At 40.7% G+C, this 70,913-nt stretch overlaps 5 protein-coding genes across 5 annotated transcripts; 1 reads left to right on the forward strand and 4 right to left on the reverse strand.

The window, feature by feature from the left end:
• The first annotated feature begins 8,806 nt into the window (after positions 1-8,806).
• Positions 8,807-26,898, forward strand: myripa (myosin VIIA and Rab interacting protein a). Its single transcript, XM_029453288.1, has 16 exons — positions 8,807-8,868; positions 10,834-11,055; positions 13,653-13,789; positions 17,405-17,485; positions 18,474-18,571; positions 19,302-19,382; positions 19,579-19,737; positions 20,381-20,507; positions 20,876-21,411; positions 21,727-23,616; positions 24,710-24,766; positions 25,225-25,407; positions 25,705-25,866; positions 26,075-26,176; positions 26,271-26,331; positions 26,742-26,898. Exons 1-16 carry the CDS (start codon positions 8,807-8,809, stop codon positions 26,759-26,761), a joined length of 3,978 nt encoding a protein of 1,325 aa, XP_029309148.1. The 3' UTR covers positions 26,762-26,898.
• Positions 26,892-35,194, reverse strand: plxdc2a (plexin domain containing 2a). The gene is made up of 14 exons (XM_029453366.1): positions 34,923-35,194; positions 32,462-32,676; positions 32,158-32,304; positions 31,935-32,004; positions 31,376-31,498; positions 31,143-31,261; positions 30,969-31,068; positions 30,739-30,854; positions 30,417-30,496; positions 30,013-30,073; positions 29,680-29,905; positions 28,900-28,935; positions 28,486-28,643; positions 26,892-27,995 (listed from the first exon to the last, which is right to left on the reverse strand). The coding sequence occupies exons 1-14, from the start codon at positions 35,041-35,043 to the stop codon at positions 27,780-27,782; spliced, it is 1,788 nt and encodes a 595-aa protein (XP_029309226.1). The 5' UTR covers positions 35,044-35,194; the 3' UTR covers positions 26,892-27,779.
• Positions 35,195-36,906: 1,712 nt separating this feature from the next.
• Positions 36,907-40,055, reverse strand: LOC115022383 (12 kDa FK506-binding protein-like). The gene is made up of 4 exons (XM_029453364.1): positions 39,922-40,055; positions 39,788-39,835; positions 38,902-39,014; positions 36,907-37,897 (listed from the first exon to the last, which is right to left on the reverse strand). The coding sequence occupies exons 1-4, from the start codon at positions 39,956-39,958 to the stop codon at positions 37,769-37,771; spliced, it is 327 nt and encodes a 108-aa protein (XP_029309224.1). The 5' UTR covers positions 39,959-40,055; the 3' UTR covers positions 36,907-37,768.
• A 1,984-nt stretch (positions 40,056-42,039) lies between these two features.
• LOC115022321 (MAM and LDL-receptor class A domain-containing protein 1) lies at positions 42,040-61,838 on the reverse strand. The gene is made up of 30 exons (XM_029453289.1): positions 61,755-61,838; positions 61,401-61,620; positions 60,592-60,715; positions 60,059-60,188; positions 59,825-59,903; positions 59,394-59,549; positions 58,378-58,503; positions 57,371-57,586; positions 57,150-57,269; positions 56,774-56,935; positions 56,530-56,621; positions 55,877-56,044; positions 54,819-54,989; positions 54,586-54,694; positions 51,504-51,626; positions 51,241-51,340; positions 50,881-51,040; positions 50,071-50,179; positions 49,819-49,962; positions 49,084-49,271; positions 48,546-48,711; positions 47,567-47,785; positions 46,797-46,975; positions 46,349-46,586; positions 44,953-45,112; positions 44,748-44,862; positions 44,042-44,162; positions 42,892-42,994; positions 42,713-42,789; positions 42,040-42,631 (listed from the first exon to the last, which is right to left on the reverse strand). Coding segments are annotated over exons 1-30 (4,161 nt in total). The 3' UTR covers positions 42,040-42,629.
• Positions 61,839-61,855: 17 nt separating this feature from the next.
• LOC115022382 (enteropeptidase-like) lies at positions 61,856-63,004 on the reverse strand. The gene is made up of 4 exons (XM_029453363.1): positions 62,915-63,004; positions 62,705-62,824; positions 61,995-62,097; positions 61,856-61,908 (listed from the first exon to the last, which is right to left on the reverse strand). Exons 1-4 carry the CDS (start codon positions 63,000-63,002, stop codon positions 61,872-61,874), a joined length of 348 nt encoding a protein of 115 aa, XP_029309223.1. The 5' UTR covers positions 63,003-63,004; the 3' UTR covers positions 61,856-61,871.
• Between the last annotated feature and the right edge of the window lie 7,909 nt (positions 63,005-70,913).

Raw genomic sequence — 70,913 nt, forward strand, 5'->3', positions numbered from 1 at the left:
TATAGACATATACATATACACACACATATATATATAAATATATACAAATAAATGTGTTATTATTGAGTAATTTGGAAAAAGCAGCTACAAAAGCGACATTGTACATGTAGTATATTATTCTATTTTCCAAAAGTAAAATAAACATTCCCCTTATCCCACAAAACAATTTAAAGCCATAGTAAGACATATAGAAAGTCCTTATGGAAGTACGTTTTCAATGATTTGCTAAAGTGTACATTTAAGGAAGAAGAAGAAGAGGGGTACATTAATACAATCCAGTTTTTAATACATAGATGAAGAAATAATTATAATGATAAAAAATAAAAACACACACACACACACACACACACACACTGTATATATGTATAAACAAATAAATAAAATGATTCACTTAATTTATTGTAAAAAAAAAAAAAAAAATCTTTACCTTTCCGAAGGGTGAAGAACAACCTGGTCTTAACCAGCAGCCGGGTGGCCATGGTTTTCTTCCTTTGGCCTCAGTTCCTCCCACCTCCACCTACAACAAAATCATTTTTAAATTACACATTGTTCTATGCCTACAGCTCTAATGTGTACTTATATTCAAAAAGTCTGGTATTAATCTGTGCCGCGACTCCAAACCACCAATTCTAACAGAATAAAATCTCTCTCTCTCCCGACAACGTGTTTGATGATAGACTGAAACAGTCCTGTGAGAAAACACAATTTGAATCAAAGATTTTACAGCTCCTGCGTTGATCTTCTTACCAGGTCAGGAAACGGTTGTTGTTGATCATCTTTCTGTAGAGCGGCTGCATCAGAAGAAGTGAAGGCTGTGATGAGCAGGAAAACCTGCAGACACAACAGCACCAGCAGCACACTTTTGTCCATGACTGATGAAGAGTTTGATTCAACTGTGAAGCACACTGGTCTTTATATACTCATTGCCGATGAATCACTCACATGTGGACAATGAGGAGGAAATTAAGAGGGTGTATGCTGATACATGATTCATGAATTCAATTTCATCATTGCATTGACTCTGCTATACTTCTGGTCCTTCTTGTAATCCCTCTTTACACATCCCTGCCCAAACCAGGAAACAAATTGCGTGCCAGCAGCTTCTTAGATGAAAATAAATATATTGAAAATGTTCCATATCACATTAGATTAAAACCAAAATAAGTCATAATATGTTATGGTCCTGATTGATACATTATGTGTTGAATTGAATTTACGATGCAATTTAACATAGTTCTTACTACAATACAGCAATACACATACGTATACACTAATATACCTTAGTAATTCACAGTAATTCATTTTTAATGCGTATAGCTCGGTTTACCCTTTAGCCAGCACTTAACCTTTGTTGTGTAACATTGTTGATGATGACTATGGTTGCAAAGGTCTGGAAATGTTTCATTATTTGGTAGTTTAGTCCAGTGGGTCAGTACAACCTCATCTGTTCTGATTTTATTATTTGTAAGCATTTACTGAACCACACATTAGTAAGCTTTCTCTAAATATAGTAACATTTAAATCAAACTACTAACACATTTCATTGGCAATTATTTATTTTTGTTTACAAAATACAACCTCTCCGGAAACCATCACCTTACCGTGGTGGAGAGGTTTGTGTGTCCCTATGAACCTGAGAGCTGTGTTGTCTGGAGCCTGGTGCTCCTGGTAGGGTCTCCCAAGTCAAATTGGTCTCAGGCGAGGGGCCGGACTATGGTTTAAAAACGACTTAATGAAACAGAGGGAACGAGAAGGAGAGACCCTGCCCAGAGGAAGCCCGGGGCCCCCGTCTGGAGTCAGGCCCAGAGGGAGGGCCCGACAGCCAGCACAGCCCGAAGAAGCTACTTGGTTCATCCCATCCATCCATCCTGCGGGCCCAGCACTCATGGGAAAAACTGCTGCGGTCGGGTGCGCTGTCACACAGGTGGCAGTGTTGGTCAGGGACCTCGACGGACCAGACCCTGGCAGCAGAGGCTGGCTCTGGGGACGTGCAACGTCACCTCTCTGTGGGGGAAGGAGCCGGAACTAGTGCGGGAGGTGGAGCGCTGCCAGTTGGATCTGGTGGGGCTTACCTCTACGCACAGTCTTGGCTCTTGAACCGTACTCCTGGATAGGGGTTGGACTCTATTCTTCTCCGGAGTTGCCCAAGGTGTGAGGCGTCAGGCTCGTGTGGGGATACTCACAAGTCCCCAGCTGAGCGCCGCTACGTTGGAGTTCACCCTAGTGGACGAGATGGTCGCCTCCCTACGCCTTCGGGTTATGGAGGGGGGAAAACTCTGACTGTTGTTTGTGCCTATGCCTCAAACAGCAGTTTGGAGTATTCGGCCTTCTTGGAGACCCTGAATGGAGCCCTGCAGGGGGCTCCAGTAGGGGACTCTGCAGTCTTGCTGGGAGACTTCAACGCGCACGTGGGAAACAATGGAGACACCTGGAGAGGCATGATTGGGAGAAACGGCCTCCCTGATCTAAACCTGAACGGTCGTTTGTTGTTGGACTTCTGTGCTAGTCATGGAATGGCCATAACAAACACCATGTTCGAACATAAGGATGCTCATAAGTGTACGTGGTACCAGAGCACCGTAGGCCAAAGGTCAATGATCGATTTTGTGATCGTATCATCTGATCTGAGGCCGTATGTTTTGGACACTCGGGTGAAGAGAGGGGCGGAGCTGTCAACTGATCACCGTCTGGTGGTGAGTTGGATCAAGGGGTGGGGGAAGACTCTGGACGGACCTTGTAATTCTAAACGGGTAGTGCGGGCGAACTGGGAACATCTGGAGGAAGCCCCTGTCCTGGAGATCTTCAACTCACACCTCCGGCAGAGCTTTTCAGACATCCCTGTGGAAGTTGGGGGCATCGAACGTGAGTGGGCAATGTTCAAAACCTCTATTGCTGAAGTTGCGGTGAGGAGCTGTGGTCTGAAGGTATTAGGTGCCTCAAGGGGCGGTAACCCTCGTGGACCCCGGTGGTCAGGGAAGCCGTCCGACTGAAGAAGGAGTCCTTCCCGGTTATGTTATCTGTTATCCCGTTCCTGCTGCCGGGCCGCGTCAGCCTCCCGTTTAGTTACATTCCACCTCTGTACAGTATTTACCTTACTAACAGCCCTCCTGTCATTTCAGGCTGTAATTCTCCACCTGACCACTAGTTCCCTCAGTGTTTCTGGCCTTTGTCAGTCACCCCCACGTGCAAACCTGCTGCTCATTATCCAATCAGACAGCTTCCAGACACCTCTCCTGTCTGTAGCTCTGCAGCATTGATCCTGTTTCATAAAACCACCACCTACTGATTGGCCTGTGCGTCTGTTTGTGTTACACATGTTTACAGTTAGAAATCAAGATGTAAAATTAACTATTGCGCAAATGTGTCCAAGAAATTAAACGTATTGTTCCGCACAAAAAAACTCTCCACTCCTCATCAGAATCCGTCTTTTGATGGTATACCCTAATATATGGAAGTGGAAGTGGACCTGGATCAGGCTTTATCCTGAGCTCCCCTCAGAAACCGTTACGACAGGCTGCACGGATCAGACCTGCAGCGGTGAAACTTCTCCAAAGAAACAGGGAAGATTGTGAAAACAGTGTCTTGAAAACTCCGTGGAACTGTTTTTGGCAACAGCTCACACATAATTCACACGGGGAGTAAACTGATTGTATTCTTTTTGCATCTGCCATACTTCTGTCTCTATATTCACGTCAGTATTGGTGTTTTTGAATCCATTCCGGGTTTTTATGGGCACCATTACACCAACAGCATGTGCTCATACCCTAATGATGCTTAACCCAGGTGTTCTCGTTTAGTCTTGCTTACCTTACTCCAAGACGATATAGTCTGCGACTAATTGAACCAAATTTCAGCCACTTTTATGCAAACTACTTAAATGTTTTAGATTAACTACTCCACATTAAGGCTTATTCCTGGCTTAATCTAAATTCTGTCTGTGAAACCGCCCCTATAAATTTAAATTCAAGTTTTTGAATTTATCATATTAGCAAAAATTGCAGAGAAGCAGTCATTGGCAATGACAATCTTAAGTTTCAGGCTTCCTCCAACAATGCTCATTAAATAAGTCGTAAAAAAAAAAAGAAAAGATCAATAAAAACACAATGAGTCTAAGCATAAAATTGAGAAATTTTATTTTTTTCATTTAACAACATTTAACAGCAAAATAATAAACTGAAATTAAACAGTAATATAGTAAATGTATATTCATAATGAGAAAACAAAACAAAGCATTGTGGCTTTCACAATGCTGAGCTCATGCAATGATTGACTTTTGTCAACAAAAAATGCAATTAGCAAAGCAAAATAGAACAGCTTCCTTGAAGAGAAGATGCAGGTTTTCATGTCTGTCTTCATTTCTGCAGTGCGGCTTCTTTGGTTTTCTTCTTATCACTGATGTAGAAGAAAAAGGAGAAAAGTCACTGAGATGTAGAGCAAGATAAAACATATCAATATGTGTGTAGTGGAGCATTTACAACATCACCAGAATGTAATCAGTTAATCTACATTGATTACATTTAGAAAGTGTTATACATGTTTACATTTTGTTTACCTTTGTCGAGGGTTTGGTGTAACTCGGATCTGTAAACAAAGAGAAAAGAGAATCTGAAACAGTTCAAAGATAATAAAACAAAAGTATATCTGTTTGGCTTGCTCTGCAGGTGATGTACCTGAAGGCAGCATGGGAAACCCCTGTTGTTACAAAGTTAACTACTACCTATTTGTTTCTCTTACACTCATTTGTAGTAAATGCTTTTATCACATTTATGTTTCCCGTTCTTTGCTTTTCAAGATGTAGATTCTGAGGAGATGCACCTTTCTTTTTCTACACATATATATATATATATATATATATATATATATATATATATATATAATGTATACAAATAAATGTGTTTATTATTGAATAATTTGGAAAAAGCAGCTACAAAAGCGACATTATACATGTAGTTTATTATTTTCCAAAAGTAAAATAAACATTCCCCTTATCCCACAAAACAATTTAAAGCCATAGTAAGACATATAGAAAGTCCTTATGGAAGTACGTTTTCAATGATTTGCTAAAGTGTACATTTAAGGAAGAAGAAGAAGAAGAGGGGTACATTAATACAATCCAGTTTTTAATACATAGATGAAGATGAAGAAATAATTCTAATAATTCTAATAATAAAAAAATAAAAACACACACACACACATACACACTGTATATATATGTATAAACAAATAAATAAAATGATTCACTTAATTTATTGTAAATGAAAAATTACCCAGTTTGCTCCCCTGAAGGCTGAACATGCACCTAGTCTGCCCCGGCAGCCGGATCGACGTGAACTTCTTCCAATCTTTTCTTTGTTGGCCAAAGTTCCTCCCACCTTCCACCTACAACAAAATCATTTTTAAATTACACATTGTTCTATGCCTACAGCTCTAATGTGTACTTATATTCAAAAAGTCTGGTATTAATCTGTGCCGCGACTTCAAACCACCAATTCTAACAGAATAAAATCTCTCTCTCTCTCCCAACAACTTGTTTGATGATAGACTGAAACAGTCCTGTGAGAAAACACAATTTGAATCAAAGATTTTACAGCTCCTGCGTTGATCTTCTTACCCGGTCAGGAAACGGTTGTTGTTGATCCTCTTTCTGTAGAGCGGCTGCATCAGAAGGAAGTGAAGGCTGTGATGAGCAGGAAAACCTGCAGACACAACAGCACCAGCAGCACACTTTTGTCCATGACTGATGAAGAGTTTGATTCAGCTGTGAAGCACACTGGTCTTTATATACTCACTGCCAACCAATCACTTACATGTGGACAATGAGGAAGGAAATTAAGAGGGTGCATGCAGATACATGATTTGAAATGATTTCACAAGTTCCAACTTCATCATTGCATTGACTCTGCTATACTTCTGCTTCCTTCTTGTAATTCCTCTTTACACATCTCTGCCCAAACCAGGAAACAAATTGCGTGCCAGCAGCTTCTTAGATGAAAATAAATATATTGAAAATGTTTCATATCACATTAGATTAAAACCAAAATAAGTCATAATATGTTAAGGTCCTGATTGATACATTATGTGTTGAATTGAATTTACGATGCAATTTAACATAGTTCTTACTACAATACAGCAATACACATACATATACACTAATATACCTTTTTTTTTTTAATGTGTAAAGCTCGGTTTTGCTTTTAGCCAGGACTTAACCTTTGTTGTGAACCTTTGTTGTGAACCTTTGTTGATGATGACTATGGTTGCAAAGGGTCTGGAAATGTTTCATTATTTGGTAGTTTAGTCCAGTGGGTCCCAACAGCTGTGAGATGATTAATGGGGCAGAAAAGAAGAAAGAAACTAAGTCCTGGTACACAAATGAATTGTTTGTATTAATCTTTGTTTTTTCTCCAAATAAAAATAATGGCTACGTTTACCTCTTGAACAGTTATTTATCTGAGAAGTTTAGTCTCTTTGAATGAACTGGAAAAAGTACCGTAATATTTCCCTCTGAAGTGTAGTCGAGTAGAAGTAGAAGAAGGAACTGTCACATAAACGTCACAATTCTACAACTTAGTTGGTCAAAGAATATTTTACTGAACTATCTGACTAATCCAATTAATACAACTTTTATTATCCTCTTTATAAAATCATCTCATATAGATTTTACAAAGTGTACTGTTTACCGTGTAGCCAGTCAATAGAGAGGTCAGTACAACCTCATCTGTTCTCATTTTCTTATTAGTCAGCATTTACTGAACCACACATTAGTAAGCTTTCTCTAAATATATCAACATTTAAATCAAACTACTTGGAGAATGCTATCATTATCAATAATGAAGTCTTTAGAAATGATGCACTCTTTGTTTATTTACTCTGCAAACACTATTTTTGTTTTCAGAAAAGTACACAAAGTATTGTATTGCTGTAGAAGAAATAAAGGCTGACTGCCTCCATCTTGTGGTCACACTGCAGCACACTGTTTATTATCAGCTGTAGTTTCAATGTAGATAATATATATATATATATATATAATATATATATAATATATATATATTATATATATGTGTGTATAATTTATATATTAATAATATATATATATAATTATATATATATATATATATATAATATAGGTATAATATATATATAAATTTTTAATTTTTTTATAATTTTTATTATATTATATATATATATATATATATAATATTATAATCTATATATATATATATATAATTATATATATATATATTATTATATATTATATTCTATTCTATATATATATATATATATATATATTCCAGTGATTAGAATCAATATCATTATCTGAAGTGGGCCACTCTGCACAATGAGCATTTTGATATTTTGATGTTAATACTTTTTTCATTTTAATTAAGTAAAGTTTGAATGCAAGACTTTTACCTGCAACCGAGTATTTTTACACTGTAGTGTTGCTACTTTTACTTAATGATCTGAGTACTTCTTCCACTGTTGTTTTTTTGTAATGTCTCCGGCATCTTTTTTGTCAGCCCATCATATTATTGCTTTTAGATTTAGTTGTATATACTGTATTTGTGCATGTGCAGATAAATACTCATACCTGGGCACACATTGCAAACACACACACCTGTATCTATGTTTTCATTCTGGCGTCCTTGTTGGTCTTGTGACCACAGCTGATGAGTTCATGCAAAATATTTTTTACCTCTGACCTTTTCCTGATTAGTCATCATCTATTTTAGTCATATTAACATATGTTTTCACTTTTTGTCCCTTTATCACATGTAAATTGTTTATTGTTTTGCACGTGATGAACCTCGTCAATCTTTAATAAATCAAGTTAATATTTGCAGCTGTAATTAGAACAATTTAAATTATAGCCGATTTAAAGTCATGTCCTCCACCATGGGGTTTTTCTTCAATACAATGAAATTTAAAGAACCATAAAAAGCTACAATGATTTGTGGATTAATCAGTTAGTTCATGGGTGGAAATTGTTGTTATCATTGATGACACAGAACACTTTGCATTTATCAGTAAATACAACTACAATTTATTCTCCAGGCTTTTATGTGAAAGTCTGAAAATACACCTCTAATGTTAAACACAAATAGTCTGTATCACCCGCAAATATTGTCATTCATGAGAGCTTTATTTGACTGACAGGGCGACCATGCAAAAGAGAATGAGCTGCTTAAATAACATGTAAATGTGTTGTGATCATTGTCACTACTCAGAGACCAGCTGGTGACAACAAGAGACCAAGTAAAACAAAACGTTCTGCTTTTCAGTGTTATTAATCAGTAACAGGTTTTATTGTGGCTGTACGACTTGCAGTGGAACACATACATAAAACAATGTCAGCACTTCATTCAGCACAGCAGTGAGTGATTCTAGTACACGCAGCATAGACACCAATGAGCTTATAAGAAATTCACTGGCAGTGGAAATATGTGAGTGTGTATGTGAAGCAGCAGTTACATGATCACCAGAATTCATTTCCTTGGAAGAAGCTCAATAAGCGCAGTATGAATCATTTATCAATGTATCCAGAACCACATCGCCATATCCGTGGAGCCATCGGGTCTCTAAAGAACACCCAGAGAGAGACACAAAGAAGAGAAAGTCGTTGTTTGTCTGTCAACAGGATTGCGGAAAAAACAAAAGGCACGATTTTTCTTTAAATCTTGGTGGAAGTGTGTAGCACGGGCCAAGGAAGAACCCAGTACATTTTGGATCTGGATCTGAATCATTTGGTGGATACACACATTTTAAACGCTGTGAGCTATAAAATACAAAACATCTTTTTAGCGCCATGTTGTTTCCACATTACGACTCAAAGCTCACGAAGACACTGGCGTCAGAAGGACGACATCCGTGTGAATGCACCGTTGGTGGCTGTCTGCATTCTCAGAGTGCTATTCTCGTTCTCTTATGTTTTTGGTTTTGGATTAAATAAAAAGCCACCCCTCTCCAAACTCTATAAATGCTGAGTCTGATTGGACAATCACTGTTTGGGTTGGACTCTATTCTTCTCCGGAGTTGCCCAAGGTGTGAGGCGTCGGGATCGTGTGGGGATACTCACAAGTCCCCAGCTGTGCGCCGCTACGTTGGAGTTCACCCTAGTGGACGAGAGGGTCGCCTCCCTACGCCTTCGGGTTATGGGGGGGGAAAACTCTGACTGTTGTTTGTGCCTATGCCCCAAACAGCAGTTTGGAGTATTCGGCCTTCTTGGAGACCCTGAATGGAGCCCTGCAGGGGGCTCCAGTAGGGGACTCCGCAGTCTTGCTGGGAGACTTCAACGCGCACGTGGGAAACAATGGAGACACCTGGAGAGGCATGATTGGGAGGAACGGCCTCCCTGATCTAAACCTGAACGGTCGTTTGTTGTTGGACTTCTGTGCTAGTCATGGAATGGCCATAACAAACACCATGTTCGAACATAAGGATGCTCATAAGTGTATGTGGTACCAGAGCACCGTAGGCCAAAGGTCAATGATCGATTTTGTGATCGTATCATCTGATCTGAGGCCATATGTTTTGGACACTCGGGTGAAGAGAGGGGCGGAGCTGTCAACTGATCACCGTCTGGTGGTGAGTTGGATCAAGGGGTGGGGGAAGACTCTGGACGGACCTTGTAATCCCAAACGGGTAGTGCGGGCGAACTGGGAACGTCTGGAGGAAGCCCCTGTCCTGGAGATCTTCAACTCACACCTCCGGCAGAGCTTTCAGACATCCCTGTGGAAGTTGGGGGCATCGAACGTGAGTGGGCAATGTTCAAAACCTCTATTGCTGAAGTTGCGGTGAGGAGCTGTGGTCTGAAGGTCTTAGGTGCCTCAAGGGGCGGTAACACTCGTGGACCCCGGTGGTCAGGGAAGCCGTCCAACTGAAGAAGGAGTCCTTCCCGGTTATGTTATCCGTTATCCTGTTCCTGCTGCCGGGCCGCGACAGCCTCCCGTTTAGTTACATTCCACCTCTGTACAGTATTTACCTTACTAACACCCCTCCTGTCATTTCAGGCTGTAATTCTCCACCTGACCACTAGTTGCCCTCAGCGTTTCTGGCCTTTGTCACCCACACGTGCAAACCTGCTGCTCATTATCCAATCAGACAGCTTCCAGACACCTCTCCTGTCTGTAGCTCTGCAGCATTGATCCTGTTTCATAAAACCACCACCTACTGTGGCATTTAAATGAATGTGAAGCGATAAATGCTTTGTTTAAATATTCAATCGAGACATTTATGAAGGATCACTTCACTTTTAATTGAGCTCTGAGCACCTTTAGAATGAATAATGTACATTGAGGGAGATATAACCACCAACTAAAACTACAGTTTCCATTTTTAATTCAGATATGTTCTACATATTTTCTATCGTATTTTTCATATTTTATTGTAATTTTTATTTTAGTTATGTTTCTTTATTTTTGCAATACTCTTTATTTTTTTTATTTCTCTTAGTATGTTTGTGTTATGCACCAAAGCAAATTCCTTGTATGTGAAAACCTGCTTGCCAATAAACCGGGTTCTGATCCTCATATTGCTTTGAAATTATGTTTAGAAAATGATTTAAAATGACGACTTTGTGAAACCACTTCAATTTGTGCTCCATTTTCATTAACGTGAGGATCAGTGTGACTGTTTGTGTATTTCACGTCCTCATTGTGAAAATCATCCTATTTGACTCCGTAAACCCACAGAGAGGATCGACGGCCACACATGTATTTAAATATTCTCTTTTTCCCCCCCGTGTATAACTCTCTCTCACTCACTCACACATTCCTGGTTCCACTGTCTTCCTCCCTCTAACCATCCCCTCTCTCTCCCCCCTCCTCCCCACAGTGATCTGAAGCAGGAGCTGGACGAGGAGGGCAGTCGCTGCCTCCTGCTGTCACGGCAGAGTTGCTTCAATCAGCGCTGCTGCATCCGCTGCTGCTCGCCCTTCACCTTCCTGCTCAACCCCAAGCGCCCGTGCCGCGATTGCCACTTCAACGTCTGCAAGGCCTGCCGGGTCTACAACAAGCGGGACAAAGCCTGGCTGTGCTCCGCCTGCCAGAAGAGCAGGTAAGGTCGGGCGTTGGCGATGGTGTTAGTGAGGTGATACAGACGGTTTGTGTGTACATGTGCATGAGGCTAAGTTAAGGATGAGAGGCTGACAGTGACGTCAAAGGTTATTAAAGTCTTATTCTGCTGCTGGAGAGATGGATTTAGCACTTATTACTCACAACAGTGTCACTAAGATAGAGAGCAGGATCAAGTCTTCCACTGGCTGGAATATTTGTGCCAAATATATGATAATCGATTAATCGTTGAAGTAATTCTTCATGCACAAATGGCAGAAAATACCGTTTTCAGCCTCTTGAGCTTAAGTATTAATATACATGAACACATCATCCCTTCCAGGTGCAAACACACCTCAGCTGAGAACAACAAGTCGTTCATCATCATCATCATCATCATCTCTCTTACTCTCTTCAGAGACATGAAACATACTGTAAATGTTGAGCAGCCTATTGTGTCATACTAAACTGAATATCTTGTGGTTTTGGAGACATTTAAAGACGTCACCTTGGACTATGAAGAACTGGGACGTACATGTGTTACTATTTTCTGACACTCGGTTAATCTATTAATTGATAATTAAAATAATTGTTAGTTGCAGCCCTGCAATCTAATACAACACGACCGAGAGAAAGAGACTCACTAGGTTTATGTAAAAGGCAATTTTCTCCTTTTCTTGTAATTTAAAATGGTCTTTTTTTGTGTGTTGGAAGTGTTGAACGCAGCTTCTCTGTTTCTTGTTACAGAAAGACTTTGATGCAAGATCATTCTGAGTTTCAGACTTTAAATGGTTTACTGTATTTCCATGCTGCTGTGGTGTTTCATGTCCACATGTGGTGATGAGTCACAACAATGTTTAGTGTAGTCAGTTCATGAACGTAACAAAGTATTTTGAATTGGAAAATGTTCAGTGATTTGAAATTATCTTTGCTCGCGAAAAGTAGATTTTTTTTTTACATTTTGTCCTTTAATTTGGTTATACTTATGGGGAATGATCCATCTTTTCAGATTTTTACAATGTAATTATAAAACATAAAAATAGAACATGGGGTTGTTTTTCATTTGAGAAAAAAAAATCAGTTTAAACTAAATATATATTTTCCACTTTTCCCAAATTTCCTCAAATTGAAATTCCTGAAGTATCATGGAAAAGGCAATTATTTCTATCACAAAGAAAATTTAGCTTTTAAAAGATAAGATTAGTGTTATTCTATATGTTTCTTAAACCTGGGGTATGAGCACAATGTGTCGTCCAACCACGTCTGAAGTAAGAAGTGTCACTTTAAGACGTTAAGTTTTGCAATCATTTGTACATATGAAAAGAGACATACGTAATTGTAAAGAATACAAAAAGAACTGGAGAGAGATGTTTAAATATAAGAAATGTCATAACCTAAAATTCCTGATTTAGTACTAAAAAACAAATAATCACTTCATTGGAAATGTGTCGCGCTGTCTAATAACCTCGCAGAGAAAATGCAATAATATTGTTTTCTCCCATCTCAGCTGTCCTCTTAATGATGAAGGCGTCTTTATTAGAAAGGCTTGTTGACAGGACAGCTGGTACTTAAACCTCACTGACAGTTGTCTCCACTTCTGTCTGTATGAGGAGACACGTCCACACGGCTGCAGGAGTTACCTCAAGATGCTTCACACTTTAGACTTTCTGTCGCCTCCTGTCAACACACTTACTGTCCACACACTCAGTCAGCAACTCATCCGCACAGTGAACAGATGGTGACTCATTAAACATGCCATGAATATCTCTGCAACACCCTGCAACTGTCATTCCTTAACATTCAATTACATGCCAGTTCAGGTTAATCTTAAATATTGAGAGTTGAAGATGAGACGTGCATATATTAGATTTACATCCAGGTGTCTACGCAGACAACAACACCTGGTCAGAAACCTCTCGCATGAAGTAGCTGTTCATTTGTAGGACCCCATCGTAGTATGATGCACAACAAACACACAAATATGTTTTCAGTACCTTGTAGTTTGTGTAGATGCAACTTCTTCTTTCACTGCCTCTAAACTCACAATCAGTCACAAGATGCCAATGAACATGACAACAATATGCAGTGTTATCAGTGTCACCTACCTAATGAATGTTCATTGGGATTTCTTTTGATGTTGTACATGGTATACATTGAATAACGTAATATTTAGGAGACAGGATTGAAATTGTCTGTCTGTGTGTGACATCCTTTTTTAAAGTTCTTCTGTTTTACTACTCTCTCCCAGAAAACAACCTTTTATACAGTTTATGCTAAATATCCTGAATTCTATCTCCCTTTTATTATAGTTCAACTCAAAAAGGTCTCTAAGGTAATATTCCTGCACAGTTTATCATCTGGTGTTAGAATACAATAGTAGTTTTTTATTAGACACAGGTTAAAAAACAGAACTGTATCATCAGCATATAATATCACCAATAAAGTCTTTTGGCACCTGTTGATGTCATTTTAATTAATTCAGGTTGCTGTATTTTGTATTTGTATGAAGATTTATCAAAAATCTTTCCAACAGATCTGAATGAGTTGCTTATTGACTATATTTTGAACTTCAGGTATGTTTTGTGTGTGTCTCTCTCTCAGGTTGTTGAAGACGCAGTCCCTGGAGTGGTTCTACACCAATGTGAAGACACGCTTCAAGAGGTTCGGTAGCGCCAAAGTGCTGAAGACTCTTTACAGGAAGCACTTGGCGGGGCACAGCGCGCTTTCAGAGCTTACTGGTAAACCACTCTCTTCATATGTGTTGACGATAAAACCTGTGTGTTTTAACTTTGGTGATTATGACTCAATGTGTCTTGAGTGACACATTTTGGGAAGGAATAACATCTGAAAGGGTTCTGAAATCCCGAAGATGACTTGTTTTGATCTTTTCTACGAGTCTAATCCCGTAGTGAAAGCTATAAACAGATTATTGTAGAGAGTATCTACTCTCATGAGAAGTGATCGTATGTTAGTTTTTATAACATTTGGGTGTTTACTAATGGTAGATGTTTATGTAAACGTCACAAAAACACATTTTGTTTAAACTTTAATTAGATGTATTAGAATAACTTTTTACGTTGGTGTGTTCTCTTAAAAAGTAAAATACAATTTATAAAGCTGCACTAATCAGAAATGTGGATGAAATGACTGTATTTAATGTAAAATGGGTTAAAAATCTGAAGAAATTATCACCTGATTCTGCAGGTCCCCTCGGCTCTATGGAGCATTTTAGCGTCATTCAGCTCATTGTTTTGCTTTTACGACCAGAAACTTTACTGTTTTGGTTGATCCAAATTAAACACTCTGAATATTGGACTTATATTTATCAGTTGGCCAAAAATACGACTCCAAATGAATGCTAATGTTGCTCAATGTTTGTGTGATGTATAAATAGACAACTGCTAGCTAGCCTAAGAGTAGCAACTATGAAAGAACTATACAAGAGCAATTAAAGACAAAAGTTATGAAGTAAGTGACAAAATAACATATTAACATAGAATAGTATGATATAGTACAGTATTGTATAGTATGAGGTATAAGAGGGCGTATAAGGTGCAATGTAACGGTAGTAATAATATAATATATAGTATATGGTATGGTTCAGTATAATATAATGTGCAACTAGAATGGCACTCGAAGAACGCAGACCTCCGCCAAGGCCAACGGTGCATTCACGTGCTCCTCAGATGGTGTCATGATGTGGAAACATGTACGCTTAAAAGAAGATGTGTTGTTTTTTAGTGCTAAGATCGTCTAAACAACACGTTTATCTGTTTATGGGTTGTTGTTCCGCCAACCAGTCAGTAACTTATTTTTCCAATTATTCTGACACCACATGAATGCAGCACAAATGCCATATCTCTCAATGTTAACGGAAGTGAAACATAGTTTGTCTATCCGCCCCGTGAGTCGGATCCGCTCCAAAATTGAATGAGTTCTTCCTTAGCCCATGCTACACCCGTCCACCAAGTTTCTTAAACGTCAGGCCGGTGGTTTTTCCATAATCCTGCTGGCAAACAGAAAAAAACAAAAACAAACAGACAGACAAACTGGGCTGAAAACTTAACCTCCTTGGCGGAGGTAATAATATTATCACTATAGTATACTATAAAAATCAATGGTAATTAATGTGTATTATATAAAGGTACAGCAAATATAAAGTATATAAATAAATCAGACCAACAGTCAATAAAGAGTGAAGAGCTTAGAGGCTTTGCTTGAGCCTCCCATGCTGAAAATGTATTGGTAGTACTACAGTGCCTTTTTTTTTAAATAAGCCCGTTTACCCAGCAGCATGTGCTCCAGCATGTTCGGGTCAGAGTGGTACAGGGGGAGGAGTGCATCTCCGGGACATTACCCCAGAGTCTCTGATCTGCTTCAACAGACAAGGGATTTCAGAGAATTATGAGTGTTTTGTGGAGGAGAGGTCGTTGGCGGCAGATGATGCAGATGCTGTGACCCCCGTGGGAGGAGGACTGATGTGGGCTGGCATCAGGCCACCATTCAGCGTCTCGTTCTGATTTATTGTTTTTATTCTCCGCTCCGCCCACTGTAAAATACATTTTAATTTGTTTATGACTGACCCGCATTGGAAATTCAGCTGCCAAATCTGCATCTCCATCTGCATAGTCTGACTCATGGAAAGCCCTGCTGATGTTACTTTGCATAAGAAACAATGTGAGCTGCATGAATAGCATCAGAGTGAACAGAGCTGACATTTGGGGAATAATAGCCGTGGGTAGAGTCATAGTGTGAGATATGTGTCGCAGTGAAACATTTCCTCCTTTCAGCCCGGCAACACAGCTCAGAGACATCCTCCTCTAAAGAGTAAAGCTCAATAACAAATGGACCCGTAGGTAGAGAACACGTACAGTACAGACACGGTGAACATTACTTGATGCTTATTTTACGTGCAGTATAGAAGTACAGACACTAAAAGCAGTCAGAAGTCAAAATAATGCTAAAAGTACAAAACCAGAAATATATGGTTACACAAGTATGGCGGAGGTTGTGGCACATTGTGTGTTTCAAAGATTGGAGTGTGTTGTAGGGCTGACGTTACAACGTTTGACATCACATGTTGTCATGCTCTTGATGATCATTTATAGTTTGTATACATTTATATTAAATGTGAAAGAATAACTTCCAGATTTGCTTCTGCTACAGTATGATTCCCACATTTGAGTTCTTGAGGATCTTTTGTTAAGAATTAGAAAATGTAGTACAGTATCAAGAATGACTTATTATGATTGTTTTGATGCACATCACATTGGGGTTACTGTGACCTTTTAGCTGCTCATTGGTCATGAGTCTTTTTCTTGCCCCTGTGCTGCGGCCAAATGTGTCCAGACGCATTAGATGTTACAACACCGATGTCTGTACACACACACACACACACACACACACACACACACACACACACACATATACACACCGGGGGTCACAAAGTCCACGCTGCAGCCCCTAAAATACGTCATTTTGTCTGCAGGATATCTCACATCAGTGAGCTCGTGCTTGCCTGTAGGGTTTTTAAGCAATGACAGAGACGAGTGCTCTCTGCATTTTTTTAAAATAATCTACAGTTCACATCACTTGTTCTAAATCCTCTCTTTGCCTCTTAAAATGATTGGAAGTGACCTTGTGTACGCTACTGTACCTCTGAACAAGCGCCACAGAGCAGGTCGCCTGGTAATACCACACGCGAGGCCGCTTTAATGCACTTACATAACCACAAATGGCTACATTGTTGCATGAATATTTACACGACGTGAAAAGAGCCCAGGGCTCAGAGTTAGAAGGAGAAATTATCTGCGGTGTGACTGAACTCTCTGCTGCTCCGTCACCAACTCTCTAAATTCAAGTCATGTATTAAAAATATCTATTAATTCTGTTTTTAGATGTATTTTGGGTTGAATTTGTAGTCGAGGCAGCTTCATTAAAATTGCACATATCAAACACAGGGAATTGAAAGTTCAAAGAAAAGCATTATAAATACATTTAAAAGCAAAAAAAAAAAACTGAATAAGGAAAGTCAATTGAAACATTTCAATTAGGAAATAAAACAAATGAGATGAAACGGAACAGACTAAGAAAGGTGCAGTTATAGTTTCCCCAAATTCTGTTATTAAAGGACTGATTGCGTTGATGCAGTATATTACTTTCCAATGCACACATTAAAAGTGAACGACCAAATGTAACACAGGAGCAAAACTTTCCTGTTTTGATTAAAGTTCCATCTGATTTAAATAAAAAAGACAACCCTGATCTAGTTTTAGGATCTTAATTGTGTGTGTGTGTGTGTGTGTGTGTGTGTGTGTGTGTGTGTGTGTGTGTGTGTGTGTGTGTACACACAGAGGGCAGCGCCTACGAGGAGAGCATCTGCAATGAGGGCAGCGTCTGTGGGAGCGACTCAACCTTCTACAGACAAACTGAAGGTGCATGTTTTATTATGATGTCACATTTCCTTGTTCGTACTTCACACCTATTTATGCTTATTTTGTGGGTAAATATCATTTTACACAGTAGTTTGTATTTCTGTGTTAAGACATCTTTGATTTGATTATGTCAAGGGAATATTAAATCATCCATCTTTGCTCACTACATCTTTCTTATCAGCTGTGCATAAACGACAGGTTATCTTATCGGTCAGGAGAAGCTGGTAATTATCTGTATAGGCTGAAAAAAATCCATATATCTCTACCATATATACATCAGTCAACATATGGTTATGTGCAATATTTAAAATAATTAGCAGAAGAAAGAAAATAAATGATACAAGCCTAAAGTTTATCTTGTTGTTGTCCTCATCTTCCAAGTAAACGTATCATGTTTATAGCCAACTCAGGTTGTGTGTATTATATATACTGTATCACACATCTGACACAGCCCCCCTCTACAAGAAGGGGCCTCGGCGGTGAGGTAAAAGTAAGGTCAAAATAAAGGCAGGAGTCGTCGTATGACCCTTTCCATGTCAGATTTTATCAGATCATTTCAGTGAACCTGTCTTCTTTAGGGCCCGGGGCAGCTGCCCTACATGCCCAGTTGGTAATTCAGCCTCGTAACAATGAGTGCTTTAATTCCACCTCCATAAGAAAGTCGCTGCAACTGACCGTCTGTTATGCTGGGGTCATTGTAATCCTCTCATGAATCCATAAACTCATATTTGTTCCCAGCTGCTATGAAACTAATGTTTTATAACAGTGGAGAGATGAATTTTGGTCTGTTCGACTCTGTTGTTTGCTTCCCTCACGTCTTCTCACTCTCCCAGCTCAATGCACTGAGAGGATAAGTGACCGCAAACCTGAAGGAAAAGCTGCAGCGGCCTGACGGTCACGTCTCTGTCTGTAACACAAATGTGGCAGTGAAAACAGAAGTGAACTGGAAATTATGTACTTCCTGATTGTTGTGCTTCTTTGTGTCCAGAGCACAGCATGGCAGAGTCGCTCACGGTGGCCCTGCGGGTGGCAGAGGAGACCATAGACGAGGCCATTTGCAAGGCTGAGTTCGACACTGCCAGTCAGGTTATTTATGTTGTTCTTATAAATAGTCATTATACGTGTGTTGTTGGATTGCTCATCTACACACACTGTCAAACGCTTCTGTTTAATTTCCTGTCACGTCCTTTTCACAACTGTGTATCATAATGACCCTTTTTTTTATAAATAATTTTCAGACTGATGTATTGTACATGTATGTATGTTATCTTTTTATCCTTTTGTACTTTTAATAAGTATCCTCTGCAGTACCATGATCACGTTCCTCCTTAATCTGACTCTGCTTTTGTTCTATTTTGATTCAGAGTTTAAAACTATCAGGATTATGCTGCAATCCAAAGGACAGTTATCAACTACATTATAAAACAGATCAGTGGCCACATTACACGTACAGAAGTTACTACAACCAATGCAAAACGACTACAAAGAGACTCTACGAGGACAGAGACGCTAAAGAACACCGAACACTCATCGGTCACATTGTTTTGGCCCTTTCGTAATTCTCGTAATGTTTTCCAAGGTGGCTAAAGAAGCGTAATGCATGTCCACAACTATCTGCAAGCTAACTTAAAATACTACAGTATGTTGGAAAATATGTACATCTTATTAATCTGTTAAAGGATCCCAAAGCTTTTGAACTGAGTACAGCAAATATGTATGTTTAGAGGAGTAATCCGCTTACAGTGTGTGTGTTTGTGTGTGTGTGTGTGCGTGGTGCAGAATAGCTTTCTCATTTGTGTGTTTGTTTGTTTACCAGGAGAAGCAGAATGAGGCTCACTACCTACGGGAGCACAGAGGACAGCTCATCAAGGAGCTGTCCAAAACCATCGTGCAAAAAGTAAGAAAACAAAAACCACATTTAGACTTTTATGGTGTGCGATTAGGTCGAGTTGTCTGTTTGCGTAATGCTGAAATGTAAGTCGATACTTCAAATGTATTCCTCCTGCACATGTTAACACAAAACCAGGTGATTCTTGTGTTCTGTGTTTGTACAGAACCCCGTGCAGCACTAATCATGTCTCTGTCTCTCTCAGGTTATTAGCAGGAGGAACACTTTGGCTGAGATAAGGTCAGAATATGAACAGGATTGGCCGCTTGAACACAGCACTGACCTTCATCATCATTATCATCATCATCATCAGTCCGACTGTGAGCAAGCCTCCAGCTCCCTTAAACACCAGCCGGGCCTCTGGGTAAAAAAAGTCTCAATTGCTTAAGAGTTACTGTACAGTAAATCTTAAGAGTACCTAACAGTACCATCCTTTTATTTATTACTAAAGATTAAACAAGTATATGGCATCCAGAACATTACTTTAGCAGGAAATATATATATACACACAAGTACAAATTTATGTAATCTTCTTTCCTCCTCCTTTATTAATCCTGTTACGTCCCATCAGATTTGACTCCGACCCCTAAATTGAAAACCTCTGGACTGAAAGTGTAAAGTTTACAGATCTAGCTCCACCTCCAGCAGCTACAGCTGTGAAATGCTGCGTACACATTAATGCATTCGTATTAACAATCTGATATGTTTATTGTTTTTATTTCTACTTAAGTTGAAGGGAGGTCTGTTGTATAAGCTTCTGGTTTCCTGACCTCTGCTCTCACATTTCTTATTTTTTCATTATCTGGATTTATAAATATAAAATAAATAAATATGTGTCCGTCTCGGCAGAACGAGTTTTAAATGAAGGGATTGTACTTGTAATGGATTACTTTTACTGTTTTCTATACTATAAATCTGCTGGTCAACATGCTCTAATAACTTTACTTTATTACAGACATCCAGTGTGACACAATAACCATTTGTCTCTGCCCTCGCTCTCCTCTCAGAGGTCACACTCTGCCTTCTCCCTGTTGGACAATGACCCTCCAGGTCTGATACAAGACTCCTCACAGGCGCTGAAGAAGGACGCAGGCGGCTCAACCTGGAGGAGTGTAGACCGGCTGGACAACACTGGTGAGATATTTAACTATTAAAACCTACCAATTATCGTTGTTTTGGTCGGTTACCTTTGTACATATCAAAATATCCAATTTACGATCAACAAAGAAAGGCAGGCGCTTACGCTTAAAAATGTACTCAATCGATAATAATACAGTCAATAATTGATTAATTATATCAGCTCTAGGAGATTAAATGAAGAGCTATATGATAATGAAGATTAAGGGGTTAAACACAAGCTTATTTATTAATTGTGATTTCTAATTGATATAATAATCAATGTCAGCTAATACCTGCATCCTCCACTGTGTTTGTTTTTGTTTGTTTATGTTGCTGCACGTGTGATTTTACTTTGTTTGGCGTGTGTGTGTGTGTGTGTGTAGCGGTGTCCTCGGTGCTGAAGAGTACAGACGGGAACTGGATCGCCCTGCAGAGCGCCCAGCTGCCCCGTCGCAGCCTGCTGACCAGGAGGAAGAGCCTCGTCTTCAGTGCTTTGGAGAGGGAGTCTGAAGTTGTGTCCGCCTACGAAGGCCTGTGCTCTGACAACGAAACCAAACCCGAGACCGACGGCTCCTGGGGAGGCGTCCTCCAGGAGTTCCACAGGAAGTTGACAGACTCTAACTTCAACCTGCAGGACAGCATCCCGTCCCCGCTGACGAGCAGCAGAGAAGACCTGTTTTCAGACTCTGAGGGGGAGTGGAAGCCTAAACATCTGCAGGCTCTCTTCAAGAGGAAGGTGCCCGCGGAGATCAGGCGACCTGCATCCTCCTGCAGGACGAACATCATCGATGTGAACTTCAACGTGGAAGGAGCTGGACAGAAGGAGCAGAGCAAGGAGGTGGCAGAGCAGGAAGCTGGAAAAGTGAGGAGATCACGGAAGAAAAGGAGGAGTAAAAAAGAGCTGTCTTCTTCTGTGCTGGTAGGAAATATTATTATATGATTCACCACAGCTCATACACGTGCACAAAAGAGTTGAATCAATGTGTTCAAGTAGGCTTTACATAACCACGTGAAACTGTTCATGTTCATGAATTTAAAGTCTTGATAACAATTGATCCACTGTGCAAGACCTGTTTCAACAGCACTTACAGGAAAATATATCAAAATAGGAGCTGAAACAATCTGTATCTGGCTTTTTACAGTTTTTTATTATTATTATTATTATTATTATTATTATTATTATTATAGAGACATGTACATATATTATTAAATCTTTTATTTCTTACGATCACAGGATTACAGTGATGAAGACAACCATTACAAACTTCCATCTGAGGCTGCGACCGCCAACACTTTGACCTCCAGAGCCACAACTCTCGAACCTTTTGACCTTGAGAGTGATGTCGCCGGACTCGGAGCCAATCAGACGGAGCAGGAGCTCATGTCAAAACAGCCAGCAGGCCGAGTTTCTGAGTCCTCCCCCGCAGAAGAAGAAGAAGAAGCTGATGGAGCGATGGATGCTGGTGAAGATGTACAGAGGGAGGAAAACAGACGAGGAAATGAAGAAGGAGATGAAGAAGATGAGAGGCTGTGGAGGATGGAGATCGACTTGGATGAAGGAAGAACAGAGGAAGATGAGGAAGTAGATGATGAAGAGATGAAATGCAGGTTTCACAGACTCATCGCACACTCCAGACGCACGTGCTTCTTGTCCACTGATGACGACTTAGACAAAGTTGGCCGGAGTGAAGGAGAATGGGAAGGAGACAAGGATGAAGATATGGAGGAGGCAGACGTGGAAAGACTTAATTCTAAACTCTGTCAGCTGGAAAAAGAAGTCCGAGCCAATCAGTTCTCCTCCACAGAGGAGGAGCTGGACAGAGTTGGCGTCATGGATGAAGAGAGGAAGGAAGAGGACGAGGAGGACGAGGAGCTGGCGGTGAAAGTGTGCAGATTAGTTAAACAAGCCAATGCTACACAATTTTCATCCACGGAGGACGAGTTGGACCGAGCAGGTAGAGATGAAGAGGAGGAGGAAGCGATGGGCCAAGAGAAGTTGTGGAAACTGCAGATGGAAAAAGACGTCCAGGTGTCTCAACTGCGAGATCTGGCCAGTCTAGTCAGTGCTTCTCAGTTTTCCTCCACCGAGGATGAGCTGGATAGAGTTGGAGAGAACGAGGTGGAAGTGGAGCAGGAAGTAAATGAAGCAGTGGGAGATAATTGGGAGAGGAGGGATTCATTTAGAGATTTGTACGTGAACATGTTTGATTTAAGGGATAAAATTGAGGAAATAAAGACAGATGAAGTTGAAGATGTCCAACAAGAGGAAAAGAAAGACGGAAATAAGAGGATGGTAAAGGGGCAAATATGTGAAGAAAAAGTAGAACTTTTTAAAGAGGACAAGGCTAAAAAAGCAAAGGAGGCAGGAACAAGACAAGACATGGAGTTAGAAACAGTCGGACAAGCAGAGAGAACAGAGGAGAGGAGGACAAAAGTCCAACAAGCGAATCGGCCGGAAGCAAAGTGGGAAGAGGAAGAGGAAGAGAGTCAGGATGCAGCAGCAGACAGCGAAGAGGAGGATGCAGAATTTGAGAGAATAATCAGCAGCATGTTGACGATGACTTTGGAGGACATGCAGGTACAGACATTAGAGGATGAAGCTGCAGAAAATGGGAGCGCAGATCGAGAGCCAGAGGAAGTAGAGACGGATGAGAATGTAAACATTGGGGGAGAAAGTGGATTCGAGGACAACGCTGCCGATGCACAAAGCACAAATGCATCAGAGGAGACAGGAAGTGCAAAAGAGTTTCAAAGTCGAGGCGACAGCGTGAGAGTAAATGTAAGCGAGCAAATTGGAGAAGATATTTCCAGAAAAAAGCAGAGTGGAGATGCTGTAGGCGGAAATGAAAATGAGCAGCAGGAAAAAGATGCACGAGAAAAAAAAAATTCAGCAATCGAAGAGACGCTCGAGGCCAAACGGACGTGTAAAAGAAAAGTGGACGATGAGGAACGAGAGGACAGAGGAGGAAAAGACACGACGGAGTGGAAAAAGATGGAGACACATGGAGATTGTGAAAGTAAAGAAAGACTTGAAGAAACCAAAGAAGAGAGCGTAGATGACACGGCGCTGAGCAGCACGTCTTCTCTTCACCAGAGTTTTCTTTCACCTGAGGAGATTCAAAATGTAAGATTGTATGTTTGTATCTCACTCTGGACAGTAACCCTGTTTATAACCTGCTATATGTTCTCCTCTAACAATCTGTTGTGATTAGACTCTTAAAGTGAGTCCGTGTAACGTCTGAAAGAGAAATAACACATTCCTCCACTAACAGATAAAAAGTTGATTTCATACGCAATAACACGCGCCGCTGCACATTTCAATACACTGAAGCTACCGCCTCATTCTCCTCTCAATGTGTCAATTGACACCTGCTGGATACATTTAGTTTTTAGTGCATCATTCTCCACCGTGCCACTTCTTTCAACAACAACACAAATATAGTCATTTAAGAAAAAGAACAAAAATAAACCCCTCATGTTTCATCCCTTAGGTTGTAAATGTGGCATAAATACCACTGAGTCATGCAGTAGCATGCTAATGTTTGCATTTGTTGTTGACTTAGATAAAAAAAGAAAAAGAAATGTGTCTGAAATGACCTTTTATGTAACTGGAATCGAGCTCATTTGGTCGCTTTAATAAAGTAAATATGATTGAACATTTCTTATGCACTTATGACATAAAGTCAGTGTGATCCTTTGTTAATGGTGACTTCACGACACCCTGCATTAATGCATCATGAGTCATTAGTGAAGCATATGATTTGTATTATGAAGTGTGACCCTCAATTCAACACACTCAGGGATTCTCAACTCGCAGATATGTAGCTGTGTAACTTATATGACATGTCAAATAACTTGAATAAATGATCTTAACTCAAGGTCCTCTTACTGGCTTTCTTAACCACATCTCATGGTGTTCTTCAGCGAGCTTTTGGATTTTGAGCAGTTGTCAGTTGAAAGCTCAGGAGAAACCTGGTGAGTGGGTGTTGAGTTAAGATTATTTTCTTACCTTTATGACTTTCAATTTGTGCTACTGGTGCACTTTAATTTAAAAGTGCTCATTTGTAGCCACAGAGGAAGTTACACAGGCTCACTTTAAAGCAAACTAACTCCTAAACTATTCTTTTCAATGCAACTGTTAACAACTCTGCTTGTTGCTGATTTTCTGTCTCTGTGTGTCCTGTTTCTTCTTCTCTGCTTCTCTCTGTGTGCTGTAGGGTAGTGACCTGGAGATTTACAAAACAATACAGTTTATGTCCTCGCTGCTGGAGCAGGTGAGAACAGGTCGTGCTTTAGGAAGGCCGCCCGGCGATGAGGAGCTCCGCTCACTTTTTCTTCTCCGATTGCCTTCGTGTGTTTTTCATGCGTGCATCTAATTTCATGACTTTCTTTTTATCCTGCTGCTGGTCACACTGAATATAAATGTGATATGTATTATCCAATCACATTATTCACTGTAGATATGAACAAAAGTGTGAAAACTGCTCATTTTGTTTGGACTTTATTTAAAGCAGTGAAAAACAAATAACACAGAACAGCTCCATCATTGCCAGGCACCATGACATCCACATTATGCAGCTCTATATAGTTTGCATACAATTATTCATGATTAGCAAAGCAAAAGGCAGGTTAACCTCCTTATTCCAACACATTTTTAGGGTATGAAGTTTAAGCCTAGTTGATTTAACATAAGTTATTTTAGATGGACTGAGTGTGTTCGTGTGTGTTGTAGAGGTACTCGGCGGTGTCTCTGCGCAGCATCACCACCGAGGTCCTGAAGGTGCTGAATGCCACTGAAGAGCTGCTGCTGCAGGAAGTGGAGGGAGGAGACGGCCCTCGTCTCCGCAACACCTCGCTGCCCCCCGACACAAACCCCAAGAAGCTGGATCAACAGTTCTCCAGACTGGAGGAGAATGTAGGTTCAGCTTTTCATTATTTAATCATGGTTGAAGTTTCATTTCAGAATTCTGTTTTAATGGGGTAATACAAGCTTGATCTCCTTAAAATGTCACACAAAATAAGAATTCATATAGTACGCCATAACATCTTATAAAAAAGTCTTAGTGCTGTGCTATAGGTTGCACTAGCAAGCATCAACCGTTGACTTCCCTGAAACAATACGGCGTAAAAGAAAGTCGGATACTTGCACTTGTTTTCAATTTAATTGACCAAGTGTTGAAGTTAATCTCGTGTTGAACTGGACCTGCTGTAGGTGTACGTGGCAGCTGGAGAGGTGTACAGTCTGGAGGCGGAGCTGAGTGACCTGGAGGAGTGTGCCAGGGGCATCTGCAGCGCCACGCCCGACATGGAGCTCTCCTTCCTGGAGGAGCAGGTGGCATCGGCAGCCGCCAAGGTTCAACAGTCTGAGCTGCAGGTGGGTTGAAGATGGATCCATTTCAGTAGTCTGCTGCTTTTTGTTGGACATGAATACTTAGACATGTTTGGGGGCTGCGATACGTTTTATTCAAAACACAGATTGGCCTCATGAGGGCGATGTAATCAAAAGGTCAAAGATTGATGTATGTTGTTACAGTTTTCAGTCTGATCTTAATCAAACATGAACTGTGTTGTTTCTGCTGAAGGTTTGTGACATCTCGGCCAGAATTGCTGCTTTGAAGAGTGCAGGCCTCAATGTGGACACACAACAGTCCCGCTTCACTAAGACCAAGACTGTTCCATTTATGGTACATGTATACATTAACACACATCGTATCATCAGGGTGCTACATTATGTCAAACACCTTAACAATAAAAACTTATGTTTCACATACTTTGCAGGCCGTCACTGTGGACTCATCGAGACAGCAGAGGAGGCGACTCCCTGCACCACCAGTGAAAGGTAAACAGTGTGTCCCTGTCACACACAACATACCTGTATACTGTGCATTGTATCTAAATTGTGCTAATGTACTGTTTTTGCAGATAAACAAAAATCAACGTACTTAATTTTATACCAACAGGAAATGAATTTAGAACTAAACTTCACTAAATGTGAATGTACTACATACATACTCATAACCTGCTTAGATTTAATGTAATATGGAAGCATCTGTATATTTTTTATATACATTTAAATATTTGGAGACATGTATTTGTCAAATGGAAATAACTGCCACAAAAATGCAGTAATTACAGCCGCAACACTTGTAGTTTGAGTCAGTTGCATATAGGAAGTGCTGTTAGACTTATGTTCTATTAGATGTATATTTAAAAATGTTTCCAATTTGTTTTATTCTCTCTCCCTCTCAGAAGACAAGGAGGAAACCTAAATCTACGAGCCAGGACTTTTAGCAGTGCCTTGACCCGGTCGCTCTGCAGGCCCGGATCCATTCAGACACCATTTGCCTTAATCACATTTTTAGACTAAAACATGCTTCAAATAATACGGGACACTGTAAGTCACTGAAAGCATAAGAAACTTTATTCTCGTGTCAACTTACCTAAAGTACAGTAGATAAAATGACTTTATTAACAGTGTTGTATCAGCATTGATCAATCTGGTAAAGAGGCAGCAGACTAAAGCCTCAGCTCGCTAAGGCTTTTTTAGATTATCCAAAAGGTGAGATAAAACTGGTGAAATACAAACAATCCTAATGTTTTCATTATAATACATTTATAGGTGTATTTTTGACATTAATTGTCCATTTCTTGCTGATGGATAAAGCTATACAGTTCAGTGACTGAAGATACAATTATCAGCTATATTTACATAAGTATACAGATACGTGGGAGAAATGATAGCATGTTAGAAAGATGTTGAATTGTACATTTGTACAGCAAACCAATCAGTATGTTGTCTGCCTTTAGTTCAGAAAATAAAAGTAAAAATTCCAACAGTTGCAGACATTTTGTTTCAGGGTATAAACGTTACGCTCGGGGTAAACAGCAGTGAAACACTGCGCCCCTCAGATGGTGTCATGGAGAGGAATTTAGTCTGTATTTTTGAGATGAGGAAATGACACCCGAACACAACATTCCTCCTTGTGAAGAAGGTGTGGGAACGACACTAACAGCCGTCTTTGAGAAAAGTGGTCTCAAAACAAACATTCAGCGGCGGTAAACACGAACGAGTGACCTGAGCAAAGTAAATACAAGTTCTCTTTGTTACATTATGTGTTAAACAGCTAATGCAAACTAAATAAAATGTTCTGTAGATACTTTCTCCTCATAGAGGTTTGACGTTTTTCTCTCGGACACTCAAATTGTGTTCTTAAATTGAACTTGAGCAGCTGAGTGGAAAATAATAAGTCTCCCTCACACAGCGATCCAGGGGATACGTAGTTTTGGTCAGGAGCTCTCTGAGACTAAGAAGCGCTCCCTCTGATCAGGAACTATGAATCCTTCTTTCTGTTCACTCTCTCTTCTGTCTGACATGACGAAAGACTGTTTGGGGTCGATGACCACCGCGCTGTCTCTGTCCTGACCGGGAGCCTCCACCTCAGCGTAAGAGGGGCGACCTGAGCCCCGTCTGAACTTCATGATGGGCCAGCGGGTCGGCCGCCGCTGAGGGGAGAAAGGACAAAAACGGGGTTATTAAAAAAAAAAAAGATTTGGATATATAGAGAACACGCATGCATACAAGTACACAACACTTCATGCATTTGGACTATATAAGAGATGACCTGCACCGCTGACTGATGAAAAAGGGAAACCGGTCTGAACAATCACGAGCTGCAGGTCAGGCCATATTTTTTAAATACCTTGTAGTGGACCAGGGGGGGAATTATAACCCAACATTTGATGATAGATGAATATTGAGAGTGAGACACCAAAATGCATCAGATATCCTTCTCTGGGAGGACGAGAATCCATATCAGTGTTCACAGTAATCTTCCAGTACTCAATATCTTGCGCTACATTAAAGTGTTGGAAGGACCGGCTTTGAATCTTTAGGCTCCACTCTTTACAAGGCAACAAATAAATCACATGTTGACTGTGATGGATTACTTATCCAAGTCTCTTTCGGGGGAGGGGGGGTTCAAGTGTCACTGACCTCCATGAAGAAGAGGCTGGCGCTGGAGGTGGGGTGGTTGTACATGTAGACAGACATGAGGACGGCTGCTCCCATGATGACCATCACCATGACGATGCCCGCCAGTAGACCAGTCTGCGGCCGCTCATCGCTCCCTCCTGTCGTCTCCTGGTGTCCTGCTGTACAGAGGTGTTGAGACGCCATGTTGTAGACTCAGATACAACTAGATAATTGGGCTTAAAACAGCACATACATGCAGACATGTCCACTTGTTTAACAAACAACGCTGTAGTCACAAATACTTTACATGTAGTGGCTTTAACTATCGGATCAAATGCAAACATGTACGTTTTGACAAACTGGACTGCTAAACAATATCATGTACCAATAACAAATGACAAGCAGGCACACAGTGTGTGAACGTGAATGACTTACGTGCTTCACTGATGTGCAAAGAGATGTTTGTGTCTTCTAGAAAAAGAGACAATGATATCATTTGTTGGTCCAGTCGGGAAAAAAACTTAGTGTAATAAAGAAGTTTTGAGACTTTACAGTAGCCATTCTTAAAGCTGAACCTGTAGCGTTCTTGACAAGTACAATCTCATTAAGTGCAAATCACAAATTGGAGCCGGGTGGGGCCATTTGCAGTAAAATAAAATGCAATTCCCCGTTTCTTCCCTTAAATGATGCAATCCAAACTCTCCTTTTGAAGTCAGAAATATTCAAAACATCCAGAAATGTTCACATTCTCCAAAAACAACGTATAGTAAGTACTTTTCCGTCCACCCAAGTAAAATATTAGTAAATGATCAGTGCTTTGGTTTGAGTAGGATGTTATGTTCTTACAAACAATAGCCACTAAACCACAAATAACAGCCCTCCTATATTCTGACGGAGACACGCATACATCGAGTCATCCTTCAGCAGCTGAGGACACTATGCAGTATTTAACATGGCGCTGTGACAGAGGGCTGGGAAATAGCTGACCACTTGACCCTCACACTGTCAGACTTTACACAATACACAGTGCGTGGATACCGTGCAAGTATTAATTCATGAGGACGGTAATACATCGGTCCTAAAGGAAATATTAAAAATACTAAAAGCTTAAATTCATTGACGTTAAGCTATGCAAGCGACGATCCTATGAGAAGGTAGCGGGACGCAGTCTTAGACATGCAGCAGTGATGATTTGGAAACATCTCGTCAGCTCACCTTCTGCAGGTTTGCTGGTTGGAGGCTGTGGAGTGGAGATTATTCTTCTGCTTTTGCTGCTGCGTGTTGACGGGTTGGCAGTGGACGTCCTGCGTAGGGGGGTGGAGGTCATGCTGGCGGTCTTCTGCTGCATTGTGGTCGTCGTAACAGGAGCGGGCGTATGTGAGAGGTGGCGCGATGTGGTGTTTGTGGCGTCTGTCAGTCTGAGACACCGGGGATCTCTTCTCTGGAAAAACAAACATCAGTAAACTCTTTGAGCAGACGGACACAAGTGCTAAGTTTTCACTGAATTTAACTTTTTTTAGTTTACTGAAATGCAAAAATAATGACGACCTCCTCCGGGCAGCCGAGGTCGACCCAGTCCTGCCGGTTACGATCGAAGCCACTGGAGCATCTGAGGAAGAAAGTAAACATTATTAATGTGCACTTGAGCTGTGAGACAGCTTTACCTTCACAAACTAACGACAAAGTGTTTGAGGGACAAGTCTGAATGAAGCCAAACTAAATGTTATTTAAAGACTTCCAGCTGATTTTCTTTTTCATCATGTGGAATATACTTACACGTTATACTCCCCTGCAATAGGGCAGCATTTAGTCCAGTTTCTGTGCATATTTTAATGCAGCTCTGGATTCATATGAAGATACAACATTCCTAACACTTTATTTATTAAAGTAAACTCAGTGGGAATGTGCAGCCTCGTCAGTGTCGAGTGCTCTCAGCGTGCTTTCCAGTTTACCTTTGTAGCCGACTGCACCAGCTGCAGTTAAAGCCAATCTGAGAAGTGACACATGGACCACAGCTGAAGAACTGGAGACACTGCTGAGAATAAAGAAAACAGTGAAGAGGAAGAGCGGCTTTGACTTCTGTGAATTAAACCTGAATTCATTTTTACAGGCCATCCTGCTGCTTCGGTCATATCATCACAAGCTTTTCAGTTTTCACAGATTCACCAGCTAACGCAAGGATAGAACAAATGTTCAGGTTATGGAATTGATGATCTAAATATACAGAACAGAGATGATAATCTGTGCATTTTATCAAAGCACGTCTTTGTATACTTTAAATGGGATGAACTTACTAGGGAGAGGAAGCATCTCCACAGCTGTAGCGTTGGAGATTTTGGACTTGAGGATGTCGACTTTGTGATACTCATAAATGGTTCTCCTCCGAACATCTGCAGCATATCAGAAAGGATTTGATGTTAATTACAAGTGAGATCCAGTGTTTTGTTTAATAAGTTGGCTGGTAAGTAAATGTCGTTTTTTTATACACCAAGTGTGCCACTCACTGGGGATCTGCTCGATCTCATGAAGCACCACAAAAGCATCCGACAAGCCCACTTTGACAGGATGATTCTCAGTGCTGATGTCGTTGATTTCTAAAGGAATCTATGAAAGAAAAGCTGGATGATTAAACACATTTCGCATTAACAGAAGAACACGAAGAAGAGAGGAAAAGTCACCTCTTTGTATGCAAAGACAATGCGTCCGTCACTGTGCAGAGCGGCCTGGAAGGTGAAAGGTCCAAGACTGACGTTGTCCTGGAGGTGAATCCGGTTCCACTGAACCACCAGTGCGGTGCCTTCACGGTAAACATGCATGAACACAACCAGTCACGTACATGTAGTATACATATTCTACAGCAGACCCACAAACAATTGATGACAGTTGAGTAAAATGATGGTCTCTCTCTTACCGTTATCAAAGTAAAACACAGTAGAGTTTTTGGACAGACTTGGGTCAAAATTTGCCATCAGAGGGGCGATGTACTGAGTGGCTGTGAGCATCCGGTGGATTATATCTCCAGTGTAAATGAAACCTGCGAGAGGAAAACAGGCAGAGGTTACATTAGGGTACGTACAGCTTTTTAGGAGTAACATTAAAGCACTTTTAAAAAACACCTAAACCGAAAATCTCCAAATCGCCTTTATCACCACATCTGCATCGTTACTAAAAATGAAAAATAAAATGGTGGCCACACACACACACACACACACACACACACACACACACACACACACACACGTTATAGTCTCTTAAAAGCAGCGCTATCATGCTGTCAAATATATTTTAATTGCTTTAAGCATTAAGATCTTGGCCTACTGTAACCTAAGTATGCATGTGTGGCAACACAAACATAATTACTTTTCTAAATTCATATATGTAGCTCTACTTGTAGCTCAAACTACGTTGAATACAGACTGAGCCTCATAACTCCAAGAGAAAAGACGTCATGTGTGCAGTTAAAGATTTACCTCCAGTTGCCACTGTGATTTCTTTTAGTACATGTCCGTAGAAAGGGAAGCCGAAGGAAAGATTCACTCTCTGGAAATGAAGAAAGAAAAAGTGTAATAACAACTGTATGTTAAAGATGCTCAACATCCACTTTCATATACAACCGACACCACAAGAGAAACTTTTAAATCTTTAAATGTGCATAAAACACTGATTTTAAGTAAATGTATTCACGTTTCATACCTCAGCCTGTCTGTGGGTGCTGGACAGGAAGCCACAGACTTTCCACTCCTCCTCCTCCTCCATCTCATCGACGTTCACCCACAGCTCTTTACTGGCTGCGTCTCCAGAGCCGTACACTTTAGATGTATAGTAGGCGTGATCAATGTCCTGTCCAGAAATGTAGGGATTGAAATGCTTTAAAAACAGTTTTAGGAACAAAACATGTGGCGTGGAACTAACTTTGATTTGTTCTCTTTTGTTTTGTATAAGATGGACAAACTTTTACTGCTTATCAAGGAAAGGCAAGTTCATTTTTTTTATTTACCACAATCTGTGAAGAGTTGTCGTGTCCCTCCTCCATCAGCAGGTCTGGATCTGCCTCTTCTGGTTGGTGCTGGTCTCTGTAGTGGCCCCTCTTATCTGCAGCAGAGCTGGGGGCCCCAGACCTGGGACTCCTCTCCCTGGGCTTGTTGTTCCCTGCGACTACATACGATCCCCTCTCTGGAGGAGACAGGCCCTGTGTGTCAGTACGATAGACTCCTGAGGAATCAAAGAGGGTGGGGGGGGGGTAAGTTAGTGTTGCTTTCATCACTTTGTTTGCTTCAAAATGCCAGAGATGAAGCTGACAACGATCCACATTTTAGATCACTTTTGGTACAAATGTACTGAACAACAAAAGTCATTAGGATTCTTCTAATGTTTTTATTTTAAACAAGATTATTTAGTTCTGTCGCAACTTTAAAAGTTTGTGACTGTAAATTGAGAAATACTGACATAAAAGTGCCTAAATCAATCAGTTGATTATTACATATGTTGATCAACATAAGATAAATCTACAGCATTTAAAACAATTTAAAAAACACAAATAAGGAAATAAGGAAAAAAAAGGACGAAAGTAACCACTGCTCTTAAGTTTAGGGCACCAATTAGTTCCTGAATAGTGGCGCAACACTACAAAAATAAATACATAACATTAAATCTCTCTCTTGACTATTGTCATAAAAAGAGAGATTTAAATTATCATTATAATAATTAAATCAAGCAATAATACCAAACATTTGTTCCAGCTTCTCAAATATGAGAATTTGCAGCTTTTTCCTCCCAAATTGAATATCTTTAACAAAAGAGAAAACAAGCTGTTGGAAGACGTTACCATTTCATCAGCTCAAGGACCTCTTAACAAGCAGCGGACCACTGGTGGGTAATTACAGACTCATATTGTGCAGCCAAACATTATTCAAGCTAGGGCTGCAACTAAAGATTATTTTCATAATCACTACTTTTCTTGATTAATCCATAAAAAATCTGAACAAAAAGTGAAAAATGGTTCACGATACCCTAGAAATATCTTGCAGTTCAAAGCCCAAACAAACATATTCAGATTTAGCAGCAAATTCTCACATTTGAGAACTCACATTTTGCTTGAAAGAATTACCTACCCTAAAAGAAAAATCGATAATCAAAATAATTTGGGGGAAATCTGTATAAAATGATGCACAAGGCATCAAGAAGGAGGGTTTGAATATTTCACTCCCTATAAACATAATACAGCTTAAATGAAGAGCTTGACAAACGGACACTAAACGTACTGTATATGATACTGTCAGCGTGGAATATTAGGACTTTTTAAACAACCTTAGGGAAAGTAAATAAAGGAAACTGTATGTTAAGGGGATGTTAGATGTGGAGAATGCCTCTCTGAACATCTCAAACATCAGTAAACAAGCTTATGCGTCTTCTTCTCCCATGCAACAGGACATAAACAATTCCCCAGTGTGTGCCATGTGGCCCATCATTCTGCCCCTTCCAGTGACAACAGTGCGTCCTTTTTTTTTCACAGCCGAGGGTGAAAGCATGCTTCACATTCTTCACACCAGCAGGTCCAGGACCAGGCATGTGAGGCCGGGCAGCCGTGGGTGTTGTGTCTATATTTCTGTCACACGGTAGCCCTGTGGCTGCAGAGGCCTTAAACCCTTCACCAGTGTGATGTGGTCTTATGCTACATAATATGTAGGTGTACCATGATAAGTTTTACTGGTAATAAAAGTAGTTATTGTATAAATACTGTAGTGACTGCTACTGCCACTGAGAATTTGGTAAAATGCCCAGTCTGTAGATCAACACAAGTCAGATAAATCATACAGTTCACTACAGCTCACCCATTGTTGCTGCAGCATAGTCCACTGATTCCTTTTCAATTAAAATAAACAAAACGTTGCACAGAAAAACACAAATACTGCCACAAGCAAGAAATCCCCAGCTGCAGAAACACACCTGAGCCTAATTACACCTTAATTAGCCTCTATCAGTTACCTCAAAATAAAGATTCTCCACCCGGTGGTCGAAGGTAAAATAAGCACAGGTACATACTGTACATAAAAGTGGCTACTTCAATTACAGGATGTTAAAATGCAAGATTTACTTCCCCTTTTATTTTTAAAGAGGGTCTTATGTATAATGTAAAGTATGCTACTTTGATGTGGTCCAAATGCAGCATCAAAGCCAGAACAAGGGAAAACACTGAAGAATTAATGAAACTGTCAAAACATCTGCCACATGTTCTGTAGTTTGCATACTCAATGCACATATATTGGTTTTGTCGTAGAAATAACCATATATTTCAAACCAATGAAACATTATACATAACGTAAATCACAACATTTCTTTACACTGAAGTCCTAAGATAACATTAAATGATGCAGTACCAGACTTACTTCTATTGTTAAACTAAAGGTAGTTTACAACCAACCATTATTTGCAGTTTCAAGATACATTTCATTACTTACCATACACGGATTTTAATTTCATGAAGCTTATTTGTAACTGGAAAACAATGACCAGGCCTGTGATGAGATTAACTGTTTTTGTCAGGGTCATCGCCATCCTTCCTCTCAGCTCGTAACGCATTTTCAACGCGCACAAAATGATTTGGCGCAATATGGGTTTGCGCCTGTGACCGGGACCCTCCAACGTCTCACTGTCGGGATTTGTCAAGTAAAAAGAAAAACGTACCCACTCGTCTAATTAAAAAAAAGAAGAACAAATGTTGATGAAGGAAACGTAACTGTTAATGAAGCTTTACGTAAAGTTTCTCGTCAGTTTCAGATTGTCCGCAGACCATCTTTGCGTCACTTTAGTCTCTCGGGAATGAAACGCTGCTCGGTGATGAGAGACTGGACCAAACGCTGCCTTCAGGTGCTGTCGTAATTGTCACAATTATAAGCCCAAAGAAGTGGTGGAGGAAGTTTTCGGATCTTTCACTAAAGTAAAGTATTAAACACTGTAAAAACACTCAAGTTACAAGTAAATGTCCTGCATTTAAAATGTACCTTAAGTATGTGAGTATACTCAGTAGAATATACATAAAGTATTAAAAGTACCGGTACTCAAGCAGAAAAATGTACCCTGCGACTAGTGACTTCAGAGATCTAATTATAACATTAAAATTAATTAATGTTTGTTTAAGCTACACAGCAGTATATAAAGTAATTACAGCTAGCCTCACCTTTTCCAGCTGCAACATCAGTAATTATAATCCAATGATAAAAAATACATTGATTTTAGAAAATAAAGAGATCAATGTGTGTTGGAGCAAATTACCCATTTTAAGTTCCTGTGAATCAGCATCACAAACAACCTGACATGCTCATCACATATCAATCTTAGGTGAACAAAGCTCTAAAACGGCTTGATTTCTTAAGCAAATTAACTTCTTAACTGAAGTAAACATTCATTATGACATTTACTTGTGACAGGATTGCTAAACCGTGGTACCGCTACTTTTACTTGAGTAAAAGATCCAAGTACTTCTTCCACCACTGCTTAGTGTTTGGGCATCCTTTCATCAATTATTCTCCACCCGATTGTGAAAAGTGAAGATTACAAGGAGCCAGTGAAGGCAACTGAGGTTATGGCTTTAATGTAATTCCAGCTTTCTCCACTATACGGCCACAAACACAACACACCTATGAAACCAGACACATTTAAGACAAATGAATGCAATTTTATTATTACCTGTATCAGAAATAATAAAGATAGATGAAAGTTAAAACATAAATTAAATGGTGGGGTGTGATCCTTGCAACATGAGCTTCGTTTGTTTTCTATTGCTCAGTCAAAAATCTAATCTTATCTTTACTTTTAACTATGGGTATTTATTTGCTAAGTTTTGCTAATCAGTGTTGGACATTGGTCTGCATCAAGTACTTTCAAGCAGGTAAGGGATCTGAATACTTCTTCCACCACTGGGAAGTACTTTACCTTAAACACAGGAATGAGGCTTGGCAGGTAGACAAGAATGAGACGTGAGATAATGAGGGTGGCTGAGCACACTTCCAAGTAACGTTTCAACAAGACTGACTAATATCTGCAGCAACATTTAAACCGAATGACTGATTTGAACAAGAGACTCAGGGTTGTGGTGGCAGCCAAGTTGTTGATTAATGCCACATAAGCCTACCAACCAGCAGTAGGCAGATTTCACATTAAAAGGTTTTTTTATTTTATAAAAAATGACCTGGATTCTTCCTTTATTGTAATATTTAATTACAATAAAGCCCCCGCTGGCCTGCCAGGATCACAGAACACAAAAACAATCAGTTTTAGCTCAGATGCAGTGACTTACAAATCTGTAAGCACTGCCTGGAGATAAAAGTTTGGTTATTTAAATAACTACACTTGAGTTTAGAGATTTGCTCAGAGGGTAAACAAATAAAAATAAATAGCTTTTTGTTAAAGACAAAAATGAACTCAATCAATGAACAACTCAGATATTGTATTCTTTGTTTTTAATGCAAGAATGCAATACCCACAGAAAATACAATTTCTAATGGATGACACAAAGTAAAACATTACCAAAAAATATGTTAAGCATGAAATAACACAAAGACACTTAAGGCCTTTAACCCGTTATGACAAAAAGACCCAAGAGTATAGTAAGGGTCAGGATTTAAAATGTTATATGATAAAAGGCAACACAAGGAGGGATGAAAAATGAAATCATAAGCGGTTATTGTTTGTATGCGTTTCTTTACAGTGTGTCAAAGTTTCAAGCTTTCAACTCAATGAATCTGTTGAAGGGATACATTAATGCACAAAAAATAAACAAATAAGCTCTTCATTAAAAAGGTGTTTCAAGTGCATTTTTGACATTAATAATCATTTCCACACTTTGAGACACGTATGAACAATTAAGATATTTTTGTGCAGCTTTAGGGCCACTGGTTCAGAATCAGTGGTCATTCTGTCGGATTGTTTTATGCCACATAAAAAAAAGGCAAAGTAGTTATTCAAATAAATGTTCATTTGCCTTTTGCCGTTATTACATTATGTATCTGATGTGCTTAGTCAGATTTTTCAGACTAATGTAATAATGGAGTCCACATAAAGCCAGGAAGAGATAAGCCTATTTCCCAAAATGTCGTACTATTTATTTAACTTTTTTCTTGGTGTCATCTTGCCACCAACAATACTGCCGGAGTTAGTCTAATTTGTCTCAATCATACCAAAATATCAAGATTATTTATACAATGACTTAATCATGTTTATAAACGCTATTGACAGCCCCTTTAATTAACAGCTATTTGTGTCAGAGATGTTGGTGGAATAAGTAACTGAAGAACAAACTTCAACTTCAACTAACATTCAGCAGCTCCACTTCAAAGATGAGAGTGGAATTTCCTGGTATGACGGGTGGGAATCCTGCATCGCCGTATGCGTAGTCCGGCGAGCAGGTCAACTTTGCCACCTGGCCGATGCTCATCTGTGGATGAGGTGAAGAGCAAGTTACAGAAAAGTTAATAATATGGCTTGATATTGAATGGGTGAGCTGTTTTGTTATCTCAGTGAAAAGGGTACTCAAAGCTCCAAAAACACTGGAGCCTACATTTCCCACAGTGCAGAACAATAATTTGTTAAACCATCCTTGCCTGGTTGTAGTTGCATCTTTCAAAATCCTACCCCCATTTAGTAAGTAACGTTTTGGATTGTTGAATGCTCCTAGAGAACCCCAGAAGACATTATACAACCGTTTGCCGTGCAATGTATCAACTACTAGGTTAATAACATGGTTATTCAGGTTATACAGATGATATTTGGCTTTATAAGCTGTAATGAGTCACAACAGTTACACTATGAGCACCTACCGCAGATTACAGGACTGCCTCGAAGTGATGCTAACTCTGGCTTTCTCCTAGTAAATGTAATTGTCCGAAAGAATACTCTGCACACGCACCTGCGTTCTCAGTTTGGGTTTCTTAATCAGATATTATATCTGGTTACGTGAAGCCATGGGAGCTGACGGATCAGTGGACAAATACTTTGTTCCGTTGTCTCTACCTGCTGGCCAGCTAACACTAGCTAATCAGCTGTCTGCAGATATCAGGCTGATGTCAAGAAAGCAGAAACAGCAGGAGCAGATGGATCAATGAGCTGACCTTTCTGATTTTATCCAAGCTGAAACTGATTTATAGAAGAAGATGTCAATGCTCAGCTTAGTTGAAGCCTTTGGAAACAACAGTACACAGCTGTATTGGATAACTTATTTCTTAGTGTACATAACCATGACATGCCTTGCAGGTGGTGCAGGAATGTTATTATTTTAGCTCAGCAGCCTTGCCCATAAAAGACCTAGAAAAATCTGAACTGCCTGAGCTTGTTTTATTTGTTTTGCCATAATGCCCAGCCCCATTTCACAGGTCATGTAATCCCCAAGATGAGTAAACAGAATGTGGATGTGTAAAATCGGTGGAGTGCACCTCTCCTTACCTGGGCTACACCATCATCCCAGGCACGAATGACTTGACCCAGTCCAATTTTGAATTGGAAGGGTTGTCCTCGGTCCTTGGAGGAATCAAACTTGCTTCCATTGGTCAGCGTGCCTGTTCAACAACGGGGGGAAACTTGTCAACACAACATCATTTCTCCACAAATGTTAAGACTCAGGTGTTTCTGAAGCACTGTAAACAGTGTGTTAAACTCATTCATGATTCCTTATATAACATGGCTGAGCCAAAATAAACAATCACGACAATCACTTCAGCTTCAATAAATTCTTAAAAGAAAATTTGCAAAATAAGAACAGTAATAGGAAGTCAATCGGCTCAATTTGCCTATTTTAATAAACAATATATAGCTAAACAAATACACTAATGTCACATTAGCTAGTGTACAAAATGAGGCAGCATTTCAACAGGTACAGAGAAAATTGCGTTCAACATGAAGCTGCAGACAGAATACGGTTAGCTTAACTTAGCCCAGAGACAGGAAATAGGGATGTAACTGTAGCCTGGCGAAATATTGTTTTTTTTTGCGCTTTTGTTTTTGTACGGATTGAACAAACGAGGTCTTAAATGGCGAGAATCGGGGCTGCCTGTAAGCAGGCTTTCTTAACCTCGGACGGAGCCAGGCTAGCGGTTGGCCCGTTTCCAGTGCTTGTGCTAAATTAAGCTAACCGTAGCCTAGCTAGTCTTAACGTAAGATACCGACACTCCTCGTGCTCTCGACAAGAAAGCGAATACGTGAACCGTTTAAGATTACATTTAAAATCGACATAATGTTAATATTTGAGCGGGCAATATTAGCTATTATAAATGATTATGGACTAACTAAATAACCTTTGACCAGTCAGCATTGAATAACCGTTATATCTTACCAACGTAGTGCACGGTAACCTTCTGTCCTCTCTTCGGATAACTCACTCCTGAAAGGAAGAAGAAGAAAAAAAGGTAGAATTCAAATTAAATATATTAAAATTATTGAGTAACTAAAAATATAGAAAATCCTTACCGTCTCCTGTTCTTATGGTCTCTACTACTACACCCATTGTTCTTCTTTCCGAGTCGTCTTCCCTCGCTCACACATCCTGCTGCACGAGCGCTATGTTTAGTCACACGCAACGTGATTGGTTCGTTCAGTGATGCTGTTGGACTGGACCATGTCTCACATGGTTGAGTGGGTGTGTGTTTTTGAATGCTCGTGTGCTTGTCTGCCATACTGTATGTATAAATGTGTCTGTGTGTGGGTGCTTGTCTAAAAGAGAACAAATGTGAGTGAGGTTTGTGAGTCTTTGCATCAAAACAGAAATGTAAGGAGTCTAAAAGGAGCAGCTGGGGCGTTGTAAGGAGGAGAATAGCCAAACTAGGGCGCCAACGTGATGTGGGGAGGCCTTTCACTAAAATATAGAATTAACGTTTGTTTTGTATCGACAATTTTGAAAGTGTACGTTATAAGCATGGCACATAAACTATTATGGTTGGCAATAAAAAAGAAATGCTCGAAAGACTATTTATTGTACCTCAAACAACAGTAGACGTTTCAATTCCACATATAAAGTGCATGGTTTAGTCCACTCCCACTGTGTAGGTGTGGGGGAGTGTCATTTAAAGGGGATTTACACCCATGTTCAAAAATCATCACATTTTATTCCTATGGTCTAAAACAAATAGTTATATTCCGAAAAGGAGTTCATTCCAATTAAAAGTAATGTGTGTCCCAAATATAGTGACTTATTTTGTAAAAAAAAAATATGACAGGCCCAAAACACGTGGTAATGATTGGCTTCCAGGCCTCCAGCAGCTGTGAGCCTGGGTGGTGAGACTTCTGAGCAGGTGTGAAGAAATATCTGCTAAGACTCTTCGAGCCAGTCGCTCTCCATGAGGTTGAGCTTGATATCCTCCATTGAGAGATCTAAGATAGTCATTGCCAACAAGTGCTTCTCTGTAATTGCTGTGCACATGAAAATAAGGAACTTGGACTTGATTCTGATTTATTTTTCATATAGAATTGAAATAATCAGCATTTAAATTACTGTTATATGTGAAATCATAAATCACGTTTATATAAAAAAACAAAAACAACAACAACATAACAACAAAAGGTACGATTTGTATCAGCAACATTCCTTATTTTCTAAGATGTTTGGAGATGTAACATGAATGATTTTGTATGACACTTAATCTAAAATAGTGAGTGTATCTTTCTATTAATAGGGGAATTAAACGAAACAAGCATTGCCAACAGGTGTGTCAGCAGGGTCTAGATCAGGGGTGTCAAACATGCGGTCCGGGGGCCAAAACCGGCTCGCCAGAGGGTCCAACTCGGCCCGCTGGATGACTTTGCAAAGTGTAAAAATTATTTGTTTTGATCATAAAGTAAAATATTGTTCCAGATACCTGTGACAAAAAATGTGCCTTTGTAGATACACTGCGATCTGTAAGTTGTAATGCACGTGTGTAAATGATACACTGAGGCTTAATATTGTTGAAATTGCATTTCATTTCAGAGGGAAATATTGCACTTTTTAGTAACTAGTTACTTTACAAATGAAAACTTTACATACAAAACATATGAAGAGCTTTTTTTTTTTAATGCTTTGTTATATATTAAACTATCCAGAACTGTATACAATTAGAGCTGAAAAGTTAGTTTACATTAATTCAGAATCTATTTTGATGATCGCTTTTTTATTTTTCATGCAAAAAGGAGAAAATGTCGATTGTTCCAGCTTGTCATAAATAAGGAGTAGTTTACGTCACAGACACTTGTAACATTTATTTGATTCACATAACATGTTTTACTTAAGATAATGTTAAGAAGTTTTATACATACTGGCCCTGGAAATTAGAAATGAATAAGAATCATAAAATACTGGAAATATAATCGAGTATATGCAACTTTATCCGCACATCTTTACATGTTTGTATTTCTGTGATAATGTATTGTGCAGAGTCACTATTGGTCATTTACTGTGAACACATTTGAAGATTGTGAACATTTGATTGAAGCCATTTAAACTAAAAGGGCACTCGGAGTGTGCAGACCTCTGCCAAAGCCTGTTTCAGTTGGAAGTGGAAAATAAAGTGTGTATCCGCCCCCTGATTTGCAAAATGTAGCCTTTACACCAAGTTTCATGAAAAGTTTATTAATAAACTGTTACAAAACAGAGAGTTGTATTTTCAGTTTCAGCAGAACAGAAAACAGGCATCTTTACACTGCAAAACGTTTACACAGAATTTGTCGACTGCTCGTTGTCCACAAAAATGACAATGGTGGTTCAAACCAACAACAACATAAAACAAGTTACAACAGGATGTTAGTTTAATTCATTAAAACAATAGTTTGCATTTTTTATGTTTGCTAAACATCAGTCAAGGGGTTTGTAGGTAAGCAATAAGTATGCTCATGTAATAAATAATCCAGTTGTCATTATTTAAAACTAAAGGTCCTTAAATAACTGCCTTTAAAGTCTTTGATTCATTTTCTCAGCCAAATGACAGACTAACTAATATTTCATCTTCTTCATAATAGGTTTAATGGAAATCAATCTCCAAGAGCACAGGAAGAATTTACAAATTGGTGAAAGGTTTATTTATGTCATTGGAGATATTGATCTGGACTAAGCATCAGATGTAGCCGTTGGGGCGTCGGATACATCTGGCGACGGATTATACAGATTGTTGAAGAAGGAAAAGTCAGATTCAGTTCCGTGTTGCGTGCTCTGGGAGGAAACAAATATTAGTTTTTATCATCTGCGCTCTGTGAAGGCTGGATGTTTTGTTGATAAATCCTGCTTACTTACATCTATTTTGCAGTCCGTGAGGCCAAACTGCGGAGTTCCCCTCGAATGGATCGCTATTCAGAATGGTCGGCTGATTCCTGAGACACACAAGCAGAAATGTCAGCCGACAACATGAACCAGCATTCTTCAGTGTTCTTATATGCATTATGTAACTGTTGTAATCATAAACAACTGTGTACATTGTACTGCACTTCCTGTTCTTGTTCAGCGTAAAGAGGAAGGTGGCGATGATGACTCCAGCCAGCAGAGTCAGACCAACAGCCAGACCTGTGGACAACATGTCTGCAGACAGAGAAACAGGATGAGAGCACAACATTTCTCCTTTCTAACAATTTGTACACTTCCCACTTGCAATGAGGCTTAAAAATCCACTTTTAAGCATTTGCATAGGAATGAACTGATTATGTTGTTCCAATATTAACATTTCTTAAATAAGTAGTGATGGGCGGATGAAGCTTTATGAGTCTTTGGGGCTTTCTTTCTGTTTGTGCCAAAAAAAGATTTGAATCTTTGTTCTAATGTACATCACTATATTTCTCAATTATTATCACAAAGTTTAAACTTTAAAACTGCCACATGGTTTTCCTCATTTGACAGAAGATTCGACACAATGCTTTGACACGCGTGCGCTTCACAGGAGTGAAACAATCATTGGGGCTTCTCCATCATTCGCCCATCTCCACAAATAAGGCTGGTGATGTTCTATATTTATATTATTGTCAACAAATCCCATGAAAAGACCAAAACAAACAATGTATCCTACTATCAAGTGTTGTCTGTGTAGTCAAAGCCTGATTTAGCTTGTTCTTCTGTGCAATAGACAATTCCATTGTTGTTTAAAAACTATTTAAAACACATAAATGAGCTAGTACATCACTTGGTGTGTCGATTTGACATACTGATGTCCTGCTGCCTTAAATACCTAATGCACATCCGCAGCTGAAAATAGTCCGTCACAAATGCACTTTATGCTCCTCTTTGCAGAATGCTTGCTAAAAACTACAGTGACCAAGACATCACTGAGCCTTTTTCTTACAATATACAACTATTCTTTTCTATTCTCTTGACATTATTTTAAAGATAGGAGTGGAGCTGAGTGCAAGAGACCAGGAGGGAAAGTCTGAAAGCACTGAGAGACGGACAACACATTGTTGGTTTTGGGCTTTTCATGGGATTAAGAAAAAACTAAAAGCTTATCCAATAATGCAGACACAAATCTTTCTTTTTTCAGATAAATTGTTAATCTATTCCAAAGGAAAACATGCAGCAGAACGTGATTCTTTCTACACGTCTGCCCAGTTAAAGTAGATAAAGAGGGTCTCAGGTTACCATTATTATCAACAGGAGGGTCAACGGGGGGCTCTGAGTAGCAGCTGCCAGGGAGGACGGAGATATCATCAAGAGCAACATCCCCACCCGGATTCATCCCCCGCTGATACACAAACACAAACTGCGACAAAAAAAAAAGAGACTTCAAATTCAGCGCAGCAATCAGAAAATGAAGTAAAATACTGAAAGTTAGCGCTCTATAACAGCGACTGATATCTGCTCTAAGTTGACTACATGTAGCTGTTTTAAGTGGTATTTTATCAGAAAGGTCCAGGATGTTAAAGCTGTATTTGCTTTGTTTGAGTTTGATTCTCCTGAACGTTACTTTGAGAACAATAGTATTTGGATTAGTATTTGGACTCTTTACTTAAGTAGAAGTACCAAACAACTAAAATACTCAATAACAATTTAAAGGTTTGCATTAAAAATCCAACTTAAGTAGTATCAGCAAAATGTACTTAAAGTATCAAAGAAAGAAAGTTTTGAAGTGGAGAAAAAAGTACAATATCTCCCTCTGAAAGGTAGTCGAGTAGATGAAGTAGTATAACATGGAAATATGCAAGTAAAGTACAAATATGCCTACCGCAATATTACAGTTCAGTACTTGTGTAAATGTAATTAGTTACTTCCCACCACCGGAACATTTTCATCCTAACACTATCTGCATTTTTTCTGAATGATGAATCAATCAGAAGCTCATTATTACCCAGAATGCTTCTGTATGGTTAACAGTCACACTGGCCTCCTGCCACTTGTCTCCCTTGTTTCCTGTCTCAATCCACTTCAGCATCCCTTCTTCGTTGCCACCAGAATGCAGATTTCTAAGAGACAGGAGAGCACAAGTTTAAATTATTACCAGAGTGCAGTTCTTGTTTAATGTTGCTTCCCATCAGACATGATCAGCTAGTTACCTGTCATTTATGTAAACTCTCAGAGTCCCGACGTGGTTGCCATACATGTGGTACCAGAATGTGAGACAGTGACCTCTAGTGGACGGCGGGAACACGTCACTGATCTGGAAGGATGCGTCTCCCCACTTGCCCACTGAGCTGTCCACATACAGATAGTAACCTGGTGGAAACACTCAAAATATCACTCAAAAAGACTGAGAGACAGAACTTGTGTATTCATTTCATAACATGATATAGTCAACATCACTATATGCATGTATAATATGCATGCAGATCATCTTTTTCCAGGATGCATTACAATTTGTCTCTGATTTGGGTTTCTGCACACATCATTTCAGTTTCTATGAGGAAGTCGGTTTGTCTTCCTTATACAGGCGTAGAATGTAACATTAGTATATTTTTCTTTATAAGACCATATTGCACACATGGCTTCAGTCTGTATGTTCTCGACTCCTAAAACTATCAGTAGCTGCAACCTTTGGTCACAGACAAAAATATCTACGTCGTTCCTCAAATGTGTTTTTGAAGTTTTTCCACCCTCATCATAGTGTGAGCTCCAGAGTCAGACAGTATTAAGGACTATTTGACCACTGGATGCACATGTTCTGTTACTAAACACTGCTAATTCTTTGTTTGATGTAATTTGCTGTTTGTTTTAAGTATGTTGCTTGTGACATTTATGTACATTTTGTTTGTTTTATTTAAGTCTGTTATTTGTTATTTATGTGAAACTTTTTATGCTGCCGTCTTGGTCAGGACTCCCTTGTAAAAGAGATTCTGAATCTCAATGGGAATATTCCAAGTCCTGAGTCTCCTTCCAGCTGGACGTGCCTGGAACACCTCCCTAGGGATGCCAGGTGGCATCCTTACTAGATGCCCGAACCACCTCAACTGGCTCCTTTCAACGTAAAGGAGCGGCGGCTCTTCTCCGAGTCTCTCACGGATGGCTAAGCTTCTCACCCTATCTCTAAGGGAGACGCCACCCGTCTGAGAAAACCCATTTCGGCCGCTTGTACCCGTGACCTCGTTCTTTCGGTCATGACCCTGCCTTCATGACCATAGGTGAGGGTAGGAACGAAGATTGACCGGTAGATCGAGAGCTTTGCCTTCTGGCTCAGCTCTCTTTTCGTCACCACGGTGCAGTAAAGCAAGTGCAGTACCGCCCCCGCTGCTCTGATTCTCCGGCCAATCTCTCGCTCCATTGTCCCTTCACTCGCGAACAAGACCCCGAGGTACTTGAACTCCTTCACTTGCTGGGAAACTCTTACTTTTATAATTAACCTTTAGGAAAATGCAGTTGTGATGTACCTTTCTGGAAGTTTCCATAAATTGGATTTGATCAAATATCCATCCTGTTCAAACATAGCACCACAGAGTTACATGTACGTGATATTACCGTGTGTCGAGTTGGTGGTGTGGTCAACGCTGGGTCCGGTGTTGGGGTTTGGGGAGGCTCCTCTGCCGCGGAGCCAGTCCCCCTGGTCCACTTCTCCTCCCAGGTTGCTCCAGCTACACATGTTGTATTCAAAGTCACAATGTCCAGGAGGAGGACACTGAGCATCTGTCAGATGTACGTCATCAAAGGCCATGTCTCCCTCCTGAGTGGGGCCGGCCTTCACACCTTCCACGATGATCTGAAACGCAAAATGTTGAACGATGGAAACTGGCAACTGTAAATATTAATATAAAGTACAATAAATCAGTGTTAGAGAGGTCATCTTAGTCTCATTAGATCACATCTTAGTCTCATTTTGAGACAGTTTTAGGCTCAAAAGCTTCTCTTTTTCCCTAAGTGACAATAAGTATTATAAAGGGACTGTTTCGGCTGGACCTTCGTCACTCACCCTGTAAGGCTGAACCCGGGGCAGGAGTGACGCCTGTGCAAACCTCCACAGCCGGCCCTGGTCTCCTGTCTGAGAGAAGATCAGAGCTTGCTGCCCGTCTTCACTCTGCTGGTAAACGTTCAGCATGCCCATTCCTCGGCCATACATGTGGTACCACAGCTGCACACAAGCTCCTTTGCCTGAAGGGCCAGAGGAAGGAAAACCAGATCACATGACATGAAATATAACGCCTCTAACTTTAGACGTCCAGATATTTGAGTTTGTTTGTAGAGAAAAGCAGTGGTGGGATGTAACTAAGTACATTTACTCAAGTACTTTGTCTAAGTACATGAGTATTTCCATTTTCTGCTACTTGATACTTGTACTCCACTACATCTCAGAGGGACATATTGTACTTTCCCCAGTATATCTATTGGTTACTTACAAAAGGGCTTAAAGAACATGATGCATAGTTCAAGGTGTAACCACCCAACAGTTTGTATATACTGTAAGAGCTGAAATTATGAGCTGATTAAGTTTGAGTCATTTTTAATGCACGAATCCCAAACATTTCATGATTCTAGCTTTTCAAAAGTGAGGATTTAAAAAGTATCTGCAACAAAGCATCATTATAATGAATGAATAAACCACAAGGCCAGTTTATTGGGCAGAGAAAGGAGGGTCACACACACACACACACACACACACACACACACACACACACACACACACACACACACACACACACACACACACACACACACACACACACACACACACGACTATCTCACCTGCAGGGTACAGCGGTGAAGACATTTGAGCTGTCTGACCCACGCGGTCGGCATCAGAGGAGGACAGGAAGTAGTAATGTCCCGTGTGTGTGTTGGTGGTGTGGTCGCTGTCCGGCCCGGTGTTGGGGTTGTGGGTGGAGCCCGACTGTCTCACCCAGTCACAGTCATCGCCGCTCTGCTGCTGCCAGTAACAGCTCCCCTCCTCAAAGTCACACATATCTACGAGGTAATGTTTTGGAAAGCATTATAAAAATACATTTTTGCAAATGTTAACTCTACGTATATTACTCAATATTGCTAAAACACTGTGTATGGGACTCTTATCCTTTAACTGGGGGTGTATCAAGACATTCCTATCGCCCAAGATTTGATCACACACATTAAATAGTTACAAAAAGGTAAGGAGGATGACAGGCATGTTTACATATTCCCCCCACACAGTATGCAAGCCTATTAGAGGAAGTAAAAGAGGAAGATAAGAGTGGACGGTAGTGCTCAGTCAGTAGGGGCTTGGACTGTGAGCTGTAGGGTTGCTGGTTCAAGTCACTGATCAGACCTAAAAAATGGAGTGTGACTGCTACTTTGGAGAGGTGCCAGTTCACCTCCTGCCCTGCTGTGTTGCCCTTGAGCAAGGCACTGGACATCCCCCTTCCCCCATTGTGCTGTACATTAGCTGCCCACTGCTCCTAGTACTAGACTCCTGGTACTAGGATGGGTTAAAAGCAGAGAACAAAGTTCACACTGTGTGCTCTGCATGTGTGACCATTAAAAAGAGGGTTTCATCTCTTCAATTTTAACTATGTGATTCACCGCAGAGGGACAGTGGTTCTTTAAAATGTGCTTTGACTCTGTTGTGCCTCCTTTTCTAGGTATTCTACTCAGTCGTTTACGTACTGAATCACTTGCGCTGGAAAATCCCAGTCTAGTCAACTGAACTAACATGTTAAATGTTTTTCTTTTCCAGATTCAGTTTTATTACCAGAGGCAGGACATGGTCCACTGATGAGGGAGATGTCATCGATGGCTATGTCGCCTCCCTCGCCCCCCACCGTAGCCTCCAGAATCACTTGGTGGACTTTTCGCAAGGTCACATGGCTCTGCATCAGCAGCCACTCGTCCTCCTGATTTCCTGATTTTTGCCACACCTACAGGAAACACAGGAGGCTGATTCACTCGTCACAATGAGGATGTGAGGAGGTTTTTGCAACACCGTGGTAATCACTGAAACTGTGCAGCTTGCAGACATTATACAATGCATTCATGCTATTTTGCAATCAGCATTTCACAACTATGTGAAAATTATAATAACAGAGAGGACCCAGTAGGAAGAGTCACAAATATTTCTCAATCAACCTCACAGTTGTTCTTTTTTTTTTTTTTTTTTAACACTGTAGTAAAGGGAAGTAATGTGACCAGCTTATAAAAAAGTGGCATTGTCTGACCTCTGTTATCTCTATGGTTGTCAAAACATACAACAAACCAAAAAAACTACTAATTTCATGCATTTTATTTTTTACCAATGTTTTGTTTAAGGGATCAGTGGTTTGTAGAAGCATCCTCAAGGAGCCGACAGTCGCCCCGAACATGTGGTACCAAAATGTGAAACAGTATCCTTTTTCACCAGCAGGTGGAAGCAGCAAAGACTTCAGTTGGGCCATGTTTCCCTTCACACTTGGTGAGGAACTCTTGATGTAAAGGTATTTCCCTGTGAATCAACAAAAACATTTTAAATCTTTCTGCCGTAACACAACAATTCCATGTCACAGGTTTTATAAGTATAGTGACCCCTTAGATATCATAAGAGGAGAGGTTAAGAAAATGACAATTAGCAAATTAGTCAACTGTTGGTCTTAAATATTATTATTTTATTGTTACTTAATGATTTGAATTCACATGTCTTATTAATTATTACTGGTCTTTTTTTTCTATCTAAGTCTTAGTAGTTTTTTTTACCTCCGATGTATTATTTATGTGTCTGTTTTAATTGTGTTTAATTATGTCTAATGTTTTATCTTTGCGCTATCCATTGTGTTTGTGGCAGAAACTTTCGTTGTTGCTCACGCGTTGTTCAGCACAATGAATGAAATGTGCTTTATAAACAAAGTTTTGCTTGCTTGAAAGGAAACCCTCTCAACACAGGTAAAGATGTACTTCCTCTAAAAAAATTCTTAACAAGTACACAACACTACTATCTAGGTCTTTGTATGTTTCAGGACGCTGTTTGTCTAAAGATGGTCTGGAATAAAAGCCACCTTTGCTGGTAGTGTGGTCTCCTGCAGGCCCGGTGTTGGGGGTTTCAGTGGGACCTGACCAGCTGAGCCAATCCAACTCATCTTCAGCCCCCTGAACCCAAACACACAGACCCTCTTCAAAAGAACAGCCATAGGCAGACAGAGCTGGGGAGGGAAACATCCTTTAATTAATAATTAGCCAAGTTATGAATCATTCCACTACTACTCATGCCCAATGAATTCACACATAATACTGATGTGAACCTTACTTACCTGGTGGTTGGTAGGACTTTTCACAGTGTATAAAAGAGATATCATCCACGGCAACAATGTGATCTCCAGCAGCAGTCTGAGTCACTTCATTCATGCTACTGAACCAAACCTGAGAATAGAAAATGATTACGTTCATGCTTTTAAAGAACTCAACAACAAATGAAACTTGCATTGCACTTACTGCACTTTAAACTCCCTGTACATGGACATATTTTGTGTTTCTAACATATATACACAATCCTCGCCCTCATGCACTACTGATACTCACATCCCATACTTGTTTTCTCTTTTGTTATCTATTTCACTCAGCGATGGTTTTTTGATAACTGATGTTGATTTGTTTAACTGTTGAAAATGATCTTGTCTCACTCGGTGTCATGGCCTTATGATATAAGCTGTGACAGTAATTACAAATATGTTTAAATATGCAAATGCAGCATTATATAATTATAACATTTGGTGACTTTAGGAGAAATCTACAGATGCAGATTGACAAAGTTAGTCAAATAAACACCTAAATGTGTATTTTGGATGTTTTCTTTACACTAGTCTGAAAGAAGTCATGCTAGGGAAGTGAAATAACCCAAACTCTTGGCCAGTGCATGGTAAAAACAACGTTTTTGCCTGTAGTGTCTCGCTTTAATGTGTCGTTTGCTGTATGTCCCTCTCTTTAGGATCAAAAAATAACTGTTTAACATTTAAGGACACACACACACACACACACACACACACACAACACCACACACACACACACACACACACACACACACACACACACACACACACACACACACACACACACACACGCACCTTATAGTGCTGCTGGTGCAGGCCTACAGGCAGATGCTCCGGGGTCCAATGGGAGATAGTGTTGTGACTGCGTGACCACAGGATTGCTTCACTCCCCTCAGCTTGCTGCATAAGCACTCTGAGTGACCCAGCTCTCTCTGCACTGATGTGGAAGTGAAACCTGCGTTTAGGAAAGAAGGAAGGAAGAAGGGGAGAGTGTTGGATTGGGAAGAGAGTTGCATGGTAGAAAGACGAGGGCGGTGGGGAGCATTGGGCAATTCATTCTTTAAATATTCAAATCTGCATTAAAACAAATATTCTACAGACATTAAGGATGATAATGAATGAAATGTGGCTTTCTATGTCGTGGATATCACTCACATAATCTGGCAGTAGGGGGATGAAGGGGGGAGTGGGGGACTCTGGAGTCGAGCTTCACTCTGTGTGGACCCCTGATTGAAATTCACACTCATGTAGTAGCCTGAGAACAAGGGAAAACATCCGGAATCAACAAAGCAGACTCTTCAACATTGAGTGCAGTTATGATGATTTCAGGGCCATTTGATCTGACATGTTATCCCTCGAATTCTGCTCCTGTGGGTCCATTAAAACCAATAAACGATTGAGTCAGTTAGTAAAGTCACCTGTGTCTGTAGTGTGGTCAGTCGGCGGCTCGGTGCTGCTACTGGCTTTCTGTCTCTGCCACCTACTCTGTCCATCATTGGTGTCAGCCCATTGGCACTGGTCACTCTCAAATGTGCACCGACCTGGAAGTTTAAGGCAAGGCGTGAGTAATACTGCTGGGAGGTGAATAGCGGTTTATGAATCACATGTTTTTGAAAATAAGTTTTAAAACAATCAGCTTTTGTCTGCGACAGAGAGTCTGATGCTAATATTATAAAAGTATGAACTTTAACTAAGATTTGGTCTTGTGGTAAAGTAGGTTGACCTCTTGAAGGTATAATATGTAACTTCTCCGCGTTTAAATGTCTAAAAACGACTAGACCTATGTTTTACATTTTGTTGTTTTCCTAAATGTTTCAAACAATTATCAAACCTGTATAATATATATATCTGTAACTTCATCTCTGTCATTTTAATCAAGGTAACGGTTCATTTCCGACGTATCCTCTTTGCACATGCATCACTGTTGAGGTTATCTGCGCAGCCCCCCTGGGACGTCCTGAGCTTCAGAGAAACTCTGATTTTTAATGTGAAACTGCTTTAATCTTCTTTATCCTTTCTCAGATCCTTTCACATTTTAATTTAATCTACATTAATTCGCCAACGAGCCATCCCCGGCCTTCTGCGAGTTCTATCCCGAGTCTCCCCGCTGCGGTCGCCACGACGACCCTGCCTCTGTCGCTTCCCCCCCCGTTGCCCTCGCGGGTCACAATGACCCTGCCTGTGTCGTCTTCCTCGCCATCCCCGGAACTCCGCGAGTTCGATCCCTCTGTCGCCTTCCCCCGCCTTCCCCCGTCGTCGCACATGTCGTCCACCCTCTTCACCGATACTCGGTGTACGGTCCCCTCTCCCCTCATTGCGCTCGAGCCCGTGGCTCCCCGCGTTCCGAACACCTGACGCGCAAACCCCATTTATCCCAGCCGAAACTTGGTGTGCAATCTCCCTCTGTCCTCACCGATACTCGGTGTACAGACCCCTCCCTCCTCACCGATACACGGTGTACAGACCCCTCCCTCCTCACCCACACTCGGTGTACAGACCCCTCCCTCCTCACCACGCTCGAGCCCAGGGCTCCCCGCGTTCCGAACCCCTGACGTGCAAACTCCATTTATCCTAGCCGAGACTCGGTGTACAATCTCCCTCTGTCCTCGCCGATACATGGTGTACAGACCCCACCCTCCTCACCGATACTCGGTGTACGGACCCCTCTCACATCACCAACACTTGGTGTACAGACCCCTCCCTCCTCACCGATACACGGTGTACGGACCCCTTCTCACATCACCAACACTTGGTGTACCAGACCCCTCCCTCCTCACCCGGATACACGGTGTACGGTCCCCTCACTCCTCACCCACACTCGGTGTACGCGTCCCCTCCCTCCTCACCCCACACCTGGTGTACGGACCCCCCCTCTCCACATCACCAACACTTGTTGTACAGACCCCTCCCTCCTCACCGATACACGGTGTACGGGTCCCTCACTCCTCACCCACACTCAAGTGTACGGTCCCCTCTCCCCTCCCCGCGTTTCGAACCCCTTGCCGTCGCAATCCCCATTTATACCAGCCGAAACTCGGAAGCACCAATCTCTCATCTTGTCCCTCGGGCGACACTCAGTGTTACAGACCCTCCCCTCCTCACCCACACTTGGTGTATGGTCCTTCACACCTCACCAACACCTCGGTGTAAAGACCCCCCTCCCTCCTAACCAATACACGGTGTCGATCCCCTCCCTCCTCACCGCGCTCGAGCCTGTGGACTCCCCGCGTTCCAAACAGCTGCCGTGCAATCCCCATTTATCCTAGCCGAGACTCGGTGTGTAATCTCCCTCTGTCCTCACCCACACTCAGTGTAATCTTGCCCATGCCCAGCAAGCTGGCAAAGTACGCGATGAAGTTGTGGGTGGCATGCGACGCCAGGTCCAGCTACGCGTGGAGGATGCAAGTCTACACCGGAAAGCCGAGCGGCAGAGGCTCAGAGAAGAACCAGGGCATGCGGTTTGTGCTTGATGTCACCAAGGGACTGGGGGGTCGCAACGTCACGTGTGACAATTTCTTCACCTCGTACGAACTCGCACAGCAGCTCCTCAGGAGGAACATCACCATGGTGGGCACCGTGCGCAAGAACAAGCCCGAGCAGCCCCCTGCGCTGATCGTGACCAAGGACAGGGCTGTCTTCTCGTTCTAGTTTGCCTTCAAGTCCAGCGCCGCCCTGGTCTCCTACCTGCCCAAGAAGAACAGGAACGTGCTGCTCTTGAGCACGCTGCACGCCGAGGCCGAGGTCAGCCAGCAGCAGGACAGGAAGCCGGCTATCATCCTAGACTACAACCGCAACAAAGGCGGCATGGATAACCTGGACAAGGTGATCGGAACGTATAGCTGCAGGCGGATGACTGCGCGCTGGCCCCTGGTCATCTTCCACAAAATCGTCGACGTATCGTCGTACAACGCCTTTTGTCATATGGCGGGAGACGCACCCCTCCTGGATGCCTAGCAAGCGGAACAAGAGGATGGTGTTCCTGGAGAAGCTGGGAAAGGCGCTCCTGACTCCGTTCATCGAAGCCAGGGGGCATCTCCCCGGCACAGAGGCGTCCGCGGCAGCGGTGAAGGCTGTTCGAATGGCTACATCCGGATCCCATGATCGACCGCAGGATCAGAGCCCCGTGGTGACCCCGGCCGCCAGCAAGACGAAGTGGTGTCAGGTGTGCCCGCCGAAGAAGGACAGTAAGATACACACCGTGTGCTTCCGGTGTAACAAATACGTGTGCAAAGGCTGCGCGCTGACATATTGCCCAACGTGCGCCAACGGGGGGGCTCGGTGAAGACGGGGGTCAGTCTGACCCGGAGGGCACGGAGTGTATACGCCGCGCGAGGACAATGGGAAGGTTAAAAGATTGAGACAGAGTTACCGCCCTGCTTTAGTATTTAGTAGCTTGCAACTGGATCTACCTCAGAACATTTCTAATTGTTATTGTAAGACATTGTATGCTGCTGACAGAATGGCAGAAGCTTTTGTCAGTCGGTGCAACATGCAGCTCACCACAGCCATCCTCGTCCTCGCCTTGTGGGCAGTCTGGATGATAATCACACTTTAAAGTCTCCAGAATACAAACTGTTCCAGCGGAGCGCCAACAGAAAAACTCATTATCCTGCAACACCAAAGAAAGAGAAACAGCAGCTCGAGATTATTTTCAACAGGTTTACCGATTTGTTTTATGAATTACTTTATGTTTCACAGAATGATCTTATTATTACTACTTTGCAGAAGTCTACCTGACAGGGGAGGGTAGGTGCATTTGAGGTTGAGGTAGGTGGGGCGGAGGTGGGTGATGTGTCAGGTAATTTGTTGTTGTCAGGGTCAAATTCACACTCCCTGGAGAAAGAGATGTCGTCCAGCGCAACCTGCCCTCTGCGACCGTCACCTCGCTCATATCTGAAGACAATCTGAAAAGGAGGCAATCTTTAAAAAACTAATTCTGACCTCGTGGAGCTGAAAATATTGCTATTTTTAAACATTAACTTAAAACCCATCTATGAAGTCTGGCTTTCATGTAGTGTTTTATAATGTTGTAGTTTAATTATTTTGTATTATCTCTCTCTATCTGTCTGTCTGTCTGTCTGTCTGTCTGTCTGTCTCTCTCTCTTTGTCTGTCTGTCTCTCTGTCTCTCTCTCTGTCTCTCTCTCTCTCTTTGTCTGTCTATCTGTCTGTCTGTCTGTCTGTCTGTCTGTCTGTCTGTCTGTCTGTCTGTCTCTCTTTGTCTGTCTCTCTTTGTCTGTCTGTCTGCCTGTATCTCTGTCTCTCTGTCTTTGTCTGTCTGTCTGCCTGTCTCTCTCTCTTTGTCTGTCTGCCTGTCTCTCTCTCTTTGTCTGTCTCTTTCTCTTTGTCTGTCTGTCTGTCTGTCTGTCTGTCTGTATGTATGTCTCTCTCTCTCTCTCTCTCTTTGTCTGTCTGTCTGTATGTATGTCTCTCTCTCTCTCTCTCTCTCTCTCTCTCTCTCTCTCTCTCTCTCTCTCTTTGTCTGTCTATCTGCCTGTCTGTCTGTCTGTCTGTCTGTCTGTCTGTCTGTCTCTCTCTCTCTCTCTCTCTCTCTCTCTCTCTCTCTCTCTCTCTCTCTCTCTCTCTCTCTCAGTCTCTCAGTCTGTCTGTCTCCCTCTCATGTCCTCATTTGACCCACCGTTCATATTAAAATATTGATCAGAGGAGCTATAAATAATCTTCCTTGTGTTATCCTATGAGAGAGTAACAATCTGATAACATTTTCATAAATGAGGCCTTGGTTGACTGAACCTCTCACCTGTCTTTAAACGAACTGTCTGTGTCCTCACTGACCTTGCTATTAACTGAGGAGGAGAACGTGACCTCTGCTCTCTGCCAGCTGTAGCTCTGGGAGTTTCCCCTGAGCCATAACACAGCGTCGTCACTACCAGACCGTAGCGTCCTGGACTGTGCTGTCAGTCTGGCTGTAGCTTCGCCCAGGCTGAAGAAGAAGAATCTCACCTACATGGATACAATAAGAGTCATCACACTGACCATTAATCAATTGCTTTCATCTAACTAGACTAAACAGTTTTATGAACTGCGATCAACCTGCAGGGGTGGTTAATCATTTACTGTAGATCAAAGATAAGCATGAGATAATAAAACACACAAACACAGAGCAGCACATTCTTACTGTAATATATTCAGGGGCATTTAGAACATTTTATTTGTGCTGTGTCAGATGGTAAATGGACTTTTATAAAGCGCTTTTCTAATCTTTGCGATCACTCAAAGTGCTTTACAAGACATGTCAGCATTCACACACATTCATACAGAGTCAGAGGCCACCATACAAGGTGCACATCAGCTCGTCAGTAGTGATAAACATTCACACACACTCACACACACCGTTTGCCATCGGGAGCAATTTGGAATTTGGAGGGCTGGGGATCGAACCACCGACCTCCTGAGAGGTCCTGCTACATGCACCTGTGTATACTCACCGTGCAGTTGGAGCTGGGTCGTAAAGTTTTGGAGAGAATCTCTGATGTCTGACCCTTCTCACTCAGGTTAGTCCCAGGGATGACAAAGTGACCTGTGTAATGAAATACAAATAATACAATGGATAGTTAAAGCATTACTGATTACAGAAGAAAATTAATTAAAGGTCATTAAACACCTACAGTTGTCCAGAGTTAAGACTCATGAGGATTACCTCAAAGCCAAGCAGCTCAGAGAGTCAAGTACCTGCAGCAGAGTTTTGAGTGTGATCCCTGGGAGGCCCATGTTTGGACCACGCTTCCTGTCCGTTGTGATGCGTCCATTCGGCTCCAGCTGCGTCCACATCACTTTGCGCCCAGAAACACAGGCCTTGTTCAAAGCTGCAGCGCTCCACAACGCCTTGTTGCTCTAGAACCAGAAGCTGTTTCAGTCATTTTTGCTTTAAAAATGACTGAAACAATTCTAAAAACAGCTTCCAATTGATTTTTTGTCCATCGATTAATTGACATTGACATTTTTTGCAGCTCTATGAATGTGTAACAGGGCCTGTATGACTTGATGTAAATGCATTTACCGTAGCAGTGCATTCAGTATTTCAAACATATTTCTGAACCCTTCTCACCACAGTTGTTCTCATCAGATCGGTCTCCACAGTCATCGCTGAAGTCACACACTTGGTTGTGCTCCACACACACTCTGTTGTTGCATACGAACATATTCTCTGGACACGAAGGCTGGGGCTCTGAGAAGGAAAACAAAAAAATATTTAATGAATGTAAATCAGCTTGAAAAAAAGATGGCAGTTGAAATAAAGTGAGTGTGCAGGTAGAACAGGCAGCCCACCAGGCAGGGTGCAGTTGGTGAAATCTATGTCATCAATGGCAATGTGTCCAGGCCTGTTGAAGGCCCTGGAGGCTTCGAACAGGATGGTGAAGTCCTGAGGGATTCGACCAACAGTAACCTCGCCGTGATGCCACACATCTTCATGGTTACCAGACAGCCACCACAGAGCGGAGGTCCTGGAGCCCTCCTTTAGCAGCACATTCAGCTCCTTTACGTCTGTAACAACGTAAAGAGTTAAAGTCACTACAAGGAGTTTTTAACTGGTTATGAAGCTGGCTCTATTTAACACCAATGCCTCTACATTTTATTTTTTACATTACATTGTGTGGTTGTGGCTGATACTGGAGCAGGATCAGCAAATAAAGAGGAGAAAATAATTGCAGAAAAGCTAAAAGGGACAGTGATAGAGCACGGGGTGAAAGCAAGAGTCACCCATGGTCAGTCATTCAACATTGGAGAGAAAAGGATTCAAAACCGATCTTGAATTGGCCCCCCTACCTCCTAGACTGGTATGAAATATGTCTATTTTTCTTCTTGATGGGGTTTGTTTCACATCAATATATGAATTTACGTTTGTGGCTCAAACCCTTTGGCCAACATTTGTTGAATGTAACCAATGTTAGCTAGCGTTAGCACCGCAAAGCTTTCTGTGATTATGAGCATAATGAAGAAGCATTGAAGCATTACCAGTAGTTTGTATAAAGTTAAGAGCCAAGGACACTGAAATGATTAAGTCATAAAAGTTTATGACCAGGCTTTGCCTGCTTTGATTGCCTAGCCTGTCTTTTGGTGAGGTAAGCATTGGAAGGCTATGCTACAAACGGCCGGGGAATAAAAGTGAAAAAGAGTATTGAAATTGAGTTACGTCTTTCTTTCACCTGCTTCCAAACGTTAGTTAGTTCAAGATCTTTACGACACAAGGCGGGGAACACTACCACTTTTGTCCACAGGGGGCACCATAATCAACACAAAATGAACGTTCCTTGTAGTTCAAAGGCAAAACATACCCTCTCCATACATGTTGTAGTAGAAGTGAAGTGTGCAAGAGACGCTGGCCTGTTTCATGGTGGGACTCTGCACGGCAGCAGGTCTCATTGCATCTCCCTGGTCAAGCTCCACTGCCATGTACCAGCCTGGAATAAACAGATAAGAAGCCGGGAGAACCCAAAGCATTAACCTTTATTCTTTCTTCAGTCTATAAAACCATGGCAGTAGAAATTATGAAGCAGTGGTAGATCTACAAAATTATGAAGAAACGTGGTGGAAGAATGTTTTTTTTTAGGAAAATCCTACTCATTGCGCCTTTAAACATAATAAATATCCTTAATTTTCTGTTTAAATTGAGTTTAGTAAGTAATGCAGGCAGTGATAAGATGCTTTCATGTTGTTTTTCTTGTTTTGGGGGACTGATTATTTATCTTTATCATGGAAATGTGAATTTCAGAGGTTTAGGCAGTATATGGAAAATATGGTGGTGCTAAATTTCCATTGTATTTTAGGTGTGATGGAAGTTCACCAAACAGAAAAATTCAGTAATAAATATCTAAAGTGTAGATTTTATGTTTAGCATAAGCATTAAAATCAGGGAATCCAAGTCAGAGCAAAAAGAGGATGGGGATGTAGAAACTGTGGCTAAAACTACAGCCAACCTTGCAACCATAAATATTGTAAAAGGGGAAACGTATCAGCTTATTCAGCTTCTTTTACCGTTGTAATAAACTTTGAAATATAATACCCAAAACATCTTTTTGCAACTAGAAATGTATGATAAATAAACACATTAGATCCTGTTGCTTTCTTCTTTGGGGGTTTGTAACTGTGAAGGGTAATTTGATTAATATTTGTCCACATGTATACACGGATTATGCTTTTGTATTGACTTTGTATGTATTTATTCCAGTGGAGCAACAACAACTCTGGTAACTTCTTTGCTCTGACTTTTATTGCTGTTAGTGGCCTCGAGACTGGATCCAGACGCAGATAACCTACATGCAGTGTAAGAGGGGTTAGTGTGTGGCCTTACCCAGTTCAGTGCCCACTGTGTTGTCCACAAAGGGTCCAGTGTTCCCAGTACCATTCCTTCTTCTCATCCACTGATACTGGCCAGCACTGGTGTCCTCCCAGCCACATGTGCCATTTTCAAATGAGCAACCCACAAATCCCAAACTTGTTTCATTAACTATAAGAAAAAGAAAATGGTTGTGTTTATTTCTTATTTAATTATCATCGAACATATTTCAGTAAAAGTGCACTCCATCTTCCCTGGAAGATGAAAAATGGTGAGTCACCACAACAACGAGAGGTCCGTAAGCTAACAGTCTTTAATGTGAACAACAAATATGAGGCTGATGTTTTCCATGTAAGATTAACCAAGGACAGACAGATACAAACCCCCCAGGATTACACCTGGCGGTTATAATAAAAATAAATATAAATAAAAAACAATATCAGTACCTTGACAAAGGCCTGGTGTGACACTGATGTCATCGATGGCAATGAATCCTCTGTTGTTCGTCTCTGCTTTGATCAGCAGCTGAACATGAGGTCGTTGGGGAAATCAGTTAAAATGATTATTAAAATAAAATATCCAGTCTTTCTCTTGTTATTGTTGTTATTATTAATATTATTATTACTATTATTATTATTACTACTACTATTTCTACTACCTCTAAGCCTCTTTGGGATTACCTGGAAAGGTTGCTTGCTGTCTACAGACTGAGAGAACCTGGTCCAGCCGTGTCCACTGCTGGTACTGTTGAACATCAGATCATCCTCCGAAGACCCTGAACGCATGAACACCTTCAACGTCCCCGAGTCACTGACAAACAACAGACAAAGTTGTTTTTGTGTGATATGTAATAACAGCTCCAGTCAAGTATTTATCATTTCATCTTTCATGTTGTTTCATTTGGGATCATTTGACTTTACATATGCATACATGTGATCCTATTTTCAGGTTGTTTGTTGTTTGTTTTGTTTGTTTTGGTTCTGAATTGGCTCGAGGTCTTATTACACAGATCTGTGTAAAGAGTGAACTCTGCCACAGAATATTCTTAGTCTTGCACAAAGTTGCGGAGGCAGGTGATTCATGTCTAAATGACATTTGTGCACACTTTTTGAGGAAGTCAATGAGGAAACTAAACAGGATAAAGTGCATCCTCCGCATTGTCACATACTGTATAGAGTGAAAGGGTGGTGGTGTGTTATGTTCTTTTGCTGACCTGCTGTCCATATGGTACCATAAGGTGAGACAGGAGGCGGTGTCTCTCAGTGGGATCCATTCTGACAACACCTGCGCTACACTGCTCTGGCTCTGGTGCAGTGAAGAGCTCAACAAGAACTGACCTAAATGCAAAGATACGAATCAAAATAAGAAGATAGTGCAAAAACATCTGCATTACTTATTGGACCATAACTGGCCAATCATTTAAATGTTCGGGCTGGTGTCTCATCAGCGACTTACCTTCAGTGCAAACTATCAGCAATGATTGCTTCTCTGTTTGAACTATTCAAACTCTGAGTGCAGCGAGATAAATGTTAGTTAGAGAGAGATGATCATTTGTAATGATTTTGAAGTCTTCTCAGTTTTGACATGCAGACAAAAGGAAATCGTTTGTGGGGCAGGACAAATGTAATGTCAGCAACAGGACATAAGTCAGAGATAAAAAGAGAAGTAAATAAGTAACAGACTGTCAGTTAAACAGCCGCTAAAGTGACTCCCATTAATCATAGATTGCAACATTGCCAGTTGTTGAGTTTAATTAGTCAGCTAACTTTTATTTCCTGACATTTAGAAACGTTAAAATGTGACAATACCAACAGATTCACTACATTTCCTGCTGAGACTTTCTCGGGTAATTTAAGGACTTTTTGGTTTGTTTGTTTGTCTGGAAAGATCATTTTACTGGGGCTCAGAATTAAATACTGGGAATATGCTATCCCATAGCTATTATATTGTGCAATCAACATGCACAAACTGTGTCTATCGTATATTGTCTATTGCCCCTTAAAGGTACATGAAAGGTCGTACCCTCTGGCGTCTGAATGGTGTGGTCAGTCGGCGGACCCTGGAAGCCTCCACTGGCCAGCACCCAATCATGTCCATCTTCTTTGGGGATGTTGACCCAGGTGCACTGTCCGGACTCGAAGTCACAGCTTCCCGGAGGACTGCAGGCCCCATCCCTCACAGAAATATCATCTAACTTCACCGTAGAGTTGGTGCCTGGCACATGGACGGCCTTAAACAACACCTGGGGAAGGACATGAGCTGTTTTAGGAAGGTAGACTTACAGGAATGACTGAAAAAATTAAATACATTTATGCATTTTCAGGACGCAAAGTGTGTGAGAAAAGGAGTATTTGTAAAAAAAAAAAAACGGCTTACGCGGAGTTTTGTAGGGGAGGACACAGTGACCTCTGCCACCTCCCAGCCTAAAGAGGGAGCTCCAGAATCGTTGCCAAAGTGCATGACCCGACTCCCCGCTCCTCTGCACATGCACGGCTAAGGGATATTAGAAGACCCGACAGGAATCCAGTACCTGAACAAATACAGCAGATACACAAACATTAAAATCTGCATCAGACAACAGTGTATAAATGTGTGTGATGGCAGCACTGGACCCACCAGAAGCGCACACATATCTCTGCAGCCGAGGTGAACTCAGGTGTGAGCAGCTGAACTACTTCAGCCTGTGTAGAGGTTGATGGCATCACCGTCATGTAGAAACCTACAGCAAAGAGAGAGGTTGCTCTGTTTCTTTAATACGATATATATATATATATATATACTATACCGCACTGTTACTCACAGTGTTTCTGTGAGCTAAATGCTAATGTCAGCATGCTAACATGCAGTTATAATGATTACCAAGTTCATCAACTTAGTTTAGCGTGTTAAACACAGAACATTAAACACATGAACAGTGAAGGCTGATGGGAAATAGTGGTTGAGACATTTCACTTTGTAGATCTTTAAGCCAGCCGCTCTCGTGTCTACAAATCCATTTATACTTTAACTGGTCTTTTTCGTAGGTTTTAGCAAACACTGCATACTCTAAATCAGAGGTTCCAAGCAGATCACTGAAATCATCCCTTCCCAGACTCAGGGGGTAAAACTGCCCAGTATTTCAGAATATATAATATTGTTTCCCCCTTGTTTCTTATCTTGGTAATCATCTTGCAAACCCTCAGAATTGTATTCTAACCAAACCTCCAATATTATCCGATTCCCAGGTTGGGGAACTACTTCTCAAACACATAACTTTCAAAATGATAACCTTCATCTAGTTGTGGGGAGACTTTTCTCACCACATATGCATGAAGGTTTCTACTCACCATTTTCAGTTCCATAGTTGTGATCCACCTCATGTTCTGTTCCTCTCTTGCGATCCCATCGACCCGTATGACTGACATCGTTCTCAAAGCCACACCAACCGGAATCAAACCCACACGCATCTAACATTTTGTAAAAAAGGGGGAAAAGTTTGAATAATCTCTGTATGTTTTGACTTCCTGAGAACATGACGGTGGTTTGTGTTTATGTACTCTGATTACTGCAGGCCCCCTCCTTCACTGTAATGTCATCAATGGCAATGAATCCTTGACTGTTGGTGTTTCTATGTCCGTTGAACATCACCTGTGGATGAAGGAGAAACACGTATTGCATTTAACATAAGGAAAAGAAACATTGTTCTGGCTTCATTACTAATATGAATATGTGGTTGAGTTCAATTTTACCCGTGTTGTATTGTTCATGTTGATGGTTACTTGTGCGTTAATCCACTGTGAATTCTGGGTCCCTCTGCGAGTCCAGGCTAACAGTTGAGAGGATTTCTAGAACAAAGCAAGTTGTTATAGCTCAAAAGTGATGACGCCTGTAACAGAAGGTTTGAAGTAACACTAGCAAGGCTACATACCGTCACAACCAGCAGGTCCAGGGTGGACACTGAAGGTCCGAGCATGAAGTACCAGAATCCAACACAGATGTGTGATTCAACGTCAATGACAGGAACAGAGACAGCTGCTCTCTCCCCATCCTTAGATCCAGATCCATTTAACAGTAAGAAGGAACCTTTATGGACAAAGAGCATTTATTTTATTTTATTTAATACTAAGGTGAAACTATGTCACAAAGGCAAATCTGTGAAACATTAGTGACATGGATTTGTATAGTATACATATTTCCATTCCTTTTCGCTTTTCTTAATTGTTGTCTTATTGTTTTGAATCACTGTGTGTAGCTGTTGTTTGACTATGCCTGTATTAGACGGTGGCATTATGTGTTTGTATTTCTGAAAAGCCTCACTAGGGACGAGGTCTGTAAATTAGCAATAGCTAGAAGACGTACACTGCATTGGTTGCACTTTATTTAATAAAACACTTACGGACAAACTATGTGCCAAATCAGCAATAAAAAACTGTAATATCAATAATTTTAGTCTATACAAAGTCAGAAAACTTTGCATTTTCTAAGAACCAAAGGCAATGTCTTTACACAATACTCTACAAACTGTCCACAACAGAATCGTCACATTCGAGGAAGTGGAATTTTCTTTCTTTTTTCCTTGAGAAATTACTGAAACAATGATTCTATTCAATTGTTCTCCACAGCTCCTCCTTGGCTACATATGTTTTCATGTCAGGTTCCTTACTAAATACTCTGAGTGTTGGCGATTATATCGTCTATATTCAATACCTTGATTATTTCCAACAGTATGATCGTACTGAGGTCCATCCCATGGCTCGTCCACTTGTTGTCCACTGCTGAGGGTCCAGTCCACATCGTCACTGACGTCCTGGACCCAACGACACAGACCTGTTTTTACAAGAAATCATCTCAGGATACTTCATTTGTAACATAAGTAATGGGATAGACAATAGAATATTCACTTAAAAGTATGCAAACATCCAAAAGGCCTCAAATAAACTTCAATGGAGAGCTTAAAAATCTTAAATGTTGACCTTGTTACTTTATGATATGATGTAGGGGTGTCACAATATACCGATATTGACGATAACCGTGATATTTAAAAAGTGAAATATTGATATAATGTTAATAATACACAAAACGCACAATAAACAAAGTTATAGATGAATTACATTTGTAGCATTATCGTTGTTGTTTTTCAAACTTTCTATACATATCTTGATAAAATCATTAGCATGAATTCTTTTGGCCACGACAATCGTGAAGTGAAATATATGATATATGATATTGTGACAGCCCTAATGACGATATGAGTCACCTTGTTCAAAGCTGCAGTCCATGGCGGAGGCAGGAGCGGTGGGGGTGGTGCTGGGGCTTGGAGTGGTGGTTGGGATAATGTCATCACAAAACCTGCCCCTGATGATGTGAACGTCGTCCAGGGCAAAGCATCCGCACAGGGTGCTGAGACAACTAGCTTGTAAAATAATCTGTGATGAAGAATAATATTTATTTCAGAAATAATTTTGTTTTTACCTCATGAAAAGTTATCCGGGTTTATTATGGAATGATATACATTACAGTTAATTTAGCTGACCTCACCTGGTGAAGCCCTGATGCGTTGTAATCCACCCTGTCTTGGATCCACGTCTCATTCATATATCCATTTGTATCCCACACAGGACGCAGCCCAGCGGTCTCATTCACTAACACTGTCAGTGTAATCCACGAGGGTCCTGGAAGCACCAAAACACAAAGATAAGAATGAATCATGATCATCATCAAAAACAAGCATGGACCACTTGTTGCCTTCTCTATCCTCTCTTTCCAACCTGTAGAATATAACATGAACACTGATGTCGTCATGTTTCGCACTCCAGGTCAAGAAAAACCTGCTATTTTTTTGGTTACAGCTGTGAACCAACTTTCCGGGTACCAAACCAATTCATTTTCGGTCAAAATGCTCCGAGCGGTTCAAGATTGGATGCGGGAACCGGAACTTGTTCCATATTGGTGGAAGAGGGATCAGTATCTTTTTTAAAAGCCCGAAAAATAATCTAAAGAAAAGACTGTACTCACTATCGTTTGACCAACCGTCGGTATAGTGCCAAATCTCCAGGCAAGCTCGATCCACTCCTTCCATCGTCTCACTCTCCAGTTGAGCAGTTTTGTGTATATCAGACATGAAGAATGCAAAGTGGCCTGTCAAGAGAACAAAAACAACATAAAATATCCAAGAGAATCATCTCCTAACTGTGTCAGATTCAGATCATGGTTGTATAATATACTTTAAAGCTCGACTGACAATCTTTGCAAAATTGAAAAGATCAGGTTGCAGAAAAGAGTGAGGTGCCTAAATGAACATTGAAACAGCTTTTTGCTCGCTATAATCATTCTTCCTGTTCATACTGGCCATGGGACAACATCTACAGTCCTTGTTCTGTGCGAAAACATATATAAAAGTTGATAAAAGGCTGCATCAGTCTGCGTTAGATGAATCCTGATGGATTCATGTTAGTGTGACATTGATTCTTTATGTCAGTAATCCTCCACCAAAGCTCAACGAGGAAACACTGTTCATGGGGAAGACAAAGACGGAATTTCATCCCAATAAGACTGTAACTATCAAACTCAGACAGCTGTGGCCTCATATACAGAAGGAGGACTGCATCACTTACATTGAAAGCACATTAGTGAAGAGACAGGAGGGACGATTACAGCAAATACAACCTGAGTTCATATCGTTCATTTCAGACGGACTTTGTGCAACCCTCCTTTAAGCTAAAGTAATCACAGTTTCCCTGTTTCCTTTGTCTCAAGTTTTGTGAAATGCCATGATCCAGATGATGCAGCTAGGTAAAGTATGTGTGTGGTGACTTACCCAAAGCAGAATTTGTGGAGTGGTCCCTTTTTGGAATAAATTGTAAATGTTTGCTGCTCGCTGAGAGCCAGTCCCAGTCCACCCCGGACTCTGCTGGACGATTGTTCACCCAACCACAGAGGTCCATTTCAAAGTCACAAAATCCTGCAAGGGTTAACACAGATACAAATACGGTATGTAACCACACATGCAATTAGACCCCCCCCCCCCCGCCCCATACCACCCCCTAACACATTTACACTCATGGTCACTAACCTGCCGGGGGACAGGCGCCATTCAGGACAATTAGGTCGTCAATGGCGATATCTCTCCTCCGTTCATCCCCAACCACCGCTTCAAAAACCACCTGTCACTCAGACACAATGGATTGTAGTTTATAATATAATCTGTGTTATTTCCACATAGCTTTGTATTTGACACACTATGACTGAGGCTTCAGGCTTCAGAAAGGCTGAGTGTCCTGATCTACACCTACTGGATACACTTAAAGAACAGGCTCTTCAAGTCAATCTTAAAACAATACGCACATGACATCATGTACGTTAAATGTGTTATTAAGCATCAGTCCTCTTGTCCATCGAGATTTATTTCTAAAGCGATTTCAGTGTTGTCATTTTACGGCGTTATTGTCTTTTTAGTACCAAATGTCTTCTTTGTGTTTCCTTGTTGAGCTGAGAAATAGATTTTAAAAAAGAGAGAATTTCATAATACAAAGATTGTCATTTTGGAAGATACCAATTTGGTTTAGTGTAACTCTAAAGAATGAGGACTGTCCCCCGTCACTTACGCTGACATTGCTTTAAGAAAGGATCTCTCTGCAGTATGGACAGAAGGGAACAACTTAAATCGACCAACAGTAGTTTCATCGAACACAATATTGTTTCATGACTTGAAAGGATGTAAACCGTTAACGCCGTCGTTATTCCACTGCTATTGATTTGATGGAGCTTCACCTACAGCGTTGTTTAAATATAACTGTAAAAAATATTATTCCCACGTGAAAAATCCATGTGTGTGTGTTTATTGTAATGTCCAACCATCATCTGATAACTAACTACCTGATACGGGGCATTGGGACTGAGAAGCGTCACTCTTCCGTGCCTCCAGTGTTTCCCCTGATCTCCATTTCTGCTCCAGAGCTTGTCACTGTTGCCATCAAGGGAAACATGGAGTTCCCCGACTCCACTCCCCTCCATGTAATACCAGAACATTAGGCATTCCCCCTCAGCAGCGGTGGGCTCCATCACCGCAGTCATCATTGCGCCTCTGGACCCGACAGGGTGACTCCACAACGTGGCACTCAGGTAATAACCTACACAATGAGGGCGGAGTTATGCACATGCTGATTTGCGTGTCTTTGTATACGCAGGTAAGTTTGTGTATAAGTTGTTTTGTATCGCATGGGATCACGCAACGTTATCTACAATGATCCTCTAGTTCTGGCCTGATTTGAAAGATTAGCCAGGTGTGTGTGTGTATCTAAAGGAGTTGCAAACCTTTCTCTGTCCCCAGAGTGTGGTCTGAGGCTGGGCCTGAGGAGTTGGCTGGTTGGGACTCTCCGGTGATCCGGCTCCAGCTGAAGTTTGCGGACGGTTGTGGCAGCAGACCACAGAGGGAGCCCTGGAAGGTGCACTCTCTCTCAGCCGGACAGGAGTCAGTCTCACTGCTGTGCACCATTATGTTATCAATGGCTATGGTGCCTTGCGTACCACCGATCACAGCTTCTATAATAAACTGGAGAACAAAAGTGAAGTCGATGAGAAGTCAAACCAAATTTATGGAAAGTGCCGTGAAGCTAACTCTTTATTAGACATCAATAAGAATAGAAAGAAAACACAAATATTAGTTGTAGGAGGAAATAAATAGTAATAGTAATAATAATAGGAAATACATTTGCACAATTAAATTCTTGGATATCTTCAAACACGTCTTAATAACGGCTCTTTATGATACAGCTCTTCACAGGAAATAAAATGTCTTGCCATTCTAAATAATGCTCTTAAAGCTTCTTTGTTATGATCAGCAGATGAGTATATATAAAAATATATAATAATAATAATCATAATAATAATAATAATAATAATAGTAATAATAATAATAATAATAATAATAATAATAATAATAATAATAATAATACTACTAAAACAAATAAATAATAATAATAATAGTAATAATAATAATAATACAAATAATAGTAATAATAATAATAGTAATAATCATAATAATAATCATAATAATCATAATAATAATAATAATAATAATAATAGTAATAATAATAATCAGAATAATAGTAATAATAATAATAATAATAATAATAATAGTAATAATAATAATATTCATAATAACAATAATAATAATAGTAATAATAATCATAACAATAATAATACCTGTATTGGTTTGGTACTGTTGAAGGTAAGATCTGCAAATCTCCATTTGTTTCCCTGGGTGCCACTTCTCATCCACACAACTGTCTCCGCTTCACCAGAACTCCTTGTAATGAACTTCAATGAACCTGATAATAATTAGAGATGATCTGAATTGTATGAATCTGGGAAGTAGCTTTTATTTCTGTTTATACCTCTGGATTTATTCATATTTAACTGAATTGAGGTGAGGCACGTACCGATGCTGCTGCCAAATATGTGGTACCAGAAGCTCACACATATAACTTGACGTGCAGGTCGAGGGAAGCTGATGAGTCTGGCTGCTGATGAGATGTTCAGGTTGTATTTAGAAGTTATGAGCATGACTGCGGAGCAAGAAAGAACAAACAAGTAAAAATTAATAATGCATTTACTAAATCATCAAGTACTCAGTGTGCATAAAACTCCAACCATATGTATTGGAAAATCAAAATGCGCTTAGACTTTTACGTACAAGCATGTGTACGTCAATGTAGCTGTAATGCTGTATTAGCTGTCATCTCTTAAAAACTGTCAAGTTTGCAGCAAATTTAAAGTAATCCGGTAGCCCGTTCCAGGACATTCACAGAAAGAAAAATAACTGCTCTGGTGAATCTGCTGACGTTTTGTTATCTCCAATGTATTTGCAGAAATGGTGAGCAGGTCCAATTAAACACAAGCAGGCAACCTCCCTGGACCCCTAGGCCTTTAGGGAGCCACGTAAGCTCCAGGTTCACTGCAACTAGACTGCAGAAATGTAACTCTAAGCACCACTTAAGCACATTATAAACTGAAATGATATCAACACTTGCATTTTTATATTACCACAAGCCTTATAAAGCAACCTTAAGTTAAAATAAAGTTTTAAAGCCTCTATTATTTGAATTTATATTATGCTTACAAGGTGCATTTTTCTCAAATATGCTTAATCTAGATGCCACTAAGTAATTGCTAAAAAACAAACAAGTTTACAGCCAGTAGGATACTCACCCTTCCCCTTTGGTTCTTCATTGTGTGCCTTCCTTTTCCACATAAGGCTGGCAGTGTGGTCGTGGTACCATGAACAGGTGTCCTCTTCGAAATCACATGAGAGTTGGTCTGATCCCGCGGGGACATCTCCCTCTGCACAGTTCTCAAATCTGATATCATCCAACATAACGTCAACGGCTTCCATAAATGGAGGTTCGAATGAAAGCAGCAGCTGTAGAAAGAGAAGGACTTTGCTCTACATTCATTCGGAAACTCTATATTCAAAATGATCAAGGAAGAAACAGATTACTATAGCAAGATGAAATAAAAGAATTACAAAGGGGAAAAATTAACCGTGGGCCTCTACCGCACTTTGAGCACACTTCAAGTACAAAGCACCTGGCAGACTTTACCAACGTGGCAGCATCATTTAGCCTTGAACCCTAAAAGTCAACGAGTACATCCAATTTCTGAGTCCCATATATCTAGCAGAGATTACATGATAATATAATTAATCCTATTGATCACCAGAGGAACATATGAAAACAGGAAACAGTGCTGATAAAGATACAATAACATTTAGAGGTACAATAAAGATAATGACATAATAAAAAGAGCTGCACCGAGAATCTAAATGATATTAAAGCTAGAGTGTGTACACAATAAGTAAGTAGTAAAGGTAGACGACTAAAGGTAGCAGGGAAGGCCTAATGTTTTTCTTTGGCTTACTCCTATTTGGCAGATAATCATGCTCAAAGTTTTGTAACTACAGTTCCCATAATGCTTTGAGGATGTAAAGATGAAATGTAATGTTGCCAGTATTTGCTTACATTTTGGCACCATTAAAAGTATGCCCAATCAGCTGTTACAGGAGCAGTTCCCATTTGCAATGTACTCATGGACTCATGAACTTTCACTGGATTACTTTGATGCTGAAGAAAACGTAAACATGTGATTATTCTCAGGAAGGTTCTACAGTCGTAAGAAGCATCTTTCTTTCCTGTGATTTCTAAGCAGATTTATGGACGAAAGGTTTTGATGGTTGTGTCTGTGAACAGCCTAAAAGCACACAGGATATGTCACTCACCTTGTATCCAGCTGGCTGGTTACCGATGAAAGTTGTGGCATTCTCCCAACCGTCTGTCTTACTTTTAGAAATATCCAGCAACTCTTCCTTCGTGGGACCTCTGATCATTGTTAATTTAAGGGATGATGATAGTGATGACTTATTGGAAATGTGGTACCAGAAGCTGAAACACATTGACAGTCAAATCACAAAAACAGGTAGCACATAGTATACGGCAAGAACAATTCAAGTGAAATAAGGTGTATGCATTGTCAGTCAAGGACATATATAGTTGTAAATCA

Source organism: Cottoperca gobio, chromosome 17 (assembly GCF_900634415.1).
Source record: "Cottoperca gobio chromosome 17, fCotGob3.1, whole genome shotgun sequence".
Taxonomy (NCBI): Eukaryota; Metazoa; Chordata; class Actinopteri; order Perciformes; family Bovichtidae; genus Cottoperca; species Cottoperca gobio.

What these genes read in the sequence shown, in the direction of transcription:
- plxdc2a (XM_029453366.1), bottom strand. Translation starts at nt 35,043, where the DNA reads ATGCGTTACGAGCTGAGAGGAAGGATGGCGATGACCCTGACAAAAACA. An exon ending in TGTGTTTTACTTTGATAACG is followed by an intron (nt 31,262 to 31,375) that starts GTAAGAGAGAGA and finishes TTTACCGTGAAG; the next exon opens with GCACCGCACTGGTGGTTCAG. An exon ending in TGAGATCGAGCAGATCCCCA is followed by an intron (nt 30,855 to 30,968) that starts GTGAGTGGCACA and finishes GATATGCTGCAG; the next exon opens with ATGTTCGGAGGAGAACCATT.
- LOC115022321 (XM_029453289.1), bottom strand. Translation starts at nt 61,838, where the DNA reads ATGCACTTTGGCAACGATTCTGGAGCTCCCTCTTTAGGCTGGGAGGTG. An exon ending in TGCACCAGCAGCACTATAAG is followed by an intron (nt 50,180 to 50,880) that starts GTGCGTGTGTGT and finishes TTCTATTCTCAG; the next exon opens with GTTTGGTTCAGTAGCATGAA. An exon ending in TGGACCATGTCCTGCCTCTG is followed by an intron (nt 47,786 to 48,545) that starts GTAATAAAACTG and finishes ATTACCTCGTAG; the next exon opens with ATATGTGTGACTTTGAGGAG.
- LOC115022383 (XM_029453364.1), bottom strand. Translation starts at nt 39,958, where the DNA reads ATGGGTGTAGTAGTAGAGACCATAAGAACAGGAGACG. An exon ending in GGTTACCGTGCACTACGTTG is followed by an intron (nt 39,015 to 39,787) that starts GTAAGATATAAC and finishes GTTGTTGAACAG; the next exon opens with GCACGCTGACCAATGGAAGC. An exon ending in GGGATGATGGTGTAGCCCAG is followed by an intron (nt 37,898 to 38,901) that starts GTAAGGAGAGGT and finishes CCTCATCCACAG; the next exon opens with ATGAGCATCGGCCAGGTGGC.
- LOC115022382 (XM_029453363.1), bottom strand. Translation starts at nt 63,002, where the DNA reads ATGTTCAACGGACATAGAAACACCAACAGTCAAGGATTCATTGCCATT. An exon ending in CAACTATGGAACTGAAAATG is followed by an intron (nt 62,098 to 62,704) that starts GTGAGTAGAAAC and finishes TCTTTGCTGTAG; the next exon opens with GTTTCTACATGACGGTGATG. An exon ending in GAGATATGTGTGCGCTTCTG is followed by an intron (nt 61,909 to 61,994) that starts GTGGGTCCAGTG and finishes GTATTTGTTCAG; the next exon opens with GTACTGGATTCCTGTCGGGT.
- myripa (XM_029453288.1), top strand. Translation starts at nt 8,807, where the DNA reads ATGTTGTTTCCACATTACGACTCAAAGCTCACGAAGACACTGGCGTCA. An exon ending in CGCGCTTTCAGAGCTTACTG is followed by an intron (nt 13,790 to 17,404) that starts GTAAACCACTCT and finishes GTGTACACACAG; the next exon opens with AGGGCAGCGCCTACGAGGAG. An exon ending in AACACCAGCCGGGCCTCTGG is followed by an intron (nt 19,738 to 20,380) that starts GTAAAAAAAGTC and finishes CTCTCCTCTCAG; the next exon opens with AGGTCACACTCTGCCTTCTC.